At 50.4% G+C, this 70,519-nt stretch overlaps 1 protein-coding gene and 2 long non-coding RNA genes across 4 annotated transcripts; 1 reads left to right on the top strand and 2 right to left on the bottom strand.

The window, feature by feature from the left end:
- Positions 1–18,884: 18,884 nt before the first annotated feature.
- Positions 18,885–28,192, bottom strand: DEFB1 (defensin beta 1). The gene is made up of 2 exons (XM_044225711.1): positions 27,930–28,192; positions 18,885–19,126 (listed from the first exon to the last, which is right to left on the bottom strand). The coding sequence occupies exons 1-2, from the start codon at positions 27,988–27,990 to the stop codon at positions 18,978–18,980; spliced, it is 210 nt and encodes a 69-aa protein (XP_044081646.1). The 5' UTR covers positions 27,991–28,192; the 3' UTR covers positions 18,885–18,977.
- Positions 28,193–32,398: 4,206 nt separating this feature from the next.
- Positions 32,399–40,104, top strand: LOC122890031. 2 transcript variants are annotated; one of them, XR_006381018.1, is made up of 3 exons: positions 32,399–32,482; positions 37,575–37,683; positions 38,049–40,104. It is a non-coding gene; the product is annotated as an uncharacterized LOC122890031 (long non-coding RNA). The 2 variants fall into 2 exon arrangements; XR_006381017.1 differs by lacking the exon at positions 32,399–32,482 and adding an exon at positions 36,186–36,284.
- Positions 40,105–44,827: 4,723 nt separating this feature from the next.
- LOC122890032 lies at positions 44,828–46,431 on the bottom strand. Its single transcript, XR_006381019.1, has 3 exons — positions 46,355–46,431; positions 46,005–46,089; positions 44,828–44,905 (listed from the first exon to the last, which is right to left on the bottom strand). It is a non-coding gene; the product is annotated as an uncharacterized LOC122890032 (long non-coding RNA).
- Positions 46,432–70,519: the final 24,088 nt, after the last annotated feature.

Genomic DNA, 70,519 nt, shown 5'->3' with positions numbered 1-70,519 from the left:
CATTTGACTGTGTATTTCTTTGCTTAATCCTCGTAAGAAATAGCACGGAAGACCACGGGGGAAGGGAGGGGGCCCTCAAGGGGGGAATCAGAGAGCGAGACAAACCAGAGAGACTCTGGCCTCCAGGAAACAAACCGAGGGCTTCAGAGGGAGGGGGTGGGCAGATGGGGTAGCCGGGTGACAGGTTTTCAGGAGGGCACGGGTGTTACGTGCAGCTAATGAATCACTGAACACGACACAAAAACTAACAATGTACTCTATGTTGGTGGCTAACTGAACGTAAAACAAAACAAAACAAAACAAAGAAACCTCCCCACTCAGTCTCCAATGCCTGGAGGGTAAAAGCCAAACTCCTCCGCCTGTTGCACACAAGTCCCTGGGTCACCCAGCCTCATCGGTCTCTGGCCGCACTGCTCCTATCTAGAAAATTCTCGGCCTGAGCACACTGCTCTCCGAGCTCTCTGAGCAGAACACCTCTGTGGGCCTTCGGCCTCTGCAGGGGGGCGGCTGTTTGCCGGGTGCCCCTGCCCCGCGGGGTTGGGCCTGCCGCCTCCCCAGCCCGGACCCTAGGGCTCCCGCGCCAGTGCCAGCGTTCCCAAACGTGAGCTTTGGAACTCACGTCCTGAATGTCTGTTTAAGTACACTTGCTAGGCCCTAGGCCCAGAATTTCTGGTTGAATAGATGCATTTGGAGAATCATGGGAAGGCTGCTGAGATGCCATGTGGGTCCGGGTGCATCTCAAGGCCTCGCATTTTTAAGAAGTTCCCGGTGGTGATGCCCGGTGGCTGGTCCCCCAGTGCCCCAGGCTGTTCCCCCGCGCAGCCGACACCTTCTCTCTGGTCTTCTGAGCTGCCTGCTTGCAGCTGCGTCCCCGGGCAGGCCTCAGAGCCCACATCTCCAGCACGTGTGTCCAGGCCTCCCTGCCACACGCATCTGCACGTGTGAGCAAAGGCACACCCAGCGTATCCTGCTGCGTGGACGCGGGTGTAAGCTTTCTAGCTGGTTCAGGAACAAACACTCTGAGCGGAGCCTTGGAAACACAGTCATTAACCTAACTTCGGAATGAAGTTTCTCGGCCAGCTCTGATCTGTCCCCACGAACAGCTTGAGTAAAAAGCCGTACGCGCCCGCTTCATGGAGAGCAGCCATCACGGGCCCGCAGCTTGAAGACGCCGCCGGCCGCCCTCCATCTTCACGCTTTTTGGTGATGTTGAACCTGAGATTGTGAAGAGCTCAAGGTTTTTGGCTATGGCTGTTCCTCTGTTCCTTTTTTTAATCTTTTTTTTTCTTAATTGCAGTAAAACACAGATAACCTAAAACTGAACATCTTAACCATTTTAAGTGTATAGTTCAGTGGTATTGATGATTTATTCAATGAACATAATTTAAACTAATCCTACAATTCAATAGATTATTAATAATTTGTAGTAATTCCCAACAGTGTGCCTCGACCCCACCATCCAGCTCCAGAACTCTTCTTATATTGTAAAACTGACACTCCGCTCCCATTAAACATTAGCTCCCCCCTCCCCCCACCACGCTCCCCATCACGGTTCCACTGTCTGTCTCCGGGAGGCTGACTGCTCTAAGAACCCGGTGTAAGTGAATTATACAATATTTGCCCTTGTGGGACTGGCTGGTTTTACTTAGCCTCACGTCCTCACGATTCACCCGTGCTGTAGAATTTCCTTCTCCCTAAAGACTAAATAACATCCAGTTATACGCAGACGGGAAAATTGCTGGATCACGCGGTAGTTCTAAGTGTTGGAGGAACCTCCATGCTGCTTCCAGAGTGGCTGCCCCAGCTTGCATTCCCACAACAGAGCAGAAGGGCTCCCCTTTCTCCACATCCTCGCCAGCAGGATTCTTGTGTTGTTGATTGTAGCCGTCCTGACAGGTGCGAGGTGGTACCTCACTGTGGTTTTGATTTGCATTTCCTTGATGCTGAGTGACGTTGAGCACGGCAGAAGTGTTTTACATACTTTGAAATATTAAATTTTTACTCGTCTATGCAGAGCCTGCCTTCCTTACATAGCCTGAAAGTTCATCTCGACTCTCTTTTTAAGAACTTTAAGTTTCCACCAAAGAAAAAAATTTCTAAACCAGGACGGGTCCTACATTGGAATGAGGCAGCCATATCTCCAACACTCCATGCTGAGGCTCCGAATGGATTCAGAGGCTCTGACTTTTTATTAAAAGGATGTGGGCAACATGTAGCATTATAGTGGAAATGCAACAACCGAATGGAGAAAAGTGGCTGACTGTGTTTAAACGAGTGATCACTACATCAGGGATACCCGAATGGAGTCAGACTTCACATCAACAACTAGAGGCATTTGGAATAAAACATATATTTATGTTATAAGTGCTTGTATTCTCGTAAGCTGCTTTGCTTCAAGAGGCTCATGTATTGTCCGTTTCTCCGTTATTAGCAGATGCTTCTGCATTGGGTTACAAAGTCACTTAAAACGCTCCGTTCCTAAGCGTTAGGCAGGACTGTGCAAAATGCAATTGTTTTGGCTCCTCCTACAGGTGCTTTCACAAAACTGCACTTCTCTGAAACTTCTTTGCAGACGCCATGAGAGACAGTCTTCCAGAGTTCGGGGTGGACTGGCGTTAAGGGCAGCTCATCACCCAGTTTTCTCTGTGGGAACCCTACTGGCCCATTGTGGGCGGAGGATCAGATCGGCTGCTTTTTATTTCAACTTTCAAGGCTTTCTTCTAAGGAAGTGGATTTCTGTTTGTTTGTTTGCTTTACTTCAAAAATTTCAGAAACACTGCAGACCACGTAGTTTCTTATGCCTGCTGGGCTGTTTATAAAACTTAGAGTCATATTTTATTTTTCCCTCCCTTTCCCTATGATCCTCTGCCTTGTTTCTCAAATTCCTCATATCAGAGGGGTCATATAATAATTGTCTTTCTCAGATTGACTTATTTCGCTTAGCATAATATCCTCTAGTTCCATCCACGTCGTTGCAAATGGCAAGATTTCATTTCTTTTGACGGCTGCATAGTATTCCATTGTGTATATATACCACATCTTCTTTATCCATTCATCTGTTGATGGACATCTTAGCTCTTTCCATAGTTTGACTATTGTGGACATTGCTGCTATAAACATTTGGGTACACATTGCTGCTATATTCGGGGCATGTGAATGTGTAGGATCACTACATTTGTATCTTTGGAGTAAATACCCAGTAGTGCAATTGCTGGGTCGTAGAGTAGCTCTATTTTCAACTTTTGTAGGAAACTCCATGCTGTTTTCCAGAGTGGCTGCACCAGCTTGCATTCCCAAAAACAGCACAGGAGGGTTCCCCTTCCTCCGCATCCTTGCCAGCATCTGTTATTTCTTGTGTTGTTGATTTTAGCCATTCTGACTGGTGTGAGGCCATTTCTCATTGTGGTTTTGATATGTATTTTCCTGTCGATGAGTGATGTGGAGCATTTTTTCATGTGTCTGTTGGCCATTTGGATGTCGTCTTTGCAGAAATGTCCGTTCATGTCCTCTGCCCATTTTTTGACTGTATTATTTGTTCTTCGGGTGTTGATTTGGATAAGTTCTTTATAGACCTTGGATACTGGTCCTTTATCTGATTAGACATTTGCAAATATCTCCCATTCTGTAGGTTGTCTTTTGATGTTGTTAACTGTTTCTTTTGCTGTGCTTTGGGGGTGGGGTCACTGGGTGATGGGCATTAGGAGGGCACGTGGTGGGATGAGCCACTGGGTGTGAAATACAACTGACGAATCACTAATTCTACCTCTGAACCTAATAATACACTATGTGAGAATTAATCGAATTTTAAAAAACCCTTAGAGCCAAATTCGTGGCTCCTAGTGAACAACTGTGCGTTTTCACTTTGTCCTGTTTTCTGACCTATCGTTCCTCTTCCTGACCTTTCTCGCATCTTGTTTCCTTTTAAATTATATGTTTTTCATAAATTCCCCTTACTTTTAAAATAAAAAGAGACACAGCTGACGAGTTGTTCCTCCTGAGGCCTAGTTTTCATGACTCTCTTCCCTCATCCATCTCAGGGTTGATACCTACCAGAAACTCCGAGCTCCGCTTATGAACCTTCAAGGGAGCACGGAGAGGCAGAGAACATGGAGTCACAGGCGGACACGAGCAGCGCGAATACAGACGTGACATGAGCCTGACACAGCCCCATCCCTGCACACAACCCCAGAAGGCCGACTTATCACGCAGTTATTCCGGAAGCTTCTCTCAAGTGACTGGCATTCACTGAACTCACCTTTTGGGTTACCAGATATTTAGTTATCAGTCATATACAGGCCTCCCAGCCCTTAATAAGTGTCCTACTGGGTTGGGCTGAGGGAAGGGGCTGATCCCTACTAGAGTAGATGGTGCCCAGGAAGGCCGTGAATCCTTGGTGAGTCTGAGCAAAAAAACCATCTTTGCTCTCTTCCCACAAGTACAAGTTCCATCTTCTCAGCGGAACCACACTCCCTGAACACAAAGGCCCAGCTTTAAGCAAAATTGTTGCCGTTGCAAATGTGCTCTGGGTGCCTTCAGAGATGGAGGGGGCTCCAGCTCTGTGGGGTCCCGTGCATTTGGGGGAGGTCACTTGATGTCTTTATTAGAAGCACCCTACCTCCTGTTTGAGTTCTGCACTGGGTGGAAAGCACTCCTTCCTTTCTGAAGCTGATTCTGCATGAGGAATCATTCCTTCTTCAGATTCAGCTAAGAAACCAGAAAACTTAGGTCAGCTGCTCCAGACAAGGCCTTGGGGATGGGCTGAAGGCATAAACCACCAAGAACAGCCAGCAGCACGCCCGAGATCTCAAACCTGCACCTTCTGAACACCCTTCTGGTTCTCGCATCTAGGGCTTAGCAAACACCTGAGCTGCAGGGTTCGCTGATACTATTCCCAAACTTCCCAAACCCACCGCCCCTTTTTTTAAAATTCCTGGCAACGATGGCATGATGAGGTGGCTAAGAGCTGAACTCGGCCATTTACATAAACTCACGGATAGGTGTCTCCTGACTCGCCCTGCTTCTAGCTGCTCCCAGGATACCAGTATCTGACCTGCAGAGGTGAACCCCAGGTAAAGCTTCTGGGCACCAGGCCCGCCCAGGCTGCTTTGTTTATGGAAAGAAATTGGGCTTGGCTCTCAGATAGCTTCGCCCTGAAATAAAGCCTTGATGCAAATGTCACCAGGCCAGCTCCGTGGCCTCATCTGTGGCTAAATCTACATCCCCTTCTGCCACTAAGGTCGTAGGGGTTTAAATGCAATGGTCTTCAGTGAGGCACTCTCTATGGCTCCAAAGCCATGACCAACAAATTAAAACAAGAACAAGACAGAATTGGGCCGAAGATAAAAACAAAACAAAACGAAAGCTTTGGAAGGCAGCTGCCTCTGGAAGAAGCTTCCTGATGATAGACGTGCTCAGGGAAGTACAGGCTGGAAGAGGGGGTGCCTGTTAGAGCAGGGGTTCAAAGTGGTGACTTTGAGCTTTTTTCCAACCTTGAGCTTCTATGCCCAAAGGCAGAATACATGGGATCCTACTGCATGGATGAACTCACCCTCCAGAGGTGAAAGGAGGCTGCTTGTTCCACCCGTCCAGCTTTGGGGGGGTGGGTAGCATGAGCAACAAGCAATGACCTTGGTGCCCGTCTGCCTGGAACCACAGATAGCTCAGGCCCTGGACCAGGAAGCTAGGCAGGAGCACAGAAAGGGCCAGCCACCCCCAGAGGCGCTGTCCTCTGGTGAAGCAGTACACCAAGGAGCGGAGGCCTGTAGGATGAGATAGGACAGACAAGCAGGTGCACGGAGGGCGGCAGGGGAGAGTTAGTGACCTGCCAACACCGCATCCCCAGCAGGGGCAGGCTCCCTGTTGGACCCAGCCCAGACACAGGCATAGCCAGCTGGCATTCTAGACAGGCCTGCGGAGGGATGAAGGTGCCAGGGCATTCCGGGGACCCCAGACATCAGACAGCGTGGTCACAGAGAGGGGCTGTTGGATTGCATAGGACAGCACGTGTGAAAAATACTTGGCACTGGTACGTGCATTGAAACAGCGCTAATCCTCTCTTGGGATTTGTTTTTTAATTTTGCGGATGCTAGGGTAGGGTAACACAAAGGAAAGAGACAAATCTCCGTGAGGATCTGCGCTGGTAATCAGTGGCCATGGGGGGGGAGGGGTGCTTGCATCCATCCAACACAGGTAGGTGCTGGAATCATTTTATAGGATCATTGCTTGGGTTTCCCACTATTAAAGTTCAAAATGGATTTATGGGCACATAAAGCTGCGAGTTGTAGTGGGAATACAGCATTGCCTGGGGTCCACATAGGAACCCTGCAGGTCTGGATCAGGGGACCAGGGAATGCCCAGCTCTGTTTGGAGTTCTAACCACCCTGGGCTTCCTGCTCCCCCCGCTACCACCGGCCAAGCTAAACCAGGGTCTCCAGTCAAAAGTCTTTGGAGGAATCCAAGCAATGCCCGGGCCCAAGTTGGTTCCCTGGTGAGAGGGAAAGTGGGGACAACGTTTCCTGGAGCACGTGGGGTGGGTCCTGACATGGGGTCCTGTGCTGAGGCCTGCTTGTCTGGTTGGGGGCCCAGGCACCGGCAGGGCAGGCCGGATCCACGATGTGCGCACTGCAGTGTGCGCAGAGCTGAGCCCAGGCTGGGGCAGGTGGCCTGCCTTGGCAGGGGTGGCCAGGGCGATGGGGTGGGGGGCGGGTGGTGGAGGCATGAGCTGAGCTGAGGCTCAGCCTGGGGCTGTGGGCCACTCATGCGTGCTCTGCTCCACCGCCACCAGCAGCGGACAGCCCCAGGCCCCCCACATGTGTCGTCTGCGCCGCTGCCCCTTCCCCTGCCCGCTGCTGGGTGCCGCGGAGGCTGCCGCCCACGAACCCACTTCAGGAGCAGTGGGGGCACGGAGTCCCCTGCTGGTTTACCCCACAGGACTAGCCGGCGCAGAGGCAGGGTAGCCCTGAGTCTTCTGGTTCCTAGGTGAGCAAGAACAAATCAGATCGGGCCTCTTGATGTGGGCAGAAGTTTCCTCCACTGTTCCCCAACCTCACAAGGGGCCCGGAGAAATACTGCGTGGTGGTGTGTAGGCAGGTGGACGGGTCACCTCCTCTGGCTGACCTGTGATTTGCTTTGACTGAAAGAATGTGGGAGAGGTTAGGTTGTAGGGGTTCCAAGTGTAGGCCCCAGAGGTTCTGAAGCTCCTTCTCTCTTTGTCTGTCCCTGTGTCTGTGTCTCTGTCTTGTTCTGTTTCTGTGCACCCTGAGCCTGCCCTGTGAAGAAGCCTGGGCCAATCTGTGACCCAGACAGACTTACCCTCTATTCCTTGAGAACCTTTGTCACTGTAATTTTTTTCTCTGTCTCTTTGAAATGTATATAAACTTTTTTTTTTTTAAAGATTTATTTATCTTGGAGAAAGAGAGAGAGAGAGCGAGCACAAGTGTGGGAGGGACAGAGAGCCGGGAGACAAGAAGACTCCCTGCTGAGCGGAGGTGCCTCCCCCAACAGTGCTCCATCCCAGGATCTGGAGTTAGTGACCTGAGCTGAAGCCGAGTCTGACACTTAACTGATTGAGCCAGCCGGATGTATGCCCCAGATGTATGTAAATCTTTCTTAAAAAGCCTTTGCCAGTTTTGGGGCGCCTCGGTGGCTCAGTCGGCTAAGGGTCTGCCTTAGGCTCAGGTCATGGTCTCAGAGTCTGGGATCGAGCCCCGCATCAGACTCCCTGCTCAGTGGAACCTGCTTCTCCCTCTGCCTGCTGTTCCCTTTGCTTGTATTAGCTCTCGCTGTCTCTCTCAAATAAATAAAATCTTAAAAATAAAAGGCTTTGCCAGTTTTACAATCCAGGACTTTCCCAAGGATAATCATTGAGGGAGATAACACCCCCCCCCCCATGTCCCTACCTCTGTGGGAGAGCAGAAGCCTAACTCCGGAGATCTCTTGGAGAACAAGCCCGCCCCCCGGACATGAGCAAGGCCATCTGAGACCGCACAGTGCAGACCCAGGGCCATCCGAGGGGTATGGCCTGTCCCCGGAGAGCTCAACCCAAACCTCAGGGCCACAGAACGAGGAGCGAATAAAATCGTTGCTGGGAGCCCCCGCTGGCGCGGTGGGTGATGTGGCCGTGGAGACAGACGCACTTCTGCTGGGGCGTGATTGGGGCTGCCTGGATGCGGGCTCGCCTTGATTCCATTGACGAAACCACTGGGAAAAGGAGCTCTTGTTTCTGAGCTCCAGATTCTTCCAAGCCGGAGTTGGAGGCCAGGAAAGCGCGCTTCCCCTTGCCGACCAGTCACCTTCCTTCGCTTCTGCTGGCAGGACCCATGGAAAGACCTTGGGCAAGAAGGAAAGAGCCACTGTTCTGCTTGCCACCCACTCCTGCTCCAGCCAGGACCTGGGCGGTCCCCGCCTGCAGCCTCCTGCCCCCCCAGAATCAGCACATGGCGCCAGAGGAGCCCCCAGAGCAGACAGTCTCAGCTTGGGGAGGGGGTCCCCATAGGCTCTGAGAAGCCCAGAGTCCTCGTTCTGTTCTCCGAGGCGTTGGGTGGGAGCTGCTGTTCCTTTTTTGCTTTGACGTTTCTCCCCCTTCATGTAACCAGTTCCCCGCATTAAATTCTCTTTGTCAAGATACTTGTGTGGATTCTATAGACTCTGTGGTCAAACTGGAGGGGCACCAAGACTGCTCCTAGGTTGGATATGGCACTGAACTTGATAACTACTTACAGGAAAGTAATCCCGTCTCCCTTGCTCCTAAGGATCTCTTCCTAGGATGCATGGACAGGAGAGTCTGAACTGCAGATTCTTTGAGACTCTCATTGTATGATCATACTGGAAGAGACCGTGAAACACCTCAGACCTAAGGGAGGGAGTAAATCCTGAGAAATTCGCATAGTTTACCTCTTTCTCCACATCACCCCGTTCTGCCTACGGTCTCTTCTGCACCTAGAGCAATCCGCATCCCGTAAGAGGGCTGCATGTGATGGGACCGAGGTGAGCCTGGAGGAAAGCCACCTTTGTCCTAAAGGAAGGAGGAGGTGGGCTGGGCATGGGCTTTCTCTTCTGTGATCCTGTCTTCTCGTGTTTGGGGCAATTTGTGACCTCAGATGCCACTAGGAGCAGAGAAGAATGACTCAAACGGATCTTGGTGCCCCTGTTATCCTGGTTGCCCCAGGAGGCATCCGTTCAAACAAAAGGAAGGGGAATCGCAGCCTGGGGCGATTGTGCCGTGTGCCCTAATTTCAGACCTTGGTGCTCTCTAGCTGTGTGTCTCCCTTTTAAAGACTTGTTCAGATGGCCCATCCCTTTCTACTGACCCTCACCTGAAGGTAGCTGGAGCAGGAGATCATAGCGGGGAGGGGGAGGCGCTGCCAGCATGAAGGGCGTGTGTTGCCAAAGGAGCATATTATCTGCCACAGAGGACCCAGAGGTCAGGGAGGCCAGGCCCAAACTCACAGGCGTGCTTTGCTGCAGATGAATTTGGAAACACCCACCTCATGGAGCTTCCCGGCCAAGGGTATGTTGGAGGCCACGGCCGTCCCCCATCCTCCCTCCTCATGGCCCAGGCTGCGGTCACCAGGGGAAGCAGGTATTTTCTTCGACGCAATGTAACAAGCTTTACAGGACCTTGGGAGCAGGGAGGGAAGTGTGCAGGGCTCACTCCCTGCCCCCGAAGAGTCCCTAAATGGGCAGTTCCATACTGGTTTCTGTTTCAGGGGCCTGAACAAGTCAGTGCTGTCTCCTACTTCGTACGAGCTCATAAAGAAGCTGGTGGGGTTCGTCGCTGCAGTTTCTGTTGAACGTGTTAGGAACAGGCTCGCGTTATTAACAACGGGGGAAAAAGAGCCGGGGTGTTGCTTGGCTTCTCTAGACCTGGTGTTTGCCAAAAATCCCTTTTGGAGGCGCATGCTTCCCCTTGGGTCACCCAGGGGCGTTGAACGTTGTCTGCACCCACAGCCTGGGCCTGGAGGTCACCCTGATTCAAAGGACACGGTGGTGAGGTGGGTCACTGCTTGCTCCCAAATACAGAGACTTGGTAGAACATTAGAGATGCAATAAAGCCAACAGACCAGGAACCCACTGCCACTGAAAAGACACTTTGTTTCTCACGACCCAAGAGGAGGGGCCCTGTGGGGAGGCAGCCCGGGCCAGTCAGGAGGCAGAGGGAGAGGGACACTGTGAGCAAGGGCCTTCGCTGTGGTTTCCATGGCAAGGAGTCGGGACGCAGGGGAATGGGTTTAGGGTTAGCTGGTCAGAGTGATGTCAGCAGTTGCCTGGAGCGGCTGGAATGGGAGAGCCCCGCAGAGGAGGTGGACTGGTTCGTTTGCACGTGAAAAGCTCCAGGGGCACTGTTTGCTGTACCTAGGAGCTGACCAGCCCTGGAGGGGAGTCCCTCGGGGTGAGCGAGGCCCCAGCATCGAAGCCTCCGGATATGGAAGGTGAAAATCGTGGCCAGCGCGCTGCTCTGGGGCGCCTTCTCTCAGCCGTGCTTCTCGGTGCTTCCCCCCCCCGCCCCCGCCTGCGGACTCGAGGGCCCGACCGGTCGCCAGAGCGCCGACAGGAAGGACGTGGCTGCGTCCAGTCCCAGCTCAGCCCCACAGCACTCGGCCCCCCCGAGCAGCCACGGCCCGGCTGCGCGCGTCCCAGAGGAGCGGCGCGAGGGACCAGCCCGTGTGGGACCAGCCGGCGGCCAGCGGCACACAGTGCTCTGGGCGAGAAGCCCGTGTTGGGAGAGGTTGTAGCAGCAGACGGTGGTCAGTACAGACACGCGGCCTTGTGGACGGCCGGGAATCTCCGAGGGCTGGCTGGTCCCCATCCCTCGGGTTGTCCCATCTCTCCCGGACACATCCTGCCTGGGTTCCTCCTTCTCTGTCACCCTGAACCTGGCTTTTCCCAGTTGCTGTTTCACCTGTGAAATTTTAGTTGTAACTCGGCTTCACCATATTAGTGTTTTACTACAGTTTCCCCCAGTCTCTGCTTCATCTCTCATTCAGGTGCCCTCACCTGCCCCGGGTCACATGTCAGCATGTGTTGCTGCCCTTACGGAACGTCCTGCCCTCTGGTGTTGCAGGTCATGCCTGCGTCAGCTCTGCGCCTGCTCCCACTTCTGTTCTTGCACTAGTGTCTGTCCTCATACCCTGTCCCCCAGTCCTGGTGCCTGACCTTTCACCCCATCCCCCATCCTAGTGCCTGACCTTTCACCCCATCCCCCATCCTAGTGCCTGATCTGTCACCCCATCCCCCATCCTAGTGCCTGATCTGTCACCCCATCCCCCATCCTAGTGCCTGATCTGTCACCCCATCCCCCATCCTAGTGCCTGATCTGTCACCTCATCCCCCATCCTACTGCCTGATCTGTCACCCCATCCCCCATCCTACTGCCTGACTTCTCACCCCACCCCCATCCTAGTGCCTGACCTCTCACCCCATCCCCCTAGTCCCACTCTTGCTCTCTTTGACATCTCCTGGAGAAAGGGCTCCGTTGAATTGTTTGAGACAATTTAGAGCCGTGCAACAGCACCTAATTAAGAAATGTTTTCTCAGCCAATTGGTTTTGGAAAAGTAGATAATGGCGAAGTGGTTATTCAGAGCTTTGGCTGTGAGGTCCTGAGAAAATCCGCCCGCCAGGACCATGCTGTTGGCGGGGGGAGCGCGTGTTACGCTTGTTTGCCACTAGATGGTGCCCAAGAGGGCAAGGTTCTCATACCGGCTCTAGGATCCTGGGTAGAAGGACCTGATCCTGCCGTTTTATGGGTGAAGGAGGGAGGTGCAGGTGCTGGCTCAGAATTGCACAATGAGTTAACAGGCGGAGTTTTTAAACCCAGGGCTTCCGCCTTTCAAAACGTGATGTAAAAATGAATTGTAAATGCAGTTTACTATGGAGAGTCACACGGGAAGGTCCTGATGGGGGTGCGGTGGGGGAGCTACCAAAGACTGAGGATGAGGAGGCAGGGCAGGGACACCCCCCCCCACGCTTAGCTGGCAGGAGGGCTATTCATTGGCGAGTAGAGAGAAAAGGAAAAGATTCATATCAAAGCACCACAGGAACAATTTGTGCAATAGGTTTGAATTAGGGTGTTTTAACATTACAAGTTGTCATGTGGAATGGAAGCAGAAAAAGTTAATACTGCTGGGGGTAGACATGGCCTTCCTGCTTGCATGAGCTGTGACCCCTCCCAGACCTGGAGGCAAAGCCTGGGCCCTGGGGAGCTCTGGAAGGATTCATGGCTCAGAGCTGTGTCAGGATTTTAAGGTTTATGACCCTGTAGATTAAGGGACTTTAAGGTCTTCTCAATTGTTTTCTTTGTTGTGGCAAATGCCCAGTGATGTTGTTTATTTAAAAAAAATAATAATAATCATTGTGGAAATGATAAGATTTTGGTCTAAAATTCCTGTCTGTCCTCTCTTCCTTCCTCTGTCCTTTTGTTTTTTCTTTTTTTCCCTCAAAATGACTTGATTATCTTTTCCTCATGTGTTAGAACATTTTTTTCTTCTTTAGTAAGTTTTCATTTAAATTCCAGTTAGTTAACATACAGTGTAATATTAGTGTCAGGTGTATAATGTAGTGATTCAACACTTCTATACATGGCCAGTGCTCATCACAGGTGCACACCATAATCCCCATCACCTGTGTCCCCAAGCTCCCCACCCACCTCCCCTCTGGGGACCATCTGTTGTTAAGAGTCTGTTTCTCGATTTGTGTTTCTCTCTCTTTTTTTCTCCTTTGCTCATTTGTTTTGTTTCCTAAATTCCCCATCTGTGTGAGATCATATGGTATTTGTCTTTCTCTGGCAGACTTATTTTGCTCTGTATTATAATCTCCAGTTCCATCCATGTTATCAGAAATGGCAAAGTTTCATCCTTTTTTTATGTCTGAATAATATTCCATTGTGTGTATATATATACCATATCTTCTTTATCCATTCATCAGTCAAAAAGGTGAAGAATCCATGTAAAAAATGGGCAAAAGACAGGAACAGCCTTTGCTCCAAAGAAGTCATCTGGAGAACCAAGAGATACATGAAAAGATGCTCAACATCACTTACCATCAGGAAAATGCAAATCATAAAGCTGGAATGAACTATCACCTCACACCTGTCAGAACGGCTAAAATCAACAACATAAGAAACAACAGGTGTTGGCGAGAATGTGGAGAAAGGGGAGCTCTTGTGCATGATTGGTGGGAAGGCAAACTGGGGCATCCCCTTTGGAAAAAGTTATGGAGGTCCCATAAAAATCTAAAAATAGACCTTCTCCACGATCTAGCAATTGCACCAGTGGGCATTTACCCAAAGAACATGAAAACACTAACTCAAAGGAATACATGCGCCCCAATGTTTACAGCAGCTTTATCTACAACAGCCGAACTATGGACACAGCCCACGTGTTACAACACCTTCATGGAGCCCATCTAGGTTTAAATATCTTATCAGTCCACATTGTTTCATACACAATCACTCTTTCCCTTCAGATTCTCCTTTTCCCTTGTTGCCACTGACTACTGTGGTTTTGGGAAATTCGACATCTTGCTATGTTCGTGGCGTCCCCGGGGGGTCATCTCTCAGCAGACCTGCACTATGTCACCCTCTCCTCTCCTGGTGGGGAGTGCACGCTTCCCGGATGTCCTGCTCCCTGCTTCTGTGGCAGCGGATGACTTTTGCAGGCTCGACCATCATGGAGTTGTAACTAGAGAAGGCACACATTCCCCTGGGGCACAGAGCAGGCACAGGAGAAAAACAGGAGAGCTTGGGGCTGTGCTGGCCGGGTACTCCAGATACCTACTGATTTCATTCAAGGATCTGGATGGTTCCGACAGGGACCCTGGGAATGGCTGGACTTAGGTCACCTCATTGTCTGTCGCCACTGGCCACCTACTAGGTGATAATATATCAGAAGATAGCGCCTGAGGGCTGTTGCCTCCAGTGGGAGCTGGTGGGGAGAGTCTGAGCCTGAACCCAATGTCCCAGGCCAGGGGTGGCGGAGGAAATCTCCACAGGGCCCTTCGGAGAACCAGCAAATGCAGCCCACGAAATGGTTAGGGAAGCATCGATCAGCAGCCCAATGGAGCAGAAATCTTGCTAATCTAGCAAAGTGTGTTCTTCTGGAAGAGAGAGAGCATTGTGCGCCCCCATCCAAACGACTGAGTAAGAGGAAGAAAGAGGCTGCGGTGGGATCCCCTTCCCAGCCCTCACCCTCCCCCCCACCCCAGCTCAGGGCAGCCCAAGCACGGGGACAGGAACGTCCCATAGGACTAGGATGTGAGACTGAAGTTTAAGAAAAGACAAACTACATCTTCATAACCAAAGGAGGTTCTTCAATAACTCAAAGTTTCCAAAAAGTTACGTGGTTGGACCGAGACACCATTAGTGGTTTTGGTTTGTGACCTGATGAGTCGATTCAAACCAGTGATATTTCACGGCTCACTTAGCATCCTTGGCATGATTTTAAGGAGGAAAATCAGGGTCCAGGAGGTGGAGGGGAGGGGCTGAGACCGGCTCTCCTTCTATTCCCCACCACAAATGGCTTGCAAGGTCTTGTTCACGTTCAGCTGTGATGGTTCTAGCTCTGTGCTCTTCTGGGCCTCCGACGACAGGTGACATCTCTCTTCCTGCACACATATTCTGATTCAGTGCTGAGTCAGACCCTGCCTGTCACGGATGGAGTCTTCAACCCACAGAGGCAGAAAAACCAGCTTGTTAGTGAGCCAGGCAGACGACGGGGTGGAGGGCCGCTGAGTCAGCACGAGACTTAAGTCATCTCCCCGAATGCTCCTGTCAACCCTGGGGGTACATTTATTCAGCTGGGAAAACTCCTCAGGTATTTTGGGGGGCACAGAATGAATCATTCCTCACCCTGTCCCTTTTTTGTTAAATGTTGAGCCACCGTGTCCAGGACCCATGACACCCCGTGGGGTCAGGGAACCGAGAGCAACAGCAAGGAGCCATGGAGAAGGGAAGGGGTCGCCCGCGGCATCGACCTTTCTGGGGCACCGTGCTGGGCTTCTCTTGAAGGAGGACCCCTTGCTGGTTAGGGAGGACCCGAGGAAGATGGGCGCAGATGAGGACACCCGCATCCCCGTGCTGCTCATCCCCCTGTGCACTTCCACGGTCACCCAGCCCTCGTCTGCCCGCGGGGCACCTGACCCCTGGGGAGCCGGCTGCGGGGAGAACAGGTCTCCACCCTCCGCCCAGTGGCGGCTCTGTGAACATGGTAGCCTGCGATGCCAGCCCTGTGGGGGGAAGGCTGGAGGGCCTCTCCCGCTCTGCTGAGCCCGGGGCTGGCTGCCAGGGGAACCCGAGTTCTAGGAGGAGGACATCACCGATTTCTGGTCAGAAGCCTTGGCAGCACCCGAAAGAGGCAACTCAAAGCAGAGCAGCACACAGAACGCCAACAGCCACCGAAACTTCCCAGAAGGCAGAGCCCAACTGGGACAGCGGATCAACCCACAGGCCAGCGAGGGGCATCTCCTAAGTCCCCTCTGGGCTGTGACTAGACATGCTGTTCTTGACGCCAAGTGTTCTGTCTTCTTCCCTGAGATAGTCAGTCAGGTGCAGCCACCTGGAGATGGGGGAGAGGCTCAAGGCAACAGAATGTACCATGTACAGGTACCTCGAGACAGGAGGCCCAGCACACCACGCAGGGGCACATGGAGACAACACAGTGGCCAGAAGGCACGATGCAGGAGGACGGGGAGACCCCTGCTTTTATTGGATTTTCTGAGAAAGGCAAAGCAGGGCAGGATTCCCAGTTTGGGGACTGGCTTGTTTGAATAATTTTGGAAGGCTTGAGGCTAGATGGGTAGGCTCTCGTTGGCTGGTACGTTGCCCTGGGGTGACTAAGGCAGACAAATGTGGTCTCCTGGGGTGCATGGGCGAGACCGAAGAGTGTGGCTCTCTGCATGAGTTATCTTATACATGGAAAGCATGCTCCTTGCAGGGGCTTTACTCTAAGAATCAGCAAGGAAGGTTTTCTGTTTGTTTGCTTGTTTTGTTTTTCATTTTTTTAAGATATCAAAACATAATAAGCAGAAAATAACATATATACAATGCGACATTTAAATCAGTGGACTTTGAGTATAGCAGATTGCCTTCCATAATGTGGGTGGGCCTCATCCAATCAGTTGAAGGCCTTTTTTTTTTTTAATTTTACAGATTTTATTTATTTATTTAACAGAGATCACAAGTAGGCAGAGAGGCAGGCAGGAGGCGGGGGAAGCAGGTTCCCTGCTGAGCAGAGAGCCCGATGCGGGGCTCGATCCCAGGACCCCGAGATCATGACCCGAGCTGAAGACGGTGGCCCAACCCATTGAGCCACCCAGGTGCCCCGTTGAAGGCCTCGTAGAACACACTCACCTCTCCAACAATGACTTCTCCTAGCAGACAGCCTCTGGACATGAACGGCAACTCTTTCCTCTATCTCCAGCCTGTCGGCCCGTCTCCACTAGCTTTTAGACCCTCCGGGTCTCCGTAATTGTGTGAGCAAATTCCTCAAGTCTTGCCTGATGTATACACATGCACATCCCGTTGGAAGACCACTGCCTGATACAGAAGCCTTAACTCTGAAGACTACCACATTCACGAGGAGCTTCAGTTCCCTCCTGTTCATTCCTCTTTTTTTTTTCTTTTTGGAGGAAAGCCTGGAGTAGAGTATAACAGGACCCGACAGGGACACCTTTGACAAAATCATGAATGGCTACCACGTCTTAGCACCCATCAGAACAAGAATGCTTCTTCGGCTCCCTGCCGTTCCCTTACCGATCTGTCGACCAGACTGGGGGATGTGCCCCGGGGGCCCATGAGCCACAGAGTCGGGACAGGGCACTGTCTCCATAGGAGGCTGTGTGATTTCACTATCAAAAGCTGAAGCAATGCTAGCGTGTATTTCTTAAAAAGATTTTATTTATTTATTTGAGAGGGAGAGAGAAGGAAAGAGAGCAGGAGAAGAGCAGAGGAAGAAGGACAAGCAGGCTCCGTGCCGAGTGCACAGTCTGATGTGGGACTCGATCCCAGGACCCTGAGATCACGACCTGAGCTGAAATCGGGAGACACCCGGGCGCCCCTCGGGTGTATTTTGTGCAGTGTATGACCTCCCTCTTCCTCTGAGGTACGTCTGTGACTGGGTAGGCACCGGCAGGTGGATGAGGCAGCTCCCGTGCGGGGCGGGCTGACAGCAAGCCTGAGCGGCGATACGTGGTACCCTCTCCCGGGGATGTGGATTGCCGTGTCCGGCTTCACCCACACGCTGCAGAGATGGTGAAGGCCCTCGCCAGTTATTTCTTGCTGACGTGCAAGTCATGCCCGAGCCCAGTGCCCACGGTATTGTCACAAGAGGCTTCTGGGCAGGCGCACCGAGGACGGGCCAGTCCCCATCAGCCACAGCACTCTCACAGGCACCAGGAATTAGAAGGCGGGAGCTACTCCTCAGAAGGGGAACCGTGCAAAACCGACCTGCTTCGGGGGACATGCCTCAGTCAGGGCGCTCAGCTTTGTGACCAGCTCCCTCCTTCCTTAGGGACAGCCACGGCAATTAAGCCGGACCCGGGACAGTGTGTGGCACTCACTCAAATCAGCACTTGCTTTTCAGCTAAGCAGATGCTGTCCGAGGAGCCAGATGTTGGCTCTCGCAACTGTTCTGAAGTCAGGTGGATTGTAGACAGCGGCGAGCACGCCCCTGACTCTTGGGCCATCGTCCCTCCACGGTGGCTCGGGCAGTGTCATCCACATTCTCATGCGAGCCAAGTGCGGGCGGCAGCGGTGGGAGAGGGTGACGCACGTGCATCCCCGGGAAACGGAGAAGTGGGCTAGCTTGGCTCATCCTGTTCAGGTGCAGGAGGGAGCAGCCTCAAGGGCCTCATGAGGGAGGACGGGGTTTGGGTGGTACCGGCGGGTCCGAAAGCGACAAGACTGCTGATGCCCTGGGCAGGCAGGGCGGGGGGTGGAAAGGCTCAGAGGAGTTTGGAAATGGATGGAAAAGCTCAGAGGAGCTCAGAGGCATGACACTGGAGGGGGTGGGGGGTGTTGGCAAGAGCAGATGAGAACGTGCCCAGCTGCTTTCCCTTAAAAGGGGCGGTCAAGAGTGCCACCCCCGTGGCCTGGGGGCTCCAGAGCCAAATGTCGAGGTGGAGGGGCTGCAAAGATCATGCTCATCCTTCTGGTTCTGGGGCTGCTGTTTCAGTGCTGGTGCGGCCGGAGGCCTACCCCTCCCCCCTTTCCTGTGACCATCCCTGGCCTCTCTGTGGCTGGGAATCCATGAGCGGCCGCTTTTGGCCGGGTGAAGAGCTCCTGGCAGGGCAGGGAAGATAACCACAATCGTGGAAACCAAAGAATGTGAGATAAACACAGAATGTGGGCTTTTTTTTTTTTTTTTTTTCCTGCCGGAGGAACTGGATCTTGGGAAACCCAAACCTTGGCTGTCCAAAGTATGAGGGCTTATCTGGGAATCTGTCTTTGATTAAACATCCAGAGGAATGCTCCCAGGGAGGACTTCCCATATCTTGAACAGGGAAGCTGACAGCATGCCTGAGGTCACTCCTGGGGAGAGGTGAACACTTCCTTTCAGGGGAAGGGAGAGGCCCTGCACATGGGCCCTGCACGTTCACATGGGCTGTTTTCATGGAACTGGCTGCTAAGACCGCTGAGTGTGGGGCGAGCTGCCGCGTGGACGAGGGAAAGCTTTGCCTGCCTCATCCTCTCCTTGTGTGTCCTTGGTCTCACGGGCGCCCTCCACGTTGCCCACACCTTGGCCTGGCAATGACCAGACACGGCTCAGCTCTGGTCAGCAACCCCAGCCCTGTGCAGGGTAGGCCCTGTGGCCTGGCCCATCTCTGCTCCCGACCCCCACCCCCTCTCAACCTCTTTCAAAAGGAGACAAAATTCATTCTGGTCTGAAAGAGGTATGCTTAAAAAAAAGTCTTCTTTTATTAAAACAGTGGTTACAAATATTTCATTGGACTTCCCCATCCTCTCTCTGTCACACCCAGCTCAGAGTCAACGCATGCAGCACTTGGCCTTCCCACCGTAGCAGGTGCCTTCCAACCTGGTGAAGAGCGGGCAGGGGGAGAAGTTACAGGTGCCTCCTTTCCTGGCACACATGTAGTGGTCAGACCTCTGGCCGAGACCACTGAGAAAGCCAGCACCTGTAAGACGGGAAAGGAAACGCTTCAGACTCGTGGCTTGTGGACATGGTGATTGTAGAACATTTGGTAAAGTGACTCTTTGAACGCACTGCGAAGCATTTTCTCTTTCAAGACCCGGGCAGAGTCTGAGGTCTGTGCCAGCCGTGGCCCAGTGGAAGCCGACGATGGGCAGCGGGCTGGCTTATGAATGTGGTTTCCTCTGCCCAGAGAGCTTGAAGGTGTGCAAGGATTTCAAGTTAGTCCCCAGATAAGTATTTTCTCACATAGTACTGTTGCCAGAACAAGGCTGGAGTACATTCCTGACCCTGGGAGCTCTCCTCAACTCCCGGCACTCCCGTGCTGCCTCGAGATGCCAACCCCTCGGACCAGAATCCCTGCTCCCCCATCTCTCTTACCCCCATCTTTGCTGAAATCTGTTTTCCTTTTGGGTCAGGTTGAAAGTATGGCTACCCCATAATGCTTTCACGGTTTGTCCACTTGGAATTTATTCTGCCTTCTTCCTGATATCCCAGAATCTCACAATCAGAAGGTTTCTGGACTAGTCTTCTACTCTATGCAGTAGCTGCCCTACGATATTCCCAGTCAGTGGGGATCAAGCTACCGTTTTGCTTGCCTCTGTTGATAGGTCTTATGGCCCGAATGGTGTCCCCTTCCCCAGAATGGAAGCTGATGTCTTCACCAGCCAGCGCCTCACAGTGTGACTGTGTTTTGAGGTAGGGCCTTTCAAGACATGATTAAGGTTAGATGAGGTCATAAATGTCGTCTCTAATCCACTAGGACATAGATCCTCATAAGAAGAGGACATTGGGACGTATAAAGGGATGTGTACACACGGAGGAAAGGCCGTCTGAGGACAGGAGAGTAGGCAGCTATCTGTGAGCCAAGGAGAGAGGCCTTGGGAGAACCCTAACCTGCTGACACATTGACCTTGAACTTCCAGCCTTCAGAACTGGGAAAGGATTAATTTCTGTTGTCGGGGGAGACCACCCTGTGCCCTTTTGCTATGGCCGCTCCAGCTGACGAACACAGCAGGCCATCACCAGTCTGGGGAACAGTCCATTCTGATGCCGTGTGTCTCTGCCTATTGGAGAGATGGTTCTCATACCACTGGATTTGTCTGTTATTTAATCCATATCTCTGTCACAGCTGCCTCACCTGACCTAGGACTGTGGGTGTCTGGTGACTGGATATTTGGCAATGTCTGGGGACACTGTGGGTTGTCACAGCTCTGGGGTATGTGGGGTGGACATTACCGGCATCTAGTGGGTGGAGGCCAGAGGTGCTGCAGAAGACCAGTGATGCGCAGAACAGAGAGTTATCTGGTCCCAAATGTCAATAGCACCAAGGCTGAGAAACTGTGATGTACATCAGTGGTTCTCGATGCTGCATACACATTCAGTCACCCAGGATACTCTTATAAATATAGACTGAATTGCTCTGCAGTGGCAGTGAGCTACTGGCATTTAAATAACACCCCCTAGAAGTGTCTAATGTTCAGTAAAGAATCGAGAATTGCTGGACCACTAGTCTTCAAATTTTAGTCAGAACTAAGGAATGAATGCTCTTCTCGAGGCTGGGAGCAGACAGGAAGGGGAGCATGGGCAACACCTTCTACCAGTTTAAAACATGAAAATTATTAGGAATTTAAAAACTTGAATAGTTCGTGGAAGTAGAAAAACTGGAAATATTTTTCTATTCTTATATTCATATAGAAAAAAATAGAACAGTCACTTGAACAAATGTAAAAATTTAGTTGAGATAAAAAAAACTCTTAGAGAAATACAATTCACTAAAATATACAAATAAGAAATGGAAAATATAAATAGTCTCATAATGATCTAAGAACTGGGCCGTAAGTGAGACTCTGGGCCAAGATGGCTTCATTAGCAAATCCTATCTAGCAACATATAAGAAATAGTGTCTACAGAGCACACTGGTTTTCAGAATAACAAGAGAGAGAACATTCCCTAGTTTATGGTGTGGTGCCGACTTGGTCTTAATTGCACCATCTAAAAAGATCAGCAATGCAAGGAAAGTAAAGGAAACTTATAGCTCAACCTCCCTGATCTTTGAAGAGGTTAAGATCCTATACAAAATATCAGCAAACAGAATAAAACCAAGTTCAGTGTATTTCACAAAGTTAAGCTTTCATTCAACATTTGAAGATCAGTCAATGCCTATTAACAGTTCAAGGAGATAAATCATATGGTCATCCCAACAGGTGCAGAAAAACATTGGAAAACCTCAACTCTGATTAATGATAAAAAGCTTTTAACAAACAAGAAACTGGAGAGAACTTCCTTGATCGCATAAAGAAAAATCTACAGATACCTCTTACCAGCAGTACACTTAACACTCAAACACTGAAAACTTTTCATCTGAGATGGCCAATAAGACCAGCATCATGACTGTCAGCAATTGCACTGAATGTTCTACTTAAGGGTACCAGCCAGGGGAGGAAGAGAAGGAAAACAGAAAGAGAAAAAAAAAAATATATATATATATATATATACACACACACATATAGGTTGAAAAGGAGGAAATAATATTGTCACTATTTGTAGGCATTATGATTATATGCAGACAGTCCAGAAGGAATTAATAAAAAAATTTAACTATTTTGCTGTATATAAGATCAATATAAAACTCAATTTTACTTCTGTGCATTAGCAGCCAACAGATAAAATGAAATTAAAATAGATCACCATATTGAAATATCAAATGCTTAGTTATAAATCTAAGAAAATACGATACTCCTGTATATAAGAAACACAACATTCTTTGATGAGTTCTAGAAGAACAAAATAAATGGAAATGCTATGTGTAAGCACTGGAAGATTAATTATTTTTCAAATGTTAATTTCCCCCCAAATTAACGTGTAGATTTAACTCCATAACATGAAAATATCAAGAGATTCTTGACAAGCTTATTCTAAAATTTATGTGGGAATTCAAAGGACCAAGAATAGCCAAGACACTCTTGGAGAAGAAGGTCGGAGGACTTGCTTTACTGGATTTCGAGGCTAATTATAGATCCACTGTAATTAGACTGTTTGGTAAAGACAAAAGGACAGACGTACAAATGGAACAGGAAGGATAAAGAGTGCAGAAAGGGACCTATGCCTGTGTGAAGAATCAAGCTCCTTAGGAGAGCAGTGTGGGGGAGGAAGGGAAATGCTCCCCTTGGAGCTGGTTCTGGGACGATTGGAGATTCATGTTGAAAAAAAAAAAAAAAAACTTTACCCTTAACTCAAACATTAAAAACAATTGCAAAATGGATTATAAGCCTAAATGAAAAAGGAAAAATAATGAGTCATCAGAAGACAAAGTTGTAGACTTTCTTCATGTTTTGGGCGTAAAAAAATGTTTCTTAAAATACAAAAGGGATTGCTTATAAAGGGAAAGATAGGACACATTTAGCCACATTATAATCATCATGCAAACTTCTGTGTAAGCAGTTTCCATCAGGAGAGAAAAGTCATAGTACAAGGGAGGAGAAGAGATTTGCAATATTATAGTTGACAAAGGGCTTACTTGAAGAATCCACAAAGATCTACTACAAATCATTGAGAAAAAAACAGATAAACTGATAGAAAATAGAGACACATAGTTTCACATATCATAAAAGCTATCTAATTGGCTAATAGCTGTATACAAAAGTGCTCAACTTAGTGTTTCTCAGGAAAATGCTGGAAAAATTCCAGCGAGACACTCACCAGACAGCTAAAATTTAGAATGATTGACAATGACAAGTATTGGCGTGGGTACGGAGCCGTGAGACTCTCATCCACTGGGGAATGGTGTGGCATCTTCTATCAAGATTACAAATTTCTTGCGCTATTATCTCTCTGGCTACCTGTCCTAATCAAACACGAGCATACACAAGGGCCCACAACATTCCCCTTCTTCCTGGTAACTAGCAGACTGAAAGGCACACACAAACCAAGCTGTATTATTCAGCATACGTATTAACATGGTAAAAGTCTAAGAAATATGGGAAGTTATTACCCCAAGAGTCAAGCCCAGGGGTAGGTGACTGAGAAGCCTGGAGAGATTATTTCTTAGGTGCCGGCCAAGTCCTGCTTCTTGACCTAAACCCTAGTCACAGGCTACTTGTTTTATAATTCATTAAGCTGCACATTCCTGATTTATGCACTTTTCAAGATGCGTGTAATACTTTGCAGTTAAAGAAAGAGAAAATAAGAGTTACTTCTGAAAAGGTCATCTGCCTATTCCCAGAGCTGTGACCACCCGGCACCGGATGGGTCCTGTCCCCTCTTGGGTCTGCTTCTGTGCGCTCGCTGTCTGACAGCTCCGTGGGTAAACCACACCTCTCTTCTCCCCCACTTTCCCAAGGGCGACTCCATGTCCTTGGACTTGGTGCTTATTCCCGCCGGTGCTCACGAAGCTGGCCTGCGACCAGCGATCCCGCACATCCCGTGGGGCCGCTGGCGCACACACACCAGAGGAACGTGGCAGAGGAGACCCGTTTCAACGTAGGAACTGCTTTTCCCCGGTGGGAAAGCAGGTCTGTGCCAGTTTCAGGGCTTGCGGAGAAAATAGGGACTCTTTCCAACGTACATTTATTGAGCCATACACGGCTGGATTGTCCAAAACTCCCCTTCAGTGCAGCTGCAAACCAGCTGTCGGTGGGGGTGGGGGGTGCGGGAAGAACCGTAGCAGGTGTCGGTTGAATGAAAGACAGTTGGCTTCAGCAGTGGGAAACTCAGTAGGAAAGGGGTGCCAGGGGTTCAGTCACGGAAGCGAACAGGAGGGGGGAAGGACTGGTTCTGGGCAGCGAGCACAGGAGGCGCTGAACTTTTAGGGTCATCAGAAAATAAATCTGCAGAAAGCAGGGACCACACCGTTCCGTGTCACTGCCTTGCAATGTGACCTGCATGGGCAGATGCTGGTGGCCGGGGAAGAGGAGGGGGACGGCGTAAAGGTCAACACAGAGGGAGATCTTAGACTTCGCATAGAGGAGCCACGGAGAGAGAATTTCTTAACGAGCCTTTCAGAGAAGTGGGGACAGGGCGGGGGGGGGAACGCGGGACTGGAAGTGTGGTGAGCAGGTTGCTGGCGGACCTCGCTCTCGGCCACTCTGCTCCAAGTGTGGGCCCCGAGGTTCCCTTCGTGTCACACAGTCAAAGCTCCTAGTGAGGGAGTTGGAAGATAAAACTGGAGAGCTGTTGACTAAAATTATAAATTTCTTAGGCACAAACACAGACACACGCAGCCGGGGGAGAACGCGGTCTGGGATTCCACAGAGCGGGCCGCCGAGCCCCACGCCCTCCGAGAGGCGTCCAGGGACCCGGTGCTGGGAAGCCGGGGGGCCTGGTCTTACGGGCGGACACAGCTCATCAGAGCCCTCCGGGCCTCAGCAAGTCAACGGAGGCTCCTTCCCGCTGGGGACAGGGTGGTGGCTGGCGTCATGCCAGGGAAGGACTGCCCCAGAGGCTGTGGGGCGCCGAGACAGAGGCTGCTTGTCCACTTCGGAGGCTGCTGGCGCTTGAGCCATGCGTGCAGGCTAGAGAGGACCCGACCTCCTCTCTGGCCTCATCTGCAGGTATCTTCTGCTTCCTTGCTCTTTTTTTAAGATTTTGTTTATTTAATTTAGAGAAGCAGACTGCCTGCTGAGTGCGAGCCCGATGCGGGGCTCCAGCTTGCGACTCTGGGCCATGACCTGAGCTGAAATCAAGAGTCAGGCCCTTAGCCGACCCGGGTGCCCCCCTGAGCCTTCCGAAGCTATCTGGGGACAAAATCACACATGTCGTGAGATGGTTTTCATAGACACGCTCTTCTCTCCGCCGGCACGCTCCCCGTGTGGTATTTTGTGGGCCCAGCTCAGCTTCCCGTGTGAGGCTGACCATGTGCTTCTGTGAGGCCTGGTTTGGCGGCCGTAGGGCCCTTGTGTCTGAGGCAAGGAGAAACATGTTTTTCTCGATGGGACCCGGAGGCCATAGCAGACACATTCCTGGTGGCTGTTGCCAGAGGTCAGGCTGGAGGAAGGAATTCAGGCCAGCAGGTCGGGGTGGGGATCCCAGAGTGAGACACTCAGGTGTGGACAAGGCAGGGCAGACTCTGAGGGTCACGGGATGTGTGAGCAGGCGTCATTTTGGACAAACCTTCATTTTAAAGGTGGGGAAACTCAGGCCCAGGCACCCAGGAGTGCCCACAGGGTCCCAGAAGGAAAGGAGGGAGGGTACGGAGGAGTGGCCGGTGCCTCTCTCAGTGGGTTTGGTTGGTTTTGCACAGGGAAGTGCTAAACACCAGGGAACATTCTCCCCGTGTTCCCAGGTCCACTTTGCTCTCCCCTGATCAGCCTCCACGCTGCATAGCTATAACTCCCCACAGTAGCCGGCAGATGGGAAAAGTCGGTGAAGTAGGCTAAGCGGAGCAACAGGGAGCGGTGGGGTCTGCAGCGCCTGGGGGGGGGCACCATGACAGCTCACTGCCTCTGGGCCTAGAGTACGGCTTCATTTTTTGTGTTCTTAAGATACAAATCTGAATTTTATGTGACACATCCTGAGTTTCTAATGTCAAGAAGGAAGTAAAAAAAATTTTTTAAGTACCATGGACACCAAAATGACTTCCATCTTTCCTTCACTTCTCCGTCCCTTAAGAGAGCCTTCCTGGCCCCTGCAGACCCGGTCGGTCCCCTTGTCACGCGATCCCTTAGCACCCTGTACTTAATGGCATTTCACAACACAATGGTAATTAGATAATTAATTATAAAATTGGGTTTCTTGCCATGCTCTGCTTCTAGAACGTCAGGTCATACTTTCCAGGGCTGTGGTTTCCTGGCTCTTCCCCTTTTCCAGGGCATGGCCTGCACACAGTAGCTATTAACTAAATGTCTGTGGAGTCAGTGAGTGAACAGCCCCAAACAACCCTGACTTCGAAACCCCTCGGCTGGGCTCTCATCCAGCTGATGCAGGGGGCCGAGCTGCCTTGCCATTTGGACATCATTCCGTGTTCACAGAAATAAGATTTGTATAAGATAAAAGGGGCAATCCCCCCCCTTTTCTTTATAGAGATAAAAACCGCTAAAAGAGAGTGCCCAGTCATGGTTTCCTGCAGGGAGCACACAACCATCATTCACCTTGGGGCGTGTGGGCCTGGTTCCCCCCGGGGTAAGCAGCTGAGCCCTAATGGCTTTCCCAGAAAAGGGAGTGAACTGATCCCCTGTGAGGGCTCAAGTGGAGTCACAGTGCGAGGCTGGGACCCGAGCAGCACCTTCTAGAAGCAGCCCTCAGCTCCCTTCTTGCAATAAACTTGGTCCCACCCCCGGACTGGGAATCAGCGTTGCGCAGACAGGACTTGAGTGTTGTCAGAGGACAGAGTAGGGCAGCTTCTCCTGGGAGTTTCTGAGTGAATCCTGGGTATACTCAGCGTTCAATCACGTTGTAGCTAATATTTCTGTATGGAAAGACCAGTAAGTTCGGTCGCTCCTGTGTATCCTCAGAAACACTTCCACATTCTCTGCTTTGAATGAGATGCTCACAGTCCCGTGTTGAAGGGATCAGCCGAACTCTTCAAGTTCAATAGTGGCTCTCAGGCTTTTCTGAGCTTGAGCTGAACTGCAGCCAGAAACTTCACAGAGCCTCTGGCCCCAAATGCACACCTGCCCGTGTGGCTAGAATCAGCGTGGTAAGAGCATGGACGCTTACTGAGCCGCCTGCACTCCTACTTTCGGTTCTCTGAGAAAAACGTTGTGACGACTCTCTAAACCGATTTTTCCACCCCTCGAATGGGTCCCCGCTAGAAACTTAAAACTGCCTTAGAATGCTTTCGCACCCAGCTTCCAGATGGGGGGACTGGGTTGTACTTGGAGAAGATCTAGCAGATCTGTATGATGCAGAAAAGCACCGCCGGATCTTTTAGGGAACTTGGGAGCAGAATTCATGCTCTAAGTGCCCCCCCAACCCACCACGGGCCCCTCGTTCTGCAGATGAGACAGCTGAGGCCCCGGATGTAGGATTTGCCGGAGGCCAGGACAGAACATGTCCCCCAGGCCAGGACAGAACATGTCCCCCAGTTGCTCCACACGTAGCATCCCACCTGCCCTTACACGTCTGTTCTGAGCCGGGGAGCTGGTGTCTTCCGGCCCGACGGAGAGCTCCCTCCTGTGCCCTGGGCAGATTTCCCACTCCACAGAACACGCGAGGATTTCCCAGGGAGGATCAAAGACCACCCGTGCACGAAATGAGTCAAAGGTGCAGGGTGAGCTGGCTTTGTGGGAGGGGCAAGTGGCACCTGCTTACAGCAGGCCACCTTTGAGGCCCCACCCAGGGACCAGGGTGAGCCCCGGCTGGCAGCCTACACCTCTCGCCCCTGGATAGGAAGCCGGCCCTTCGATGCGAGGAGGCACGCTGCAGGAGAGTCCGTGGTCCCCCTTCCACGGAGGATGATTTCTAGAAGTCCGAGACAAAGATGGAGACGGGGGATGCTGGAGCTTCCTGAGACCAGCCCAGCATCCCTGCCCAGCACCAAGGGCATGGAGCCCCCAGGAAAGTCAGGGAGGGAGGCCTGGGTCTGTCTCTCCTGTGGCTGGGCTGCCCAGTGGGCCGGGGAGAGTCAGCCTGGGGTGCTCCCAGCACGCTTGTCCCAGGGGGTCGGGGTATAGCCCCAGGCCCATTCTCAGCAGGCCTGCCCGTTGCAGTGTCCCCAGGCCAGCCACTCAGTCCTGGGGATGCTTTTCTGCTGCTCCACCCCCCAGGCCCCAAGACACAGGTGTCCTTAAACTCAGCCCCCCAATTCCTGGCCCCGGGCCGAGGGCCTAGAGCAGGGTCTCACAGCTTACCTGGGGCCAGGTGGGAGGAGACGAGGCACAGAATCAGCAGCAGGAAGGAGAGAGCCCTCATGGCGGCTGGCAGGCCGGGCCGGGATGCCCGGGGAAGGCAGAGAGGCTCCTTGGAGGCAGAGCTGACAGAGGCCGAGCTGACAGAGGCTTCCAAAGCCGGGAGTGTCTCTGTATTTATAGGGCGGCACTTGCACAATAGCAGAGGTGATCTGAAGGGCGGTGTTGCAATCCGGAGTGAAATTCTAATAAACCACCCCTCACGCCGTTTGCCCTGAGTAGTCCGGGAGTCACGTGCACACACTTTTCTCTGTCCAGCTGCGGCTGGATTCAGCTCTCAGCCCGGAACACCCCCAGTTGGCTCCTCTGACCGGTTCGGTTTGGTTTTTGAGGCTGGGCAATGCGAGTGAGCTTCCTGCAGGAGGCAGCCCAGGCTAGCAGGCCCGTGGTGGGGCAGCTTAGAAAGCTGGAGGAGGTGGCCTCAGGGGGACCCGCACAAGGGGCTGCCCAGCCCCCAGCCCAGCATACGAGTCTCTGTCTCTGAGCTGTGTTCTCCATGCCATGGCCCCAGGGGACACCCTCGTCCCTGACAAAAGTCAAGCCGCTTGCTTTTCACTTAACCTTCAGGGTGGAATTTTCTTTCTCAAAATTCTCTGCTCCTGGGGTACATGCTCTCCTTGACTAATCAATGCCAGCCCTTCCTCCTTCCCTTCCTTCCCTCCTTCATTCTAATGTGTGTGTCTTGCAAATCTTTTTAAATCTACCAGCCTCTTCTATCACTTAATGTTTTTTTTTTCATCCAGACTTGATTTCTTTAGAGCAGTTGCTGGTACACTGCAAGATTTAGGAGCAGGTACAGAGATTCCCTATCTACTCCCTGATCCCCCCTCCCCTACTCCCTGACCTCCTCCACAGGGGGCATACTTGTTACCACTGACGAACTTACATCGACACATCGGTAGCAGCCGGAGTCCACAGTTTGCATTAAGGTTCACGCTTGGTGTTGTGCATTCTAAGGGTGTGGACAAAGGTATGAGGACACACATTCACCATCACAGTGTCACGCAGAGTAGTATCTGTGCCCTAATAAATCCTCGGGGCTCCACCTCTTCATTCCTCCCTCCCCCTAACCCCCTCAACCACTCTCTCTCTCCTGTCTCCATAGCTTTGCCTCTTTTTTTTTTTTTTTTAAAGATTTTATTTATTTGTCAGAGAGAGAGAGGGAGAGAGAGCGAGCACAGGCAGACAGAATGGCAGGCAGAGGCAGAGGGAGAAGCAGGCTCCCTGCCGAGCAATGAGCCCGATGTGGGACTCGATCCCAGGACGCTGGGATCATGACCTGAGCCGAAGGCAGCTGCTTAACCAACTGAGCCACCCAGGCGTCCCCATAGCTTTGCCTCTTCTGGAATGTCCTGTGGGTGGAATGAGACCCTACGCAGCCTTTCCAGACGGGCTTCTCCCACTTGGGGATGTGCATGGAAGGTCCTTCCATGTCTTCTCACGCCTTGATCGCTCATCTCTCCTTAGTGCCTCACAGCATTCCAGCGTCTGAGTGAACCACAGGGTACGTCTCCGTCCACTGACCGAGGACGTCCTGCTTGCTGCCAGGCTTTGGTCATGACGAGTGCAGTTGCATAAACACCTGCGTCAGGTTTTTGTGTGGACGTCCGTTTTCAGCTTGTGTGTGTGTGAATGTCGAGAAGTGCTATTGCTAGACCCTATGGTAGGAGGTTATTTCATTTTATTAGAACCTGCCGAGCCGTCTTCCAAGGAACCTGCGCCACTTTGCGTTTCCCCAGTGCTGAGCTCCCGTTGCTCCACGTCCTGGTCAGCATTTGCTGTTGTTGGCGCTTCCAGACCGGGGCCACTCTCGCCGGTGGGGAGGACCAGCTCCTGTTCTAATTTGCGTTTCCCTGATGACCTGTGGTGTGGAGCATCTTTTCCTCTCCGGCCTTTCTCTTTTCCAACTAGAGGTCTGTTCCTAGGAAGTTGTCCACTACGGCTTCGCAGGAAGCGAGCCCCTGGCATGGCCTCCGGGAGTCTGCAGGCCTGGTTTCCAGACGGGGCTGAGTCTTCCTGACTCAGCGATTCAGGGATTCAGGCTGCAAGGATTGGAGTCTCCAGCCCTCCATGGTCAGACTGGGGCGTTGTGTTAGCTACTATCTGAGGATCTCTCAAGTTCTCATCAATTCTAAAGAGGTTTTAAATGTTCTCTTTATTATTAGTTTTTATAATTCTACAAACAGCTCTCCTAGTGTCTTGGTCAGCGTTCAGAAGCAGCTCTGGCTGACTAAGCAAGAGAGGAGTTTCCCGAGAGGGCAGTGGGTAGCTCTCGGGATCAACGCGGGGCCTGGAGAACCTGCTTGGAGCTCAGCCTCCAGGAAGAGTGTCCGACCTATGCCGCAGATCTGGTCTGAGGCAGCCCGTGTGCTGTGGCCGCTGTGCGGGAGATGCCAGGAGCTGGCCTTCTCCACCACCGGCAGAGCCCCATCTGTACCAAAGCAGCACCTTCTGGATGCTTCCACGGCAGGCCTGCCAGAGAGAAGGACAGAGGGACAGAGGCTCATATAGCCTGAGAGATAGAGAGATAGGTGGAGGGGGGTTGGCATCAGGAGTCCCCTTTCCCTGCCCCTCCCACCCTGAGCCCCACCACTGGTCCGACTGTCCCACAGCCCTGAGTCTGGTTGGCAGAGCCTCAGTCACAGGACCACCTGCAAGGGAGTCTGGGAAAGCAAGACCCTCACATTCACAGCACCTGCGGAGGGGAGGGGACTGTGTCTGATGGGGGAAATGGTGGCTACATGAATGTTTGAGCAGAAGGAGCTTTAGGTTTCCCTAGAGGGTACGTGAACCGAGCGACCGGGAGGTGTAAGGAAGAGAAGTCATGGGGGAGAGGCAGGATGGTCGGTAAAACATGTGATATTAAGGCCACAGGGGACACGCAGAGCTGAATTGCGGGGGACACTTGGGAAGGCAAGGGCCGGAGTTCCCCAGGCCAGGGGATGTGGACACGGGGGTGTTCCTACCCCACACCCCCCCTCGCTAGGAGCAGCTCCGAGCAGGAGGCGTTTGGGAAGGTTGCTGGGCTGTGCTGCCTGGCGGCGGAGAGCAGGGTGTCGGCTCTCAGAAGGCAGGGGATTTGCAGAGAAATGGTAAAGGGGCCGCCGTGGTAGTGAATGAAATCTGTAGGGAAGGAAGGCTTCTAACAAATCCCAGAGAAGACGGACATTTAAGGGAGCACGAAAGAAAACCAGGAGAATGGGGGTGGGAGCCGGGGAGGGAGCATTGGAGGGCGACCAAATGCGGAAAACTTTGTAGGGGAACAGAGCATTGCAGTGTTTGCCAGCTGGTGAGGTCGTGAGAGCCACGACATCGGCCCCACCTGAGTGGACACGGACATCCTGGGCTCCGGTCCCGGGGCTCCAGGTCGCCCCTGGTTTCTGGCCGCCTCCCGCTGAATCATTTCTCCTCCACCTCGGGCAGAGCTGCTCCTTCATTTCTGGCACCTGCGTGGTGACAGGGAAGGGGGCTCGAAGGGGCAGGCATGTTATTTTATTTATTATTATTATTTTATTTATTTATTTTTATTCTGTGCGATCATTCACTTAAGGGAGGCTGCGTTCTGTTTGGCGGCTACGGCGTCCTAGGAGCAGCAGGTACGTTTCCAGCCGTTTCCCTTGTGCTTTCATGTGCACCAGACCTTGTCCGTGGTCTGCTGGGGTCACGTCCTTGGCCATCTGGTCTCTAGGACACGTCTCAGAGGCCACATTGCTTGCCACTGCCCTGAGGCAGGAGCTGTTTGTGTCAGCTGCTGGTCACACTCTGGGCGCATGACACCTGTGTGCAGAGGTGAGGGCGGGCAAGTGGGGGGAAGGAGGGCGGTGCTGGGTTGCACCTGCCTTGGGGCCCCCACCTTCCAGGACCAGATGAGATGCAGCCTTTCAGCGTGGGGTTGAACAGATTCTGGTCCCACGCCGCGCTGCTCGGAGGCCTGGTCTCCACGGGGCGTGTGGGAGCTGCTCCTCCGTACGGGGATGGAGGAAAACGCAGGGCAAAGCCTGACCGAGCACCTCCCCAGGGCAGGTCCAGGTGGGGACGTCCACACCGGCGCATGCGTCTAGTCTGCAGAGCCGCGCGAGGCCACGGAGGGGGTTGGACTGCGTTAGACCCCTGAGTTAGACTGGATGCTAACTCGAGCCTCCACCCAGAGGCAGGGTCACCTTGGACATGGCGTTTAGCTGCTCCCCTGCTGGAAGAAGCAGCAGTCACCCCTCCCTCCCCCCGAGGCTTGTGGGGATTTCCTGTGGGAGGATGAGACAGTCAGGCGGGGGAGGGGTCCATCCGTGCCAATTTTTACGGCTCCTGTCTCTCTCCTTCGGGTTAGGAGCACACTGGGGTCGCGGGTTCCCTACACGAGAACAGCTCAGGTGGGACCGTTCCGGGACCGCACCCGGGTGGAGCAGACCGTGTGGAAGGTGCTGGGCTCAGCTGCCCTCCCTGCCGTCGGCCTCTTTACACAAACTATGCACATTCTGTGAAAAGCTAAGACCTTAACGGTGAGTGTCAACGAGATCGCGAAGTTGCCTTGAAGGCGACCTCCCACGGATGTGGGGATTGCTGGCGATGAGGTCTCTTTCGGTCTGTGACGTTCTCCTCTGCACCGTGCAGGGGTATCTACACGTCTGGGGTCATGCATACGTGTGGTTTTAAAGGCAGCACGCTGTGACGCTGCGCTGAAACTTGCTCCCTTTCCAAGATCCGTTTTCCATTTTCCAAGGTCATTGGATCATTTTTTTTAAACTTTTTTTTTTTTTTTTAGATTTTATTTATTTATTTGACAGACAGAAATCACAAGTAGGCAGAGAGGCAGAGACAGAGGAGGAAGCAGGCTCGATGCCAAGCAGAAAGCCTGACCCGGGGCTCGATCCTAGGACCCCAGGATCATGACCTGAGCCGAAGGCAGAGGCTCTAACCCACTGAGCCACCCAGGCGCCCCTCATTGGATCATTTTTGTAATGCATTTACAACTTATCTGTGTTCCATCTATGGTGGAATACTTTTTAATTTTTCAATATTTATTTATGTATTAGAGAAAGAGAGAGAGAGGCCCATGTGTGGAGGGGAAGAGGGAGAGGGACAGAGAATCTCAAGCCGATTCCCGGCTCAGCATGGAGCCTGATGTGGGGCTTGATCTCCCAACCTTGAGAACATGACCTGAGCCGAAATCAAGAGTCAGATACTTAACCAACCAAGCCACCCAGATGTCCCTATGGCAGAATACTTTTGAAAAAGTATTTACTTTTGAAAATTGCAGTAAGACGCACAAAACACAATATTGACTAAGTTAGCCATTTTTGAGTGTACGGTTCAGGGGTAGTAAGTGTGTGCGCGCTGTTAGATCACCATCACTGCCGTCCATCGCCAGAACCAGCCGTCACTCTGAAGGAAAGCTCTGTGCCCGTTAGACACCAACCGCCCCTTCTCCCTGCCCCGACCCCTGCAAACGTCTGCTCTGCTTTCTGTCTCTGCGAATGGGACCCCTCGGAACTTCACAGAAGTGTCATCATACAGTATTTGTGAGTCTCCGAGTTTCATTCATGCGCCAGCCAGTGCCCAATTTCCCTCCTTTTTAAGGCCGAGTAGAGTTTCGGGGCACTTGGAAGAGGTACAAGATCAGTGGTAACGCTACAGTTTAGGACAGTCGCGGAGTCAGGACCTGCCTCTCTCCTCTCCACTCACGCCCTGTCTCCCTGTCCTTCGCGGGGGCAAACCTCCAAGGGGGGCTCAGCCTGCACCCCGGCTGCCGGGCATCCTCCTGGAGCAGCTGATACTCCGGTTTCTGGAGAACTGAAGGTTGGGCAGGGTCCCTCCCTGGAATGCAAACACGCTGGACGAAGGTAACATTTATACTCACGTCCCAGCTCAGGTGTGGGACCGAGGGCAGAGCCCGGCGTGGACTCCAACTTTCCAGTTATGCCCAGAACGCCAAGTACTGCCAGTTAGAATCGCAGCCTCGTGACGTCCGAGCAGGAAGGCCCTTGAGCATTTTCTCCGCAGAGTTCCTGTGCTCCACGGAGAGCGGGGGTCCTACCGAGTCCTAGCAAGACCCACGCTCCAGACCTTGCCCTGCTTTCTGCCAGAACAGCCCAGAAACTTCCACTCTCTGTGTCAGGCCTGCCGAAGCAGCTTTTGTCTGCAAGGGGTTTCTGGGACTTAGCAACGAAGGGACCAAAGGAATCCAGCTCGGCACAATCGATGTCTCACGGTCACAGAAAGTAAACGTGGAGGGAAGGTCTGTCTTCAGAGCCCTGACACTTCAGGTAAATGGGAACCATTGGAAGTGCCTCTGGCGTGTTTGTGTCAGTCCTGACACCAGGCTCTGGCAGCCCCCGGCCTGGGTAGGGGGGCAATGCTGCCCAGAAGTTCCGGCCAGGCTCTTCATCCTTGCACGTGGCCTTCCTTTCCGGGAGCTCGGAATCCGAGCACACCCGGGGCTCTCAGGGACTTGTGCTTTGCTTCACACTAAGGCCAACCGCACCGACCCGCTGGGAATGACAGCCGGGGTGATTCTCAGCGTTTACATTGCTGGAACCAGAGGCCATCGGAAGCAGATCAGAAACCCAAGGGGAGTGCATTTTGGTATGTGAGCAAAAGGGTTGTTCGACCCTAAAGGAAGTAAAACCCGTTTTGTGTGTGGAATTATCATTCCCCAACAGAAATCCCCTAGACCACTTCCTGCTGTAACCAGCTCTTCCCGTGGGTAATTTGCACAGTGACTTTCCTTCTCGAAAATAGATGATGACGTCAGGAGTCGGGAACTGTCGGGGTCATCAGGATCTGGGAAAGCCTGAGCTGGAGCCAGAAGGAGGCAGCATGGGCAGGTGCAAGCCTCTGGGGAAAGCGTTGGGAGGCCCGGCCTGAGTCGGAGCCTGCGTGCAGCTGGCTGTGTAGGACCTTGACGGATGACAGGCTCCCTACCGTTCTTCGTTTCCTCCTAGAGAAGAACAAGGTGCATTTTATGGGTTTTTTAGAGACCAGTTTCCAAACTGGACAGCCTGTTGGAATCACCTGGACCATCTTTACAAAACAGGCCTTGAACTGCCGTTGCCAACAGTAACCGTCTAGAATCTGTCTTTTTAATATGATCCCCGATAAACACAAATCACACAATGCCATTTGCTGTATGCGCTCACACGTCTTACTGCATTTCTTCAGTTCGCACGTGCATACTCTTTCATTTTAGCATTTTGAAATTGGGCTGAATCTTATAATTAATATTAATTATTAATCATATTATTATAATGTTATTAATATTGATATTATATTATTATAATAATTATAATTATTATTATAAAGGCAGAGGCTTTATATTATAATAATTATAATAATATAATATAAATTTTATAATATTATTATAATATATTATATAATAATATAAATTATTAATTTATATTAATAATTTTAAAATAAAATTCTATAAAATTATAAAGTATCCTTAATAGTAATGATAGTATTTAATGTGGTCTCTCCTCTCCACTGAAAAGTAGGTAAAGAAATGTGACTCTGGGGCACCTGGGTGGCTCAGTCAGTTAAGCATCTGCCTTTGGCTCAGCTCCTGAGCTCAGGGTCCTGGGATCGAGTCCTGAGTCAGCTTCCTGCCTGGTAGGGGGCCTGCTTCTCCTTCTCCTTCTGCCCCTCTCCTGACTTGTGCACTCTCTCTCTCTCTCTCTCTCTCTCTCTCCCATAAATAAATAAATAAAATGTAAAGATTTAAAAATCTTAAAAAAAAAATGAGTCTTACATCTAGTGGTACTTGAAAACTAAGGAAATACCTAATCTCATTTTCATTTTTATGGCAACCTTAGGAACTAGACCTGAAGGGATGAATAATTCCCTTTTCACAGAAAAAGCAGGCTCAAGTGGGTTAGACTTTGATTTATTCTTTGATTTATTTATTTATTCAACCAATATTAATAGCATCTTCCCCAGGAGGGCTGCCAGGCTGAGTCTGGGGATGCAAAGATGAGTAAGAACCTGGTTCCTGTCCTCACAGGCTCATGCAGACACGGTTATGGCTGTGGCTGGATGAATCATGGTCCCAGAGGCCCTCCTGGCGCTGCAGGAACAGAGGGCTTAGCTCTGACTGGAGGTTGGCGGTGGACCCCCCTCCTCCTTCCCCCATTGCTCTGTTTCCCAACTCCGTGCAGTCTGAGGGCTTTACCAGAGGCATCGCCTGCAGAGGGAAGGGTTTGACTCTGGATCCCATCCACACAGCACTACTTCATTTATCCCACAAACACGCACGGAAAGCTTTGTCGTTAGTGCTGTGCTCACCGCACACAAAGATGGACCAGACAGGTAGGAGCTCTCGATGGGAGCGCAGCAGACAAATATTAAATGATTCCACAAGCGTTCAGTCCTCTAAAAGAGGAACATGGGCAATAACACTCATAAAGACAAGGTCCCCTGACCTCATCCGGTGTGAAGTTAGTCCCTTCCTTAGCTGGGGATCTGAGGCTGAGACGTAAAAGATGAGCAGACGTCCAGGCAAAAGGGAAGGTGTGGGGAGAGGTGGGTTAAGGGTGTTCAAGGCCGAGGAGACAGATCCCTTCTAGGTCCTGCACCGAAGGAGCCCACGGGAGAGAACCACCGCTGGAGCTGAAAGAGAGAGGCGGTGGGGGAGGGGGTGAGCAGGCAGGCGGGAGGCTGTGTCTCCGCACCTCGGAGCACTGGTAGGAATTGTGGCTCTTCCTCCAGGGACAAGAGGAAACTGTTGAAAAAAAAAATTTTTTTTTTAATTTTATCTATTTGTTCATGAGAGAGGGAGCACATTCAGGGGGAGGGTCAGAGTGAGAGGGAGAAGCAGACTCCCCGGCTGAGCAGAAATCCCCATAGGGGCCCTGGGATCAGGACCTGAGCCGAAGGTGGATGCTTAACCACCTGAGCCACCCAGGCTCCCTCCCAAAATTTTTATAAATATATATTGTGGTAAAATATACACAACATAAATTTAACCCTTTTAACCATTTTCTTTTTTTCTTTTTCTTTTTTTTTAAAGATTCTATTTATTTATTTGACAGACAGAGACCACAAGTAGGCAGAGAGGCAGGCAGAGAGAGAGGAGGAAGCAGGCTCCCCGCCGAGCAGAGAGCCCGACGAGGGGCTCAATCCCAGGACCCTGGGATCATGACCCAAGCCAAAGGCAGAGGCTTTAACCCACTGAGCCACCCAGGTGCCCCAACCATTTTCAAGTGTACAGTGTGGCATTAAATACAGGCACGCTGTTGTACAACTGTCATCGCTATCCATTTCCAGAACATTTCATCTACCCAAACTGAAATGAAACGTAACACCCATCCTCCTTCCCCCCAGGCCCTGGCAAGCTCCATTCTACCTCCTTTTCTGTGAGTCTGACAGGAAGGAATCAGGCAGTGTTTGTCCTGATGTGACCGGCTAACTTCACTTCGTATAACGTTGTCAAGGTTCACACACACTGCAGCATGTGTCAGAATGTCTTTCCCTTGTAAAGCCAAATAATATTCTATTTTAGCTATACTCCACATTTTATTTCTCTAGTCATCTGTGGCTGGACACCTGCTGAAAGGTTTCATACAGAAAGTAACGTGGTTCCATATATGTTTTGCAAAGGTCCACCCGGTTGCTCTCCGGAAGCCGATCTGGAAGCAGGGAGTAGGTCTCCCGGTTTGGGGAAGGTTGCGTGAATCCAGCCCGAGAGGAACAGATGGTGGTGAGAATGGTAAGAAATGGAAGGTTCAAGAGCTACTTGCGAGGAGGAGTCAAAATGTTTGTCTGGACGTGGGGAGCCGGGGAGAGGGAGTCAGGCAAGGGTTACCCCAGGTGGATGGGCCGCCGTTCGCAATTACAAGATGCAGCTGAAGTGTTGAGCCCTGGAGCTTTGAGAAGTATGGGGCCATCCAAGCAGGGATCTCTCAGTCTGGAGCTCGGGTGTAAGCTGGAGGCTCCGAAGGGACAGCCATCAGCCCTGCGGTGATCATCGAAGCCAAAGGGGTGTAAGTCATGCCCCAGAGCAAGGGTGCAGCGAGAAAGCAGGGAGGTCCAAGAAAAGATCCTTGAACGACTTCCATGTTTTTGGTCTCGTAGAGTTGGATCAGCCAACCTGAAATAACGAGGGAGAACATTCAGAGGGGACAGACCCGAGGAGTGTGGTGTCATGAAAGCCAAGGGAAGAAGAAGGGCTTTCAGGAAGAAGGTATTTAGTAAGGTAAAGAGTGGAATAGTGTCCGTGGATTCCCGCAAACAGGGAGTAACTAGTTACGTGATGGCAACGGATATGGAGTGTGGGACGCACACCAGGCAAGGGGGGAATGGAAAAACGGAGATAATGGGGGGCTACCAGCTTGGTGTCCTTGGTCAGTTAGCTGTGCGTCAGGCATGGTAGGGTGAAATGCTACAGTGCCTCTGGATCTGAGGCAAAGTCCTGCCAGCAAGGGGACTTCCTTGACCTTGATCCTGACTCCCTGCTCTCCCGGCAAGCCAACAACAATGGGAATCTTGGGGAGCTGATGCATATCCTCAACACCTGTGTTCTTGACTTGAGGGGATGGGGGACGGGAATGAATATGCAGGGTCAGCATCTGCTGCAGAGAAATAGCTCAGGTACCTTCTGTCACCTTCTGGGGTTTGGTTTCTGGAGCCAGTGGCAAGAGGGAGGAGCCGGGGCTCTGGTCTCAGGTCTGTGGGAGACTGGCGTGCGACCTTGGCAAGCCAGTGCTTCCCACCTCTGGAGTTCCTAATCTGTCAGAGGGAGTCTTCCTCGCGAGATAATTCTGGAATGCATTTCCTCATTGGAGGTGTGTTTGTTTTTGCAAGGAAGTCCCTACCAGAAAAGGTTGTGATGATCCTTAGGACAAAAAGACGCATCTGCAAGCCAAGGACCACACAACTATTGTCCCATTTATTCTCCAAACAACGATATGGTCCGGGTACTGTTAATCCCATGGAGCAGATGCTAATGCGTAGGTTTCGGAGGGTGATGACCTCCTTGAGAGGGAGGGTGTGCGTTTGTACCAGGCAGCAGTGAGGAATCATAAATTTAAATCATCACTGCCTGCTCCCCTGCAAAGGGAGTCCTTTGAGCAGGCCAAGGCCTGAAAAGAGCCATAGATACTCTCCTGTATCTGAAATCCGAAATTTTGAGAAAACCCCAAATCCTTAGTGGATATTGGGAGACATCCATTCTTTGGGATCTCAGCACCTTACCTGGGTTATCTTCCATTTCTCGCCACGGTCCCCACCCCTCACCCCCTGTGTCTCTGCTGTGCCTCACGACTCCCCTCCACACTGCTTCTCCTGCGGGTCACACCTTTGCATTATTTCCTGGGCCGGGGAGACCCTTTCCTCACGATGCAGGCTGACATTCTGGGCATCCTTCAAGGCTCCTGAAACTTTCTTGACCTCCCAACAGCTGTAAAGTCTCCCTCCTTGCGGATCTTTGTTGTATCTCCTACGCCTCTCGGGATGTTACTCTTTCTCGGCCTTGAATTCAAGTTGTCTGTTTACCCCCTTCCTGTTGGAACAGTTGGCCTTTGAGTTTCATGCAAACTAAGCATGACCAGAGTTGGCGCATGGCAGAAGCTCGGGGTGGCTTGTTGGCTGGAAAACCCTCCATCCTCACCTGGGTTTGGTTTGCCCACACAGGCCTCCACTGGGTCCCTGATCTTTGGAGTCTGCATGAGTGTCATGCTGGGTGCAGGGTTACCTACACCCTACCCAGAGAATAAGGTGTTTCCCTGACTCGAGCTTGGGAAAAGCACCCCATTACGTGGCCACCTGTTTCTTCTGGAGGCCCCTATCAGGCAGCGGTTATACTGGCCCGCTACGTCCGCACAGTTTGGAGAGCTTCTAATGTGCAGCCCAGACCCATACTTGTCACCTCAGCTCCATGGTGAGGAGAACACTAGGTCCATTATCCCCAGGTCCCCATTTTCCAGATGAGGAAACAGGTTCAACCACGTTAAGCTGATGTACCTGGGACTTCATGGCTTTGGTTGGAGGACTGCTGAGTCTTCAGGTTTCCGGTCCAGTGACTCCGAAGGATAAGAAGAAATGACCAAGACATATGCAGACCAGGACATGGCAAGTGGTGAAAAGGTGCCCAGAAATAGTGGGGAGAGAAGGAGGAATCCGAGGAGGAGAAGGAATGATCTATATATTTCTTAAGATTTTATTTATTTGACAGAGAGAGAGAGAGATCATAAGTAGGTAGAGAGGCAGGCAGAGAGAGGGAGAAGCAGGCTCCCTGCTGAGCAGAGCCTGATGTGGGGCTCGACCCCAGGACCCCAAGATCATGACCTGAGCTGAAGGCAGAGGCCTAACCCACTGAGTCACCCAGGCGCCCCAAGAAGGAATGATCTTTGTGCAGGATACGTGGCTTCTGGAGTTCCCACCACGTGGGCGGCGTGGAGGCAGCGTCGGGTCCACGTCTCAGGACTCACCCGGTGGAGGCGGGCAAGCGGGAGGGTGAGCCCCTGAGCTGGGCACCCAGACACCCAGGAGGCCGGCCGTCTTACACTCTCTGTCTCTGCACGTCCTCTCCACCTCCCTGTGTGGACTCCAAAATCCAACCTCCTTGCCAAGTGTCAGACGTTTTCCTCGTGTGGAGAGTGACGTGTTTCAGAATGGCAACGGAGCAGCTGCCGTCTTAGCAGAAGAAAGAGGGTGGAAACTGCCAATTTCCAGAAAACCAAGCTGGATTCCCCAACCTGGGCCCCACCAGAATGACAGCGGGTCCCCTCCCGGGCCTTGGTGTCTTCCTTACAGAGCGGTGAGTTTGGGCTATTTGATTGCTAAGGTCCTTTACCTCCTCTCTATTTTGAGTCTGCGCTCTGGAACGGATCACCTCCTTCCTGGAGACTTGATGCCTCACGGTAACCTTCGCTCCTGCCTCGCTTCCCGGACCAACCCGCACAGCCCAGCGTGGTGAGCCTGCAGACTCAGGAGGTCAAACTCCTACCAGCTTCCCAAAGGAACTGGGTGGCCTCGGGCGAGGGATGCTCAATGCCTCAGTTTCCCCATTTGTAAAATGGTGATCGTGATGGTACCTACGGCCTCAGAGCGTTGTAAGAAATAAATGTCATGATAGAATTAGAACAGTGCCTACCCTCAGTCAATGCTGGTGGGTCTTACTGGTTGTATTCCTTGTGTAGGTATCTGACCTCCTCACCTTCCGGGAAGGTGGGGACCTCATCCGAACGGAGTTTGGACTCCTGTTACCTGTGCAGGATGTGGTCCCCACTGGGCTGTCCTGAGTTGCGGTTGGTTGAATTCATTCTCTTCCAGGCCATCGAGAGCCCCCATTCTGGCGCTAATGGTACTGGGGACTCAGAGGGTCGGGGCCCCGGAGCTGGGGTGGTTTTCAGGAAGTTGTCTGACCCCATTCTTGGCTTCAGATAACAGGTATTTATTCTCCGGGGACAACAAATATGCTTCTATATCAAATACAAATACCATGTGTGGGTTGTTTCCTTTGCATGGGATTGTGGTATTTGCGTATGGGAGTATGTAGTTAAACAGAGCTGAGCCCCACCTGTAAAGCTGTTTTTTTAAACCTTAAGAACTTTAGAGTGATGCTCTATAGAATAATCAGACAGAATGGAAGTACAGGTAATGCGTACAGGTAAGCTTTATTTCACGACCTGTCCCTCCAAGACCCCTTCTCTTTGCCAGAGGTAAATACTGCTCACACTGGGTGATTTGCTTTTTAAGCTCTGGGCTTTTTCCTCTGTATTTACCTATACGGTGTGCACACACAGAGATTTTCTTATCACTCTATTCCTCCCGCCAATGTGCTCCTGCTACACCTTAGTCCCTGAGTTGCGTTTGTCACTGGACACGGATCATGGAGTTTCTGGTCATTCAAAGATTTGGATCTACATTTTGCATGAGCCCTCAAGTTCCCCTTCTGACCCCCGAGGAAAGGGCCATCGTGAGCTCCCCAGTCCCTGCCCTGAACTACCTCAGTCCCTGCGCCCGAGGGCAGAGCAGGGGCGGGGGTCCCTGGAGGGAGGCTGGCTCTGGGAGGGTTTGGGAGCCATCAGAAAGTCTGGCGGTCGCTGTGCCTTCTATAGCCCATGGCCACGTTCAGAGGGCTTTCAAGTCCGTTTTGGTACCTGTGCTGCAGAAGGGCCGTGGGCAGGTAGGAGGGACGGGTGGCTGCGTGAGGAGTGTAGGCTTCTTTCTTCCAGATGAAGGTGGACAGAGTCTGCCGGGACTCTTCTCCGGTGACAAGTTTCCTTGTTGTCCTCAGAGTTTATGGTTCCAGAAGAAGCTGGACAGACTGGCTGAACCCCACTTCCTGCAGGGATCTCCTACCCTTGACCTCCTCCCCTCCAACAGGGCCTGGCCTGGGCTCCATGGCCAGACCACGCCTACGGGGGTGCCTCCAGCTAAGGCGAGCCCTGGAAAGGAACGTGCCCAAAGGGGGGGTTCTTGGTCTCAGGTCTCAGGCTTTAACCCTTTGCTTTAAGTCAGCATCTCGTACCCTCAGCGTGATGGACATTTTTGACAGGATAATTCTCTGTTACGGGGGGAGGGGCTGTCCTGTGACTTATAGGATGCTGGGCAACATCCCCCGCTAGGTGCCTGGGCCACTCTCTGTTGTGGCAGTCAAGAATGTCCCCAGAATTGTCAGATGTCTTCCAGGGGCCGCATCACTCTGGCTGAGAACCTCTGCCCAGAGGAGTGAAGTCATCATCCTGACCCCGCTGCGTGCCAGGACCACTTCGCCTGCCGTCTGCGCCACGGCCTGCCCTGGTTCCAGGCGCGCGGATGCATTGCGCCATCAGTGGAAACAGCTGGGCATGTTGTGGGCTTGATCTTATCAAGGAGGACTAGCAAAGGAGCAGGCCACACACAGATTTCTGTCCTTTTACTCACTGAGCTGTCGCCGAGCCCCTGCCTGGGGCTGGCTGTGCCGGGCGGTGTCTCAGACGTGCCCGTGTCCTAGGTGTGCCCGTGTCCTAGACGTGCCTGTGTCCTAGACGTGCCCGTCAGCCTCTGTCCCCAAGCAGTCCCGCCTGCAGGTGGCCAGGGCAGGGAAACAAGGTCTGCTCACCACACAGTGAGGCAAGGGCTCCCGGAGGTGAAGGGCACGTCCTTGCTCTCGTTCCCAACTTATGAGCCACACAACGCGGCTTCACAAATAACCCCGAGGAGGAGTTACCTGCCGTGAAATGCCGGGTGCTGCTGGAAAAGGGTGTGGACTCTGTGAACAGGGAGCTTTTCCCCTTAACCAAACACGCCGTGCTTTCCTGCTAAGCGGCCAAACTCAATGTTTAGTTGTTGGAAATCATGTTCTTCTAATTCCCCGGTGCATTTTATTTTTAAAAAGATTTTATTTATTTGAGGAGAGAGAGCGCACACACACACACAAGTGGGGGGCAGGGCAGAAGGACAAGCAGGCTTCCTGCTGAGCAGGGGACCCTGAGATCATGACCTGAGGCTGACACTTAACGGGTGGAGCAACCGGGTGCCCCTCCACCCCCGGTGGTGCATTTTAATTTTTTTAAATTTTTTAAAAATCTATTTATTTAATATATATAGAGAGAGATCACAAGTAGGCAGAGCAGCAGGAAGAGAGGAAGAGAAGCAGGCTCCCTGCTGAGCAGAGAGCCCGATGCCGGGCTTGATGCCAGGACCCTGAGATCATGACCCGAGCTGAAGGCAGAGGCTTAACCCACTGAGCCACCCAGGCACCCCCCGGCGGCACATTTTAACCAGTCCCCATGTCACTGGTTCCTCATGAGCTCATTCATTCAAAGGTATCCATGGGCCACCCGCTGGGGCATCGCGGATGAGCAGCAGGGGCTGGGCTTTCGGGGGGGGGGGGCCTTCCCCAACGGCCTGAGTCTGGCTTTGCCACTGTGGGGAACTCCTGTGAGCTTTGGGGGGCATTTGTGACACGGAGGGAGACCGCAGGTGTCTTCGGCTCCCCTGAGGGTGAGTGTGGCCTTCTCGCCCTCCACAGCTCAGGCTGCTGCGCTGAGGGGCGTCCCGGGGTCCCGGGCTGCAGCCGGTGGAGGCCCGTCTGCCCTCTCCTCCCTGTGTATCAGCGCGAGCGAATCCCCTGCTGTCTTTCTGATTCAGCGCAGGTGGATTCAAGGACAACCTGGGTCCCTTGTCTCTTAGAAGTTTTATTTTAGTGGATGAGATTAACCTCGTTCAACAAACACAAACTACACACACACACACACACGGGTGTGTCTGTGTGCACACATGCCTACGTGCATATGTGTGTGGTAGGCAAGCAAGGATATCAGTGTGTGATAAAAATTAAGCAGCATGAGAAGATGAAGGTGGAGTTAGTGTAGAGGACGGGCCAGGGACAGTGTCCCCAAGGAGGAAGCGTTTTAGCAGAAACCTGGAGAGAGCTCTTCGAGGGCCTGGCAGAAGGGCTTGCTCCATGACTAGTCAACAGCATCAGACCCAGGCACACACCTGTGCACGCGTGTGCACACACACAGGCATACACACCTGCACCCTCACACATCTACAGGTGTGTGCAGCAGGTCAGCTGGCGGGCATTCCCTCTCCCCCAGCTTTGCACCACCCTCCGCTCAGCCCATGCCCGGACCCCTGTCCTCCACCCACGGGGGGCAGAGCACAAAGCCTGACTTTGGAACTAGAAGGCAGGAGGGGACAGGGTCTGGGCCAGTTGCTACAGGCTGGTGGGTGGGGCTCCATCCTGAGATGAGACTCAGGCTTGGGCAGATTCACGGGGGAAGTAGAGGTCATGAGAGAGACAAAGGATGACTGGATGGAGCCCCGTGTTCTTCTGACCTAGTACGCCCCTCATTTCATCCCCTGCTGCCCCCAGCCTGTGTCTGCCCTCAGGGACCCATGGGTTGGGCGTCCAAGGTGCAGCGGTGTGCACAGGGCTAACTCCCTGGCTGTCGGCCCTCTGAGCATTCCTGGCTTCCGCTCCGCACTGACCGACGTTCCTAGAAATGGAAGAAAAGGAGTTTGAAGTCTGTCCATTCCGTGTTTCCAGTGTTGGCAGGAGGGTAGAGCTCTCGGGGGTGCATGGAGGGCGTGGGGGAGCTGGAACCGGTGCCGTCTGGGAGCTTGTCCCCCAGGCTTCTGCTCGACCCGTGTGAGGGACAGCGAGTGGCCGGGCAGACTGTTGGGTGTGGCATTGCTGGCCCTCTCCGTCCCTTTGGCCAGGCTTGAGGTGCTGCATAGCCAGAACCCTGGGCTTCGGTGCTGGGGACAATGAGAGCCAGAGCCGGAGTCACTCATTACTGAATGTGTGGCTGGAGTGTATGAGACTTACCTACACCCTCTTATTTCCTTTACTGTAAAACAGCACCTGCCCTGCCTGAGAGCAGATGGCAAAAGAGGTGGGAAAATGCTTTACTAAATGCCAATTTGGGGCAATCGGCTCCCTGGCCTGAACCCAGGGCGGTGGTAATGGGGTGTGTGCATTTCATGCCTCCCTCTTGCAGGGAGTGTGGGCTCAGCCTGGGAGCCTCTCTTCTGGTGGAAAGAGTAGGTGAGACCCCTTGATAGAAAGCTTTCCAGACAGACACTAGGGGATGCTTGTGGGGGCACCTGGAAGGCAGGGACCACACTTTATTTCCTTTCCTCTTTTTTATCTTTAAGGTATACAAGGTAGTGATTTAAGATGCAGAGACATGGTGATCACCACGATCAAGTTCATGAACACATCTCCTTCACCTCATGGAGTTACCTGTTGGAGGTGTGGTGACAGCAGTTAAGACCTACCCTCTCAGCAAATCTCAGCTCAGTCGTCAGGCAGCATTACATCTCCAGAACTTACTCACTTTGTAACTGAGAGTTTGTACCCTTCAGGCATTTTTTACATGATCGGCGCCCCGTAAAGAAGGACTGAATGTTCACGGCTGAAGGTTAAGTATGTGGCTTTGTTGTCAAACAAACAGGGTTCCTGATCCACAGCTGGACTGAGTCAGCTGTAGAGCTGGACCCCACTCATTCCATGGCCCATGCTCACCCCAGTCATCCATCCCCCTGTGGGTCCAGGGGCCTCCCAACACCCCCTTCTTCGCAGACCTCCATTACCTACACCTGGCGTACATCCTGCACATCTTTCCAGAATTTGCCAATGGCCAAATCTCGAAGGTGCTGGGCTCGATGATGGGCTCTCCTAAGGGAGTAGTGGAGAGAGTGAAGTTACTGTGAAGGGGAGCCATGGGGAAGAGAAGAAGGGTATCAGGGGCCTCTCGTGTTCTGGTTGCTGTGAATATATTTTCGCATTTAATTTCAGAACACATGGTCCGAACAGTGCCAAGTAAAGATCAATTCCAAACGTATCATTTCATGAGAGGTAGAAATAAAATTGTCAAGACTGCTATCATTTAAATAATTCTGGTAGAATTTGAAATAATATTTTCTACATTCCCCTGGCATACCTGAGAGTTATTTGCAGAGTACCAGTGATCCAAGGAGTAGCAGTATCTTTTCAGAAACAGCTCTTGCTTCTTCTACCTTCAGCGCGGAAAGGGCTTGCCAGCCGGCTCCGAACTTCCTCAATGCCTGAAAGGCTATGTCAAGGTCACGAGGTGTGGAACTGAGAGTCTCCAGTCCTGGCGCTATAATTCTGCTGCAAACACACCTTATCACTTTGGTCAGATCAATTGATCCATGACTGTTTACTAAAAACTCCTAGGTACCAGTCCTCCGAAGGCACTGTGCAGACTCATGGATCAGTAAAATCATCGGGGGGATGGACAGACATGCAGCTAATAGTAAAACAAGCTATACTCTTGAGTTCCTGCTTCTGCTTCTAGAGGAATATCTGGTTAGGTCAAGAAGATTTCATTTATTTGTTTTGTTAGTTAATTTCAGGGACAGAATTGGGTGATTCGTCAGTTGCATATAACACCCAGTGCTCATTAGGTCATGCGCCCTCCTTAACATCCGTCACCCACTTAACCCATCCCCCAGCCACCTCCCCTCCAGCAACCCTATTTGTTTCCTAGAGTTCAGTATCGCTTATGGTTTGCCGCCTTCTCAATTTTCACCTCATTTTATTTTTCCTTCCCTTCCCCATGTTCATCTGTTTTGCTTCTTAAATTCCACATATGAGGGAAATCATATGGTAGTTGTCTTTCTCCAACTGACTTATTTCACTTAGCGTAACACCCTCTAGGTTCATCCACGTCGTTGCAAATGATCAAGATTTTTCAAGGTGCTTACAAACTTTGACAGCTGAATGACCAAAAAGTATTTTACTAAAAACTTAATGGGAATCAGAGGAGCAACCAACTTAAAGAAAAATATTATTATGATGCCCATAATCTATTGGTGGTATTACAATACTGTGATATGGGGCGCCTGGGTGGCTCAGTGGGTTAAGCCGCTGCCTTCGGCTCAGGTCATGATCTCAGGGTCCTGGGATCGAGTCCCGCATCGGGCTCTCTGCTCAGCAGGGAGCCTGCTTCCCTCTCTCTCTCTCTGCCTGCCTCTCCATCTACTTGTGATTTCTCTCTGTCAAACAAATAAATAAAATCTTAAAAAAAAATACTGTGATATGTACATATTTTACTATTATTTTTGAACTGTGGGTTAACTTTTTAAAAACAGAGGAAGAATTGTGTAGAAACCTATGTTTAAATATAACCTCTGTTAAAAACTTTAACTTTAGGGACGCCTGGGTGGCACAGTCAGTTAAACATCTGCCTTCACCTCAGGTCATGATTCCAGAGTCCTGGGATTGAGCCTGGCATTGGTTTCTCCGCTCAGCAGGGAGCCTGCTTCTCCCTCTTCCCCTCCCCTTGCTTATGTACTCTCTCTCTCTTTCTCTCTCTCAAATAAATAAGATCTTAAAAATAAAACAAAACAGAACAAAAATTTTGACTTTATCTCTCTCCACCAGAAAGACTTCTGGGAACATAGTTTTAAAAACTTTCTCGGGGTGCCTGGTGGCTCAGTTGGTTAAGTGACTGCCTTCGTCTCTGGTCATGATCCTGGAATCCCAGGATCAAGTCCCACATCAGGCTCCCTGCTCAGCAGGGAGTCTGCTTCTCCCTCTGACCCTCCCCCCATGCTTTCTCTCTCTCTCACTCTCCCTCTCTCTCAAATAAATAAATAAAATCTTTAGAAAAACTGCTTTTTCAACCAACCCCTTAATAAAACTAATTGATTAAAAACAGAACCCGTGAACTTGATGTTTCGTTCTTGCTTGTCATACTGCTTGACCAGAGCTCTACACACTCTGACTTCGGAATGACCTCAAAATTTTTGATAAGATGAACTCTAGTTAGCCCTGTCCAACTCTAACCTTGCATATGTCCTTCTATCAGAGCACATCCTGGCGACGCCTCTGACTCTCAGCTCACTTCTAAGAGTGACATGTGAGCCACTGAACGTGGACCACTGAAGCAGATCAGTGAACATCGTTACTGAGTGTGGATCACCAGACATGGACTGCCAGCCATAGACTGCTGAACACAGACCACCAAACGTGGGGCCCTGAACATGCGACACTGAACATGGACTATCACACATGGGCTGCTGAACATGGGCCACCACCAGCTATGGACTACTGACTTTCACCTACTCACCCTATGGTAAAGGCCAGAGAGAGGAAGTTTTGGAAGTGATGGTGTAAACAGAACATTCTAGAAAGGAATCTCTGAACTAGGCCCTGCTGCTTGCTGGTGTGTGGCATCGTGGCTGTGATTTCCCTGCACAGTAGACTCTGGCTTCCTTTCTCTGGGGAAGGGTCTCAGTGTGGGTGTCATTGTTCTCCTGGTCTTTAGCAGTCTCCTAACTGGTCACCCTCCTTTCCTCCTTTCTCTCCTCAACCCTGTTTCCAACCAGCAACCAAAGTGATTTTGCCAGGATGTAAATCAGATCATGCAATTTCCCTGTTTATGACTCAACTATGACTTTTCCTGGTGCCTAGAAAAACAGTTCATGGCCTTCAAGATGGGACATGCTCAGGCCCTGCCCTTCATTTAGGATCTGTCTCCTCGCCTGCCCTTTCTTCGTGGGGGAGGCTGAGGCTCTCCCCCTCTGCACACACTTGGCACCCATGGTGCTGGCCAGCCTACAGCTCTCTGGGCATTGGCCCCTCGGCACTGAGACGGATGCACAGCTTTCCTGACCGCCGGGAACTGGTACATCGCCCCAGGGCCTACAGCCCTGCCTGTCTGGGCTCCTCACACTCTGAACTCCAAGGATCACTCATCCTCCTCTCTGTTCCCTTGACCTGCTTTGTTGTTTTTAATAACTTGCATCTGTACCTTACATTCAGTTTTATGTTTGTTTCTATTAGACTTTTCCTTGTCAAACTTCGAACTGGTCACTTCTCCCCTGAATGTGTGTCCCCCAGGGCAGATGTTTCTTGCTTCACTATTTCTCTTTTCCACTGAAATGTGAGCGCCTGCAGGGTAGGGAGCTTGGCCTTCCTGCTCATCGGTGTAGTGTTGCTGGTGAAGGCAGTCCTGGTACAGGACAGGCCCTGGTACATTTCTCTTCTTTTGTCCATGAGAAGAAAAGAGTGCTTTTGATTGCAGTAGAGAAAATAAGAAAGTAAGGGTTTCAGCTCAGCACCCCAGTCCCTGACGAGACATCCCTTTTTACTCCCTCTGGGCAGGGAGCGTATTCCTGACTTTGGGAACCATGAGAGCTGAACTCACCGACCCTGCCTTCCATCCCCACCCACAGCCCCTCACTCTGTGTGCAAAGCGCACCCCCAACCTCACTCCATGTCCTTCAGAATTCCCCTCAGTGTCCCTTGTAGGTCAACTAGCCCATCCTCCCTGTAAGCCCTTGCCAGGCAATTTGGGAGCTGCAGAGGTTCCTGTTGGGCACTCCAAGAAAGCTCTAGAAAGCTCTCAGGAGGCAGGGGTTGGCTTCTCTTCCTCAGAAGCCCGAGTTGGGCTTGTGCATGACAAGGGCTCAGCAAACACTGGGGACTGTTGGAGAAGAAATATGAATCCGTCAGTGAGGCCTGGTGTCACCTTTTCTATGCCCCAGATTTAACAGAATGACACAGGATGGAAAGGTAATAAAGCTTCCTCAGCAGCGCCCACTGGAAACATTTGAGCTGAGGATGTGTTACCACTGAGAAGCCATTGACTACATTTGCTTACTTTCTGTATACTCTTGTTTTTGTTGTTAAAGATTTTATTCATTTGAGAGAAAGACTGTACAAAAGGAGAGGGAGAAGCAGACTCCACGTTGAGCGGGGAGCCCGATGCAGGTCTCGATCCCAGAACTCCAGGATCATGACCTGAACCGAAGGCAGATGCTTAGCCACTGAGCCACCCAGGCGCCCCCACTTTCTGTATTCTTGATGGTCCAGCATGTGAAGCCTTGTTTCTGGAGAGACTGCCTCCCAGGACTAGCTAATTCTTAGAGGGAGCAAACAAGGCCCCATGAGTATACCGTCCACATACAAGCCAACCCATCCAGAGCCCACATACCTAATCATCTCTTTGTCACGTACTCACTCTGCTCTCAAGGAGTGGAGGCCAGGTCTGAGACAGCCAGGGATCAGCGCTAATGCCTAGAACATGCCCAAACCATTCAACCATCCAAACTCAGGCTCACTCGGGTTACCTGTCCTGCACTCCTTCTTTTCTCCCACAAGAACACAACAGAGGTTCTGGGCCATGCTCTGCCCTCTCCCCCTCCTTACCAATCTTGTGCCTCCCCAAATGGCTCCACATGGCACCCTGTGGCTCCTGTCCCTTGGGAGCTGCGAGAAGGAGCTCACTCTTTTATGACAATCATATCCTATCCAAGAGCCTCATCACATCTGATTAAAACAAATCCCAGGTACATCTTCAGAACACAGGCCTTGTTCTGACTCTTCTGGATCCTCAAAAAAATAAATCTCCTTGCTTATTAGCCCTCTAATAAAAACAGAAACATAATAAAACAAAAACAAGCTAAACTGTGTCTGATGGATTTCACACTGCGTGATGGAAAAGCATGATAATAATTATGCTTCAAAATGTTCTTTTTACAGAAGGGAGAAACAAAGCAAAACAAAACAAAGGACCTGGAAGCTTCTAAGAAATGTTATTTAATGAATAAAGCTGCCTTGGGCTTTGGACTCATATATATTATTTTTATGTATATGGTCCTCATATTAGACCAATCAGAGAAGAAGGTCAACTTGACATCACTTTCGAGAGTTAATAATGTAATTTTTCCTGAATTCTATCAAACTATCTTTTTTTCCTCTTATTAGTAGAGTGCCATAGTCTCCCCTTCAGATTTCTGAGATGCAACGTGTCCTCTCTGAAGCGGCAGAAATCTCCAGCTCTTCCAAGCTGACAGGAGATATAATACCCCACCCGCTTCAGGATAATTTACATTATTTCACTAGAGATGCAGTCGTGTAAAGGCTTGTGTGGTAAATTTGAGATTATTGTCTTTAGAATTTGAGAATCTCAAATGACTGCACACAAATTACAGTTTTCAGGAGGAAAATCTCTGTCAAAAACATTGAAACAAGGGAACACTAAATTTTCTGTAAGTTAATAAAGAAATTTAGTCACATTTTTAAAAAATATTTTATTTATTCATTTGACAGAGAGAGATCACAAGTAGGCAGAGAGGCAGGCAGGCAGAGAGCGGGGGAAGCAGGCTCCCTGCTGAGCAGAGAGCCCGACGTGGGACTCGATCCCAGGACCCTGAGACCATGACCTGAGCCAAAGGCAGCGGCTTAACCCACTGAGCCAACCAGGAGCCCCGTCACATTATTTTTAAACTGCTGACTGATCAGTCAGAATGGTTTATTTGCATGATATAGGCACTGTTGTTGTTGTTTTGATTCAAATATAGTTAACATACAGTGTTATATTAGTTTCAGGTGTGCAATGTAGTGACTCAGCAATTCTGTACAACACCTGGTGCTCATCACGACATGTGTCCTCCTTCATCCTCACCCTCCCAGCCCTCTCCCCTCTGGTAAGCATCAGTTTCTTCTCTATAGCTTAGTTAAGAGTCTGTTTCTTAGTTTCTCTCTCTCTCTCTCTCTCTTCTTTCCCTTTGCTCATTTGTTTCTTAAATTCCACATATGAGTGAAATCATACAGTATTTGTCTTTCTCTGACAGGCTTATTTCTCTTGGCATTATACTCTCTAGCTCCATCCGTCTTGTAGCAAATAGCAAGATTTCATTCCTTTTTTATGACTGAGTAATATTCCACTGCATATATGCCACATCTTCTTTATTTATTCGTCTATCGAGGGACATTTGGGTGCCTTCCATAATTTTGGTGTTGTAAGTAATGCTGCTATAACCATAAGAGTGCATATATCCCTTTGAATTTATATTTTGCATTTTTTTGGCAAATAGTAATTCAATTACTAGATTATAGGGTAGTTCCATTTTTTAAAGATTTTATCTATTTATTTGACGGCAAGAGAGAGCACAAGTAGAGCAGTAGGCAAAGGGAGAGGGAGAAGCAGACTCCCCTTTGAGCAGGGAGCCTGACTCAGGGATTGATCCCAGGACCCTGGGATTATGATCTGAGCTGAAGGCAGATTCTTAACCGACTGAGCCACCCAGGCACACCAGGGTAGTTCTATTTTTAACTTTTTGAAGACCATCCATACCATCTTCCAGCGTGGCTGCACCAGTTTGCATTCCCAACAGCGCAAGAGGTTCTTCTTTCTCTGCATCCTTGCCACCACCTGTTGTTTCTGTGTTTTGGTTTTAGTCATTCTGATAGGTGTGAGGTGATATCTCACTGTGGTTTTGATTTGCATCTCCCTGATAATCAGTGATGCTGAGCATGTTTTCATGTGTCTGTTGGCCGTCTGGATGTCTTCCTTGAAGAAATGTCTGTTCGTGTCTTTTTCCTATTTTTTAATTGGGTTATTTGTTATTGGGGTGTGAGTTGTATAAGCTCTTTATAAATCTGGATACTAACCCTTGTTGTCATTTGCAAATATCTTCTCCTGTTCAGTAGGTTACCTTTTAGTTTTGTTGATTGTTTCCTTAATCCTTTCCTAATTTCCTTAATCTTTGACAAAGCAGAAGAGAATATCCAGTGGGAAAAAGACAGTCTCTCCAAAAAACGGTGTTGCAAAAACTGGAGAGCTACATGCAAAAGAATGAAACTGGACCACTTTCTTTCGCCACGCACAAAAATAAGCTCAAAATGAATTAAAGACCTGGGGCACCTGGGTGGCACAGAGGGTTAAAGCCTCTGCCCTGGGCTCAGGTCATCATCTCAGGGTCCTGGGATAGAGCCCCGAATCTGCTCAGCAGGGAGCCTGCTTCCCCTCCTCTCTCTCTGCCTGCCTCTCTGCCTATTTGTGATTTCTGTCTGTCAAATAAATAAATAAAATATTAAAAAAAAAAAGAATTAAAGACCTGAATGTGAGACCTGCAACCATGAAAACCCGAGACCAGAGCTGGGCAGTGATTTTTCTGACATCAGCCATAGCAGTATTTTTCTGGATATGCCTCCTGAGGCAAGGGAAGCAAAAGCAAAAATAAACAATTGGGCCTACACCAAAATAAAAAGCTTCTGCACAGTGAAGGCAGTGTTTTTTAATGATCTTAATAATTCCAGACAATGGGGCACCCAGGTGGCTCAGGTCATAATCTTGGGGTCCTGGGATCCCCTGCTCAGCAGAGAGTCTGCCTCTCCCTCTCCCTCTGTCCCTCTCCCTGCTCAGGCTCTCTCTCTCTCTCTTTCAGATAAATAAATCTTAAAAACATACTTTCAAGCCATGAGAATAAAGGACAAAAATTAGACACCTGGAAGAACGAGCTTCTACAGGTGCTTACGATGTTTGTCATAAATTAACATCCCAGTGGTAGGAAGTTTTCACCAAACAGCCTGTGGTGTAGGTGGAACATTCCAATGTTAAATTCCTTCAAATAAGACATGTGCATAGGAAATACAGGTTCGGAATCTATATATTTCTTGGAAAGATAATTCAAATTAAACCATTACTTACTGGAACTGAGGAAGAGAGTTTAAAACATTTTAAAATACAGAGTAACTATCTTCATTTCTCACAAACATTAAAAAAGAAAATTGTTTGTTGAAGGGTTTGCTCATTTTTGACACTTCTGCTTTCATTCCTGTAGATACCTTTGTGAGACTTTTAAAAAATCAGCGTACTGAGACAAAGCATAGAAATAGTTTAGATCGAAGTATTTCCTGCCAGGAGAACTATTGTCAGATTAATGCAAACATTAACAAACAAAAAGGAGACTTTAACCCCGGAGGAAGACTGTGTTCCAGCATTTATAGGCCTTTACTGTGGGTAATCACTGTGTCACTCACAACTTTTGTTTACTCCCAACTGAGAAAGTACAGAACATTACAAACAGAACAATGGTCGTCTATGTTCAATGCCTATAAACACACTTCCAACAAACAATGTGTGTGTGTAGAGATGCTTTTCCTTTTTTATCCTGTTATGTTCATTCTGATTATTGAAATTATATTTATTGTAATAATAATAGTAATGCATGTAATAATTTATTGCTTGTCTTACAGCACATGTAAAGACACACTTACTGAAATGTAATTTTATGTTTGTTGACTCTAATAATAAAAATAAGACTAATTTGTATTTTTTTTAATTGATGCATTGGCACAAACACTCAAAAGAAGGATTTTTCATTAGGGAACATCTGGGAAGCATTGCTCTGAAGGATGTGGTTGCCAAGACGGGAGGTGGTGGGTAGGACCCAGTTCTGTTGGCAAGCAGGATGGTCTTGGTGTTGCCAGGAGGTATGGTAGCATTTCTTCTCCAGCTGAAGTTCCCTTCGGGTTTTGGATTCTTTTGTTTTCTCTGAAATTGCTTTCAGTTTAGTGGGCACAGTGGTAAACCACCTGGCATCCTCCACATGGGGCTCAGAAGGAACTATTTCCATAGGTAAATTATCCCAGCAGAGGAGTCTGGCCATGGGGCGTGCTGTCGCCCTCTGGTGGTGGGAGACGCGCCTACACTCCCCCCACCCAACCCCTTGGGCCAGGGGATGGCCTTCCTCTCTCTCTCTCCTGCGACCATAAAAGCTCATATCCCTTTTGATAAACAGGAAAACCCCACACTTATATCCTTCCTTCTTCCACCCAATGATTCTTGAAAATCACTGAATTTGCTGCATATTTTCATCAGCCTGGATTTGGTCCAGACTTCCTTGAAGGTTGTAATACAAAAACAAAGGTGTTTTTCCCCCCCATCTGTCAAATATATATAACACTATAACCTTGAGTATGCTTATGTAAGCAATTCCCCTCACTCTGATACAAACCTTCCCGGTTGACCATCGCTATATTAGTCCATACCGAAGATCCCTTCAAGAATCCTTCAGGTTTTCGGGGCACCTGGGTGGCTCAGTGGGTTAGGCCGCTGCCTTCAGCTCAGGTCATGATCTCGGGGTCCTGGGATCGAGTCCTGCATCGGGCTCTCTGCTCAGCAGGGAGCCTGCTTCCTCCTCTCTCTCTCTCTGCCTGCCTCTCCATCTACTTGTGATTTCTCTCTGTCAAATAAATAAATAAATTCTTAAAAAAAAAAAAAAGAATCCTTCAGGTTTTCTTATGATTTTATTTCATTTATTTGCTTTTTTAAAGATTTTATTTATTTATTTGAGAGAGAAGGAGAACAAGCGGGGGGGGTGCAGAGGCAGAGGGAGAAGTCTCCCCGCTGAGCAAGGACCCCTTGTGGGACTCCATCCCAGGACCCTGAGAGCGTGACCTGAATGGAAGGCAGACGTTTAACCGACTGAGCCACCCAGGCGTCCCTGTTTATTGTTCTAAGCAGGCTCCATACCCAGTGCAGTCCCTGGCGTGGGGCTTGAACTCACAACCCTGAGATCAAGACCTGAGCTGAGACCAAGAGTCGGACGCTCAACGGACGGAGCGTCCAGGCGGAGCTCCCCTTACTCGCTCAGGGCAGGCGGTATCACAGGCAGCGGGGTCCGTGCCGCAAGATGAGTTTTCCTTGCTCTTGCTTCTTCCTCCCTCCCTCCCCTCCCCGCGCTGGGCCCGTCTGGTCTGGGGACGGAGAGTGAGTGCGCAGTGGTCAGCGAGCAGGGAGCAGGGAGAGAACCGGCTTAGGGCCAGTTAGCGCACAGCCTGTGTCCGCCTTCGGTGGGGGCAGGTGCTCGGAGAAGGTGTGTGTGCAGGAAGCGAGAGGATCCGCCTTCCCAGACACCTGCTTGACCCGCTCTGTGGTCTCCTCAGAAGCGCGCGGGGCTGTATGTCCCCCAGGGGTTCGTAGAGAAGGAAGCGACCGGACGCACGGGACAGTGTGGCTCCGGCGGGGAAGCGCTGTGTCCACATCACGGATCGCAGGGACCGCATCCCGCCTCGCAGCAGGCGTCCCGGGCCTGCTTACGGTCCGGGCCTCCCGCACAAACCGGGTCTCCCGCACAAACCGTCTGCGCGGAGGAGGCTGGGGGCCTGGGGGTGGGGGGCGAGGCGGCGCCGCGCTCGGCAGGAGCAGGGATGGAGAGAACGAGCCTGCGTCCAGGCAGCCGCCTCGGGCTCAGGAGAAACGTGGGTGTCCGAAGTCCCGCCTCCCTGCTGGGGCCACTGCAGCCCGAGTCGTCCACGTGACCTCTGCCCCCCGCCGCGTCCGTCGCGCCAAAGGGGTGGGGGTCAGACTCGAGGTCTCCTGGTGGTCACCCGCAGCCAGCTGTGTCTCTGGGGGGGGCGGGGCGCGTGGACCCGACGCCACTTGTCTGGTTCTCAGCGCGCACTGTCGTCTGGGCGCTGCCCCGGGGGCCTCCCCAGACCCGGGGCTCCGCCGCTGACCCTGTTCGTGCCCCAGGCCAGAGCCAGCCGGAGTCCCAGGCAGAGGTGCCGAGAGCTTCGAAGAGTCCTGCGGCAGGGGCGCGTCCTCCCGGGCACAACTGAGGCACCAAGAACCCTGGCCTCCGCAGTGCCCGTCAGAAAGTCAGTCAGTTCTCCAGAGAATTCGGCCAGGAGTCAAATACAAGTGATTCCGGACCTGCCAGAATCACTTATTCATTTTTAATTTCTAGACATAATGGGATTTGGACAAGGTTTATACTTGGCGTTTGACAGCTTCAAACTGAAGCAGAATTTGTGTAACACGGAAAGCACAGATCCCGAGTGTTCAGCTGGATGAGTTTTGACGAATGCGGTCACCTGTGTAACCCATGTCGCCGTCAAGACTCAGGACGTCTCTGCCAAGCCCCTAAGTTGCCCTGCTTCCTCTCTGATCCTCTAGGCTCATTCCTCGCCTGGAAGAACTCTGCTCATGATCTGGCGATGAGGTCAGGGCCAGCTCCTAGCAGGGCAAGGACCCCAGGTTTTGTATCCCTGTCGGCGTATTCTGAGCCAGGAACTGCCATTGCTTTCTATCACGGCTCATTTTAAATAGTATTTCCCCGTGACCTTCAGTGTCGCCATAGGCATCAGATTTCCGGGAGGCTTGAGCCTTGTGTCCTGGTACTCCCGAGGGTGAGGAGGAAGGTGCCAGTGAGCGACCTTGTGCTTGCCCCAAAGCGGGGCCTTGATACACTTCCTTGAAACCGGCTCAGAGTCAACACCGAACAAAGAAGGGCTTAATCATTTACTGGGCTCTGATCAGGTGTGGCCTCTCTGGAGGGGAGCGGGAGTCCGAGGCAAGGCCTGGATTGCACGCAGAAGTCAGGGGTTTTAAGGGAGAGGGGCTGTGCTGGCCCACGAGGCAGGCGAGCAGCCGAAGAAGGCGTGTGATCTCCTGCTCTTATGCAGAGGAACGACTGTGCTTTCCACATCACACTCGGGGCAGTGAAAACCAAGCTTTCCAGTTCCTGCGTTCTGGGGCTCTGGCACCTGGGGCCCCGCTGACCCTGGAGGACCTGTATCTCCCCGAGTTAGCGGATTCCTGGAGATAGTTAACTACTCCAGTGCTTTCATGTGCCAACCGACACCAGCCCACACCCGGACCACCTCTTCTGTGGGGCTCTCAGGCTCTGGGCTACCTTCCACCTGCCCTCATCACCCCAGGGCAGGGGCAGGCAACGAGGAAGGAGCAGGCCCCAGGCTGCCCCAATCCGAAACGCGCTTCCCTTGCCTCCTCTGTTCCTTCCTGTAGAAAGTGCCATGAAGTCTTTTGTCGTGCTCTTCCCTCGGTCCCTCTGCGTCCTGACTGACCCACGGGGCCCCTCACGGCACGGTGTGGCCCCCCTCCCTTTGAGAACTGTGACTAATAACCTGTGTTTACAGTGCCGGTCATCTCCTGATCTGTTGGTCTTACCACGTCTGCATAATAAGAAAACCTACATTTTAAAACATGGATATAAAGCCACTATTCATTTGCCAACAATTTTCTGGCTTCGGAAGGGTTGGAGCTGAGGGTAAGGCTGTGGCTTGTGGACCGTCTGCTCCAGGGAGCGGCCGTGGCCGAGATCACAGCAGAGGAAAGCCCTCTGCCGCAAGAGTTGAGAGCGAGTGTCCCCGGGGGGCTCCCTTCCTGGGCTGAGGCTTGTCTCCGAGACTTTTCCCAGAGGAGCAGCAGAAACGGGCTAGTCTAGTCGCATTCAGCTCCTAAAGGCAGAGGGAGCAGAGAAAACCACAGAAGAGTGAGCAGTTGAATTCTGGTTAAAACGGCAATGGGATTTTGTGGGATTTACACATGCGGGGAGGAGCGCAGGGTCCGACCCACACAACCGGAGGAAGGAGCAATGATGATATCGTAGGGACGAGGGTGGCAGACACGCACGCAGCGCTCTCCCCTCCAAGCACCTGCGGGTGTGGCTTAATTTGGCCCTACTGTTGATAGCAACGAGGTACTATTTTTATGCCCTGCTACAAGGACGGCAACAGAGGCACCGAGATGAAGCGATCTGTTCAAGCTCGCACAGGGAATGACGTGCTAGGAGCTGGGCTATGGGCCCAGAATGGGGCTATCTGCCCTGCTGTGCTGTAGGATTGGCGCTCCTCACACAGAATGCCTCGTCTGTGCTTGCAATCTTATTTATTTATTTAAGATTTTATTGACGGATTGGAGAGAGGGTGAGAGAGCACGAGCCAGGGTAGGGTCAGAGGGAGGGGGAGAAGCAGGCTCCCTGCTCAGTAGGGAGCCCGACGCAGTGGGGGTTGGATCCTAGGACCTCGGGATCATGATCTGAGCCGATGTGTAACCGACTGAGCCACCCAGATGGCCCTGTGCTCGGGGAGAGCAGCGCAGCTAGAACCCCAGCCCCTGCCCTCAGGGAACTTGGAGCCTGTGGAAGAAAGACCGTAAGCAAGGAGCTGCATCAACAGGACTGTTCTAGATGCGCGCCGAGGGTCCGGGAGGAAAGAAGCAGAGCGGCAGGACACGGAGTGCTGGGTGTGCACAGGGCACTTAGAGTCCCATGAATTTCAGTCAGCGCGCAGAACACCCTTTGCGAAATGAATAGCTAGCTGGCAGGTTGGGAGAGGGAACGTCTGGGGGAAGCCACTGGGCACAGGTGGCCAAGGACAGGAGTCTTCATCCTGCAGCATGACAGACGTACATTTCAGCACCCAGTGTGGTCCAGGAACTCCGGCGAAGCCCTGTCCCATCAGCAGAGTCCCAGGCCCTTCTTTCCAACACTACCAGTGTGTTACACCTTGTCCACAGGCTGCTCTCACAGCATGCCCAGACCCGAACCAGCCTCTTACCTCCAAAACCTCCTGCCTCCCTGAAGCCCCAGGCAGATGCTGGCGTGACCACTGCCTAGACAGGGTCACCATCCATGCCGTTCTTTCTCTCACCTCCACGTTCAAGCCATGGCTGCTTCCTGGCCATCTTCTCTCCCCATAGTTCCAGGATCTGTCCCAGCCTCCGCATCTGTAAGGGACTGACTCTTGCACGTGGTTTGGAAGTTTGTCGTGTGAGAACCACGGTGCTCTGTGGTACAGCTCAGGGCTGTCTCTGGATCAAAGGCTTAAATAATGTTTGCCTCCCACTATAGAACTTACAAAAAGCATTTGTGGGGTAGGAGGGATGGAGACGAGGCAGCCTTCCCTGCAAGGATTTTCAGGAGAGACTGTGGAGGTGGTGTTGACCTGCTTCATGAGACCTGGAAAGGAGGCGCCTTTAAACAGCACCACCCCTTCACGTCACACACACTGTCAGACTACAGACTCCTGCTGAAGAATTTGCTCTTGTCCAAAGCCAGGGCCTGGGCTCTGAGCTGAGTGCTGGGTCCCTGAGTGATGACTTTTGGATTAGTTGGCAGAACCACATAATGAAGTCCCAGAGACTGAAGGGTCTTAAAAACCAGAGCTTTATTTTCTTGAAGTTCTGGTGGAAGTCTGGGATCTTGGTATTGGCAGGGTTGTTTCCTTCTGAGGCCATTGAGGGAAGGATCTATTCCGGCCTCCATCCTTGGCTTGTAGACAGCTGTCTTCCCCATGAATCTTCAAAAGCTCATCCTTCAGAATGGGTCAGTGTCTTAATCTCCTCCTAGAAGGACCCTAGTCATATTGGATCCGCACCCACCCCAGTGGCCTCATTTTAACTTAATTCCCTCTTCAAAGACTATCAGTAGCCACATTATGAAGTACTGGGGGCTGGGAGTTTAACATGGGAATTTGGGAGGAGCACGGTGTAGCCCTTGAGAGTCTCTTCCTGGAAAGCTGGGCAGCCTGGGTGAGGCGGGAACAGAGTCCTCGAGGCAGAGCAGTGGGAGGTGAAGACAGAGTAATTATGAGCCAGTCCACAGTCCCTGCAGATCGCGGTAGGTACTGGATATTTTAAGTGGAATGGGAAACCTTTTCAGCGTTTTGAGAAGGAAGTGACATACGTCTCTGTGCCTGCTGAGTGGAAAACGGGACAGCAGTGACCCCAAGACTCAGTTGGGAGAGCAGTCCCGGTAATTATGACACAGCCAGGTGAGAAGTGACGGTGGCGACAGGAGGTCCAGTTCGGAGTTTATTTTGAAGCGAGAGGCAACAGCATTTGCCGACAGTGATCGTGGGTTGAGAGGAATTAGAAAAATGTTTCTGGCTGCACCCAACTGTGGGAGCGGTGGCTCCATGTTCTGAGATGCGCCCCCTAGAGGAGGGGCAGGCTGCAGGGACGCAGGGTCACGACTTTAGTTGGGACATGAGGGGTGAGATTCTGGGGACCGCATCCAGAAAAGATGTGCTGGAGTCGGGGCTGGCTGGAGTGGAAGGTGTAAATGTGGAGGTCATTCCGAATGGACAGTCTTTAGCACCGACATTTGAAAGATTCCTCAGGGAATGAGACGTGTTACAGAAGACGGACGTTTGATGTTATTTAATCAGTGCCTGAATGCCTTGTGTGGACTTTGGGGTTAAGAATTTCACACTCAGGTGCACTGTGGAGTCTGGGGAAGCTTTGGCAGGCGGTTAGAAGTCCTCGGCGGTTGTCATCTCTGCCCGGTTCCCTGTCCCTGCCCAGGGGAAACACATACTAACATCTTGCCGCAACTCTCTTTCCGCACCGTTCCTGCCCCAGCCAAATCTCATCTAGGTAGACCAAGGGCAGCACCCCAATTCCGAGAATTCTCTGAAAATTAGTCTTCCGGGTGATACAGAGTCTGAGCCCGGATTGTCCACAGACTGACCGCAAGGTGGAAGGCAGGCACTTTTCCCAGTTTTCCCCAGCCTGCTTCTTTGTGCTGTAGCCTCCTCTGTCTCCAAGGGAAGATACAGCAGCAACTAGGGGGATTTGCCCCTGTTTGGATTGGAACAGTCTTGTTTGCATCTAAACTCCGTGTAGGTGGGCAGTGGGGGGAAAGTCTCCCTGACCCTTCCTGGCTTCCTGCCCCCCGTCCCCAAGACCTCTGAGAGAAGTCGCCGGAGCAGAGCATGAACCTACTCATGGGGGTTTGAGAAGACCTCAGGGGTTATCCCATAACCCTACTGAGGCTCAGAGAAGGGGGCCAACCTGCCAGGTGTATTATGGGGAGCAGGCAGGTGAGTGACACGGTCAGAATCCCAGCCCTGTGCGTGTGAAGTCTGGCTCTGCCATGGACTAACTCTGAGACCCCGGACAAGCCACTTAGCCTGTTTCTCTGTTTCCAAATTCCCAAAAGAGGGATAGTGATGGGTCCTTCGCAGGATCTTTGAGGATCAAAGGAGATAATGGCGGGGACGTTCTTACCACAGTCCGGGTATCCAGATGGCAGCCATGGAGCGCAAGGCATCATTTTTAAGCGACGTTTGAGGTCTTCCGACTCCAGCTCCGACCCTCTTGCCAACACCATCCTACTCACAGTCTCCCGGGTGGAAGGGCTGAGCCCACTTCTGGGAGTCTTATTTCGATCGAAACGTAAAGGCAGGGCTCACCAGAGATGTATTATGGTGGCATGCTGGCCCTTGACCCTGCAGGTGGCGAGGCTGGTGCAGACGTCCTGCATTGTGGAGATGACACTCGTCACTTTGCCTTATGACAGGACCATAAGCAACCCTTGCTAACAGAAGTCTAGCATGGGCTCTAGATATTGACTTGGGGCTTGGGAAGTCCAGAAAAAGTCACCTAACTTCAGGGACACATCTTTGCTGAAATACCAGACTCTGGGTCACACTAAGAATGTACGACAGGAAAAAGAGCTACTGTCTCTGCTCTTGGTTGATTCACTGTTTGTGTTTGTTTGGGTTTTCCAAAAACCTTAGGGGATCCAATCATTCGGGACGTCAAGGATTTGGGGGTAGATGAAAGTCTGTCCCTAAGAATTAAGTTTCAAAGAGTTATTGGAAACATTTTAGTATGGAAAACTCCTGGGTGGGTTACAGTTCACGTCAATCTCTTCTTAAATAGACAACCCACTATGCTAATTCAACTTTTTCTCGCACAGTTAAGCAATTCATTGTGATTATACATTATTGTTCTATTGATGCAGAGGGTTTTGTGTCCCTATAAAAACAGGTTCACGAGAAAGCACTTGCCTTTCTGAGTGCTTATGTCCATTCTGCATATTTTTCTGTTTCCTTCTTCATACCATGCTTATAGAAATCCCTTGCTTTAGGTGCTTAAAATTTGCTTAAATGTGCTCTAAAGGAGTTTTTGAAATTGCTCGTTGTCCAAATTCCCTGTTTCTGTGGTTCCTGATACTTATGATATTCTTAGAACATTCTATCTTATATCAAAATCACAATTGTATTTTAATTGATTTCATCTTTACATTTGAACCTCTGTGATAGAGTTTATTTTGATATAAGGAATGCGTTGGAGATCATGTTTTGTTTTTCTTTGTTTGTTTCCTTAAACTAGTGATTATCATGTCTAAAATTACCCCCTTCCTTTAAAATGCTAAATTTTCACCTACACGGTTTGATTTCTATTCCTTTTAGTTGAACTAATGTGCCTCTTTCTGCACTGTTCCTCATTGTTTAACTTCTCTACCGTAGCTGTTCTTTTAAAATATATCAGGGCAAATCTCCTCACTCTCCTTTTCAGTTGTGCTCCCAGCTTGGATCAGATGTTTATATAGTTCCCAGTGAACTAAAAGAAATGATACTTAATCTGTTTTTATCAAGTTCATTAGGATTTTGATTGAACTGTATTAAATTTGTATGTTCACACAGAGAATAGGCAGCTTATACTAATGTCTCTTCAACATCGAGGACTTTGCACACCTGATGTTCTGTATTCTCCGGAAGAGAGTCGTATCCTTTTCTCCACCTAACTTATACAAACATATTTCATGATTTTTCTAGGTATTTTATGGATTTCGTTGTTGTGGTGACACGTGGTACCATAGTTTGCTTTGAGGTTTTAGTTGCTACTGTGCCTGGGATCTTTTGCTGTGTATGGAAAGAGGCTACACAGAGAGAGAGAGAAAAATTTAAATATTTGATTTTTAGAAAAATTTTCAATCTCTGTAGATTCAGACTGGCTAAGTAGGAAAAATTTGGCAAGACCTAGTTTTGGTGGGGGGGAAACATGGAGAAAGGGAAACGTTAATGGTCTCTTGGTGGGACTATGAGTTAGTACAGATTTTCCCATGAGCATTTGACTATATACGGATTTAAAATATATATACTTTTTGACTTAGCAATACCAGTTCTAGAAATTCATCCAAAGGAGTCAACTGGACAGTTCACAACAAATATGTCCCAATATTCATCATGTTAGTACTCATAACGGTTGAAAGTTGGAGTCAATATAAATGTGTGTTATAGGAGATTTCCTAAATAAATTATGATATATTCTGAGGGTGCAATTTCTTGCAGCCACAGACACAGTAATGTATCCAAATGCATGTGCATATGTTTACCTGTTGTCGTAGAGAATTGTCCTTGCCTGGCTCTTGGATGAATAAAGCAGGTAGTGATCAGCACACATTCCGGGTACCGCTGAGGAAGTGTGTGAGGACATTCCGTGTCTGAAAGGATGTTGAACATACACCTGGGATTTCACGTCACTTACGCTTTTTCCTTATTCTCTGTCCTTTCTTATTTTTTAAAAAAGCATGAATCATTTGAACTCCCTTCCTCCCCACCACCCCCAGAATTAGGCTGAATCATTGTAAACAACAATAAAAAATTAAAGAGATGCTAACGTGTCTGAACGCAAAGTGCTGGAAAGGAAGCGTGGGTTGAAATAGCACTTGGGTCACAATGGATAGTCCTAGAGGGCAGTTTCTGCCCTGATTCACAATAGCCATTGTTTAACCGTAGGTTCTAGGAAGTGTGCTGACGACTTTATTTTTTATTTATTTATTTTCTTTTATTTATTTACTTATTATTAAGTTTGATTAGCCAACAGAGAGTACATCATTAGTTTTTGATGTGGGGTTCACTGATCTGTTAGTTGCATATAACACCCAGTGCTCAGCACATCATGCACCCTCCTTGACAACTTTAGATGACTGATCTCATTCAGCCTCACCTCGGGCTGCAGGCTGTGTCGGGATGTAAATTGTTTACGCCAGCAGGAGCTGGAGGGAGTCACCAATTTGGGAAGAGTGCAGCAGGCACCCAGAGCAACCTTGCCTGAATGCAGCTTCTTTCAAAGAACTGGGAGGCCTCCCTCCTCATCCCTGTCCCTTCCCACACCCACTTTCCCTACAGCCCAGCTCTCCTGCTGCTCCTGTCCCCCGAGCAGCCTTCATGTCTAGCAGCAAGAGATTTAGGAAAGCATGTTACAGAGATGGATAAATTATATGTCCAATTGACTTGTAAGAAGTCCTAGGAATTGGCTACTTGAATTTTTTTTTTGGTTACCAATTTTTAAAATTGAAAAAATCGATGCAAATACTGCCCGAATAGGCAAAGCGGAACAAGCTGGGTTTGAAATATTAAACGTATCCTGGATCTAGACCAGATCCTTCTTTTCATGTTTCCTGTTTACTGTTTTATGGCTCCTGGTTTTTTTTTTTTTTTTTTCTTATCACAAAAGCAATTCACGTTTAACATGGGAAAAAAAACTGAAAATACGGATTACAAGAGAATCCTGAGAATCATGTGTAACCCATTCTTTCCCAGAGGATCGGTATTGACTTATATTACTTATACTATTTCATGAATATTCTTCTGGACCATCTTCTGTACATATTCATTATATTTCAGTAAAATGACGTCTTGCTACTTTTACTGTTTGGGGGACCAGTGATGATTTATCTGTTGCATTTTCTGTGTGGATGCTTGGTTTGTGTCCTTTTTTAAAAAAACAGTTGTCATTACAGCTAGCACAGGGAAGACTGGAAGAAATGAAGAATGAAAGAAATAAAAGAGCAAAGGGCAAGAAAAAGAGGAGAACATCTTAGCACTCTGAAAAATGGACAAAAATGGTTACAACCCAGATAAGACTATAAAACTAGTCGGTAGTACACCAAGATTACCAAGTCCAGATAAACCAGGCACTGGGCGTATTTGTTTCTGACAAATTATCATTTAAACCAGCTCGGTTTTGCTCACATTGTTTCTATCTGTCGGTCCCTAAAATATAGGTACTATATACACTGTATGTAAATACATGCATGAATATACATGATGTATATATTTAAGTATATTTCTCTTGCTCCGGAAAGTGCAGAGTCTGTCTGGTGGGAAAGTTTTCGGAGAGTCTGTCTCCGAAAGTTGTTTTCCAGGAGGGGTCCCCCAGCCTCCAAAAGTCAACCCCCCTCGTGTGCAACCGATGAGACCAGGAGAGTCTCCTTTATCCTGTGGCCCATCCTCTCCCCACTCTGGCCTTGGGCGTAACAGCCATCGTGTGGTTTGTTTGGTTTTGTATTTAGCATACTTCTCTGTTCCGGGAAAGTGCAGCCTTCTCCAGGGCGTATGCGCTGAACTCAGTCCGGTTTGGGGGCTCTGGAGAGAGCTGGCTGTGCCCTCTGCGGCGTCCCGAAAGGAAGGACACCCTCCCTTCTTCCCACTCAGGCCTGGCCTCGGAGGAAGGGCCCAGAAGAGACGTAAAAGGCCGTTGCCCAGGCTTGCAAGGTGCGAGGCAGAGCTCTCCACCAGGGAAGGCTGGAGAAGGCAGCGAGGGAGCCCGGAGGCCTGTGGGCCACACTGGAATGCAAACGTAGGCATGGCCTGCATGGGGGGACCTTATAGACGCGGACACCTGTGGCATCCTGAAGGGGAAAATGGCTCATGACCAGCCCTGCGGTGTGTTGGGGGACATCGAGGGCTCTGGCTGGGCGGTGATGATGCTCACAGATCCATTTCCAACACGTCTGCTTCACTTTCTCCCAGGGCTGGACTCCCAGATTCCCAGGGGTGCGGAGAGAGGCTGCTAATGGTCACGTGTGGCCCTGGAGCTCCCAGGCAGGCGGTCCAAGCAAGCACCCTGCCTCCGCTGCGTCACCATCCAAATTTGGTATCTGGCAACCACCGCCAGGAGCACCGTGCAAAGTAAGGGGGTCCTCCCAGCTCTTCACTGCCTTGGAGAATTCTGGAAACCCGGGAGGCAGGAAATCCAGAACTTTGGAATCTGATTTCTCAGACACCCAGAAGCAGGAACCTGGCCCCTGGGAATGGGGCCAGACCTGCCATTTCTGGAGATGCGCAGGCGGGTGTAGAGAAGGGCTCAGGTTTCCAGACACAGCGGAAAAGATCCAAGAGTGAGCTTGAGCGCTGCTTTGGTGGCAAGCATGATGTGACTGTGAGCCCCAAAGATTGGGGTCAGACGCTTTTGAAAATAACATTTAGAGGATGTTTTTAATTATAAGGGAAGTAAACACAAAGGCAATAACTTACCCTTAAATCTAACCATTAGGTAGCTCTGTGGGTGAGTCAAGAAAAAAGGAATCGTATATCCCTTCAACAAATGCGTACTGAGTTTCTAGTTTCTTCTATAGTCCAGACACAGTTCTAAACGCTGGGGATAGAACAGAGAACAAAGAGGACAAAAATTCCTGTCAGCACAGGGCTTACAGTGTTGGGGGGAGAGAGAGAGAGAGGAATAAATGCATAGATGACAGGATTCTAAAATAATGTTATGGGATGAATGGTGTCCCCGGAAGGCACGTGTTCAAGTCCTGACCCCCAGGACCTCAGAATGTGGCTGCATTTGGAGTTGGGCCTTTAAGGAGGCGAGTCAGCTAACATGAGGCCATGAGACTGGGCAGATGTGGGAGGAAGAGGCATACCTCGCACAGAGGGAAGGCCTGAGGAGGACACAGAGAAAAGGCAGCCATCTGCAAGACAAAGAGAGCGGCCTCCCGAGAACCCAGTCCTGTGACACCGTCATTTTGCATTTCTAACTTCCCAAACTGTGAGAAAGAAATTCCTACAGTTTAAGTCACCTGGTCTGTGGTATTCTGTTATGACAACTCTAGAAAACAAATGCAGAGAGTTTGTAGGCTGTTCAGGGCAATACAGCACAGTAAGACAGGGTCGGCCGTGTGGAGCCGGGCCCATCTGTGGGGGAGGGGCATTCCAGGCAAAGGGCGGTGCCAAGGCCCTGGGGTGGGAGCAGCCATGAGGCAGCTGAGAGGGTGAGCCTAGCCATGTCAGAGTTGTGCACGTGCAGATTTTGGATTTACTCAGAATGAATCCGTTTTCCTAATGAATAAAAATCTTTTGGGTTTTCTTTGTTGGGTTTGTGAGATAGGAAGCTAGCTAGATAGATGATAGGTTGAAGAAAATTTGACTTCAGATGATTTGGGGTTTCTCAGTCTGTGAATGTGGTATCCCTTTGAATTTGTTAACATCTTTTAGTCCTCGCTGCATTTTAAAAGTTTTATTCACCTATTTCTTACACATCCATTATTAAGCTTCTAAATATTTTCTGTGCTGATATGGTAAGTAGTATCTTTTCCACTATAATTTTGAAGGAATCAGTTGACCTTTCTCTCTGCTGGTTCCCTGTAGTGCGGTGACCTAATTAACCAAGTTCACTCCCCTTCCCCCCCGCCCCCCGCTCCCTTTTACTACCCACTTTTAGTTGAAAATATCACTTTTCTTTTACTTCAGTACGTGTTCATTGGTTTCTCATGTTTAAATGATTTCTTCTGATTTCCAGCTATGGAAGCAGAGGGGGAGAACATCAGGTGGCATTTTCTCCCCTTTCTTGCCGTCATCGGCTAGTAGAATCCCACATTTTGCCTCGGTGATGTTTGCATGGGTTCTGGGCCCGTCATCGCCGAATGCTCCCCTTAGACCCAGCCTCCCAGCTCCACATGGCCTCCCAACACCTTCGGCCTACCGCAAAGCATTCTCGGCAGTCAGTGCGCCCGCGTGCTTCCCCAAGCAGACCTCCTCACTGGAGCGATACTCCTTCAGGCCTTGTGTTGAAAAACGCCGTCGCATTTATAATGAAGAGACAGTTGTTGGTGTGGAAGATTTTATGGGCTCGCATTTCTTGTTCTTGAGGGCTGTGCTGGACTGCTCCTTGTCTTCTAGCGTTGAAGGCTACTTCGTACATGACGGGACCTTCCTGATGGTGTCAGCAACTTGATTGTCTTGCCTGGCCATTCTGAAGATTCTTTACACTAAAAATCCAGAAATTTTATGGAGATATTAAGATAGAATTTGTTCTTGATTGTTCTGTGCCAAATTTTCTTGGGATACCACTTTAATTTGTAGACTGGTGTCTTCTTAACACCTGAAAATCCTTTTTTAAAATTTTACCGTTAAAGCTTGCTCAATGACATTTTAGAGACCCGATTCTGTGAATGGTGACTCTCTTCTGTCTGCCGTGACCGTCATTCCTTCTGCTCACCCACAGGAACTCTGATGTATCGCCATTACATTTTACCCACTCTTTTCCACCCCATCTCTGTCCTCCGCTCTGTCTCCAAACCCATGCCGTTCAGTCTCTCCTGTGTGTCCCCGTTCTGTCGTGATTTGTATTTCCTTCTTTCACTTCCTACCTGGCTCTGAAAGCTCAGCTATCTTATCTCTTCTTATCTCTAAATATCTTTTCGGAGTGGAGGTGTCTCTGACTGGTGTTGGAGCTCTGTTTCAAAACAAGCTCTTGCTTCGTCATCTTCACCAAATTAGGCACTCCGTGGGGTCAGAATTTTTGTCCATTTCACGGCAATATTTTCAGCTGGGGGTTTCTAGTCTACCAACTGCTTCTCCTGTTCTTCCATCGCAATATTTTCAGCTGGGGGTTTCTAGTCTACCAACTGCTTCTCCTGCTCTTCCATTGCTTAGAAACATGTTTCTGGGTAATACCTTCGGAGAGATTCTGTTTGGTGATGACTCATCTTTGTCCAGGTGAAATGTCCCTGGACGATCTATTTTTAAGACGTTTTAGTAGGGAGTGAGTAGACAGAAGTGGGTTTCAGTCTGCTGGGAATCCTCCCAATGACCCAGGGTTCTAGTATCAATACAATGGCTAATCAACAGGGTGACATACCATGTGCCATCTTCCCTCTCATAACCAGACTCAATACTGTTGCCTTGTGACCAGACTGCTTCTTATGACGACAGGCTCTTGTGTGATTGTTTTTTCCATACATCCTTCCAACTCCTAAAAATGCAGTGCAGTCTGGGCTCAGAGACTCTCCCCCTGCCTACTCACTCACCTGACCCAACTGTTTCAGATAAGGCACTGTTGGTTGTACTTTAGGGGGAAGGCATGATTTTGCACAGCTCTGCTCCGGCAGCATTGCCTGGGACCCTCACACAGAGGTAGCCCTTCTTGTCTCCCTCCCACCCGGCCACGTCATGAATGTGATGACACTTCTTCTTATTTATCCGATTTTGGAGTAGTAGATATCTACCATTTGTACAGACAATGAAGTTTACACCTTTCCCATCTTTCTTTCTTTCTTTCTTTCTTTCTTTCTTTCTTCACTTTTAGGGGGTTCCTGAGAGAAGAGGGGGAGAATCCCCATCTTCACTTTCCCACTTTAAAAAGAAGTTTCTGGTGGTCACAGTCCTTTACCTGGGCTTCCTGATTCCATCTTATATACTACCACCAATGTATTTCTAAATCGCACATTTGACAATGTCATCTTCTCGTTTGAAATCCTTCAACATCTTCTCTTTGCTTATAGGACAGATTCAACCATCCAAGATCTGATTCTATATATCCTGTAATACTTCCTTTTTCCTATGCCTTAGCCGAAGGACATACTTGTGATTTCCCAAAATCACACTGATCTTTGCCCATGGTCTTCCTCCTACTACAGAGCCTGCCTCAGAAATGTCAACTCATCTCTTAGGACATAGATGAAGTGTTAACTCCCCAGCAAACATTTCCCAGTTTTTCCACCTCTGACCCCCACTCCCACCA

The sequence above is a fragment of the Neovison vison genome, chromosome 11, assembly GCF_020171115.1.
Source record: "Neovison vison isolate M4711 chromosome 11, ASM_NN_V1, whole genome shotgun sequence".
In the NCBI taxonomy this organism is placed as follows: Eukaryota; Metazoa; Chordata; class Mammalia; order Carnivora; family Mustelidae; genus Neogale; species Neogale vison.
Note: the sequence above shows the minus strand (reverse complement) of the source record. Positions and strands in the feature narration are given on the sequence as shown.

Coding starts and splice junctions, on each gene's coding strand:
- DEFB1 (XM_044225711.1), bottom strand. CDS start 27,990: ATGAGGGCTCTCTCCTTCCTGCTGCTGATTCTGTGCCTCGTCTCCTCC. Junction 19,127..27,929: donor CTCCTCCCACCTGGCCCCAG/GTAAGCTGTGAG, acceptor CCCGTCTTACAG/GTGCTGGCTTTCTCAGTGGT.